Source organism: Poecilia mexicana, unplaced genomic scaffold (assembly GCF_051168715.1).
Source record: "Poecilia mexicana isolate PSO_F unplaced genomic scaffold, ASM5116871v1 scaffold_8, whole genome shotgun sequence".
NCBI classification, from domain to species: domain Eukaryota; kingdom Metazoa; phylum Chordata; class Actinopteri; order Cyprinodontiformes; family Poeciliidae; genus Poecilia; species Poecilia mexicana.
The window spans coordinates 20,883-92,971 of record NW_028263377.1 but is presented as its reverse complement, the minus strand read 5'-3'; the positions used below and the strand labels follow the sequence as shown (position 1 = coordinate 92,971).

The 72,089-nt window shown below is 38.3% G+C and overlaps 3 protein-coding genes and 1 long non-coding RNA gene across 5 annotated transcripts in view; 3 read left to right on the top strand and 1 right to left on the bottom strand.

The window, feature by feature from the left end:
- The window catches only part of scaf1 (SR-related CTD-associated factor 1), a 24,404-nt gene extending 15,303 nt beyond the window's left edge, over positions 1-9,101 (top strand). For both annotated transcript variants that reach the window (XM_088007964.1, XM_088007963.1), the window contains 2 exons: positions 8,149-8,277; positions 8,429-9,101. In XM_088007964.1, the coding sequence (XP_087864090.1) occupies positions 8,149-8,277; positions 8,429-8,587 (288 nt within the window). In that variant the 3' untranslated portion in view covers positions 8,588-9,101. The remainder of the gene's footprint in view (positions 1-8,148; positions 8,278-8,428) is intronic.
- A 12,177-nt stretch (positions 9,102-21,278) lies between these two features.
- On the bottom strand, positions 21,279-22,308 carry LOC148157807 (uncharacterized). The gene is made up of 2 exons (XR_015764036.1): positions 22,139-22,308; positions 21,279-21,725 (listed from the first exon to the last, which is right to left on the bottom strand). It is a non-coding gene; the product is annotated as an uncharacterized LOC148157807 (long non-coding RNA).
- A 106-nt stretch (positions 22,309-22,414) lies between these two features.
- Positions 22,415-35,033, top strand: snrnp70 (small nuclear ribonucleoprotein 70 (U1)). The gene is made up of 10 exons (XM_014978034.2): positions 22,415-22,593; positions 22,920-23,066; positions 23,148-23,210; positions 25,775-25,829; positions 25,905-25,969; positions 26,071-26,133; positions 26,872-26,953; positions 32,001-32,102; positions 33,591-33,690; positions 33,773-35,033. The coding sequence occupies exons 2-10, from the start codon at positions 22,920-22,922 to the stop codon at positions 34,494-34,496; spliced, it is 1,401 nt and encodes a 466-aa protein (XP_014833520.1). The 5' UTR covers positions 22,415-22,593; the 3' UTR covers positions 34,497-35,033.
- Positions 35,034-39,883: 4,850 nt separating this feature from the next.
- lin7b (lin-7 homolog B (C. elegans)) lies at positions 39,884-65,876 on the top strand. The gene is made up of 6 exons (XM_014975085.2): positions 39,884-39,979; positions 54,361-54,479; positions 56,162-56,233; positions 57,409-57,618; positions 57,844-58,007; positions 65,117-65,876. Exons 1-6 carry the CDS (start codon positions 39,904-39,906, stop codon positions 65,136-65,138), a joined length of 663 nt encoding a protein of 220 aa, XP_014830571.1. The 5' UTR covers positions 39,884-39,903; the 3' UTR covers positions 65,139-65,876.
- Positions 65,877-72,089: the final 6,213 nt, after the last annotated feature.

The following is a 72,089-nucleotide window of genomic DNA, read 5'->3' as shown; positions in this document are numbered from 1 at the left end:
TACAGAGGAGCTGACTGCGGGGAAAACAAAAAAAGAAATTAGCTCTGAATGGTTACCAGAAATCACAAGACGGACGGGTTTAGTCTTCTGGGTTATCCTGGGCAGGGTCTCCCCATTTAGGGCTGAAACACGAAGTGGAACTGGAAGTGGTTCTGTAGCGATACCTAGCTGTTCAACAAGGGTAGTCAATTAGATTTTGTTCACAACCTGAGTCAATGAAAACAGCCAGAGGAAGAGATTGATGGCGATGGAAAAGTGTAGCAGAAATAAGGAGACGAGATTTCTTATCCGTGGGTTGCGCCGGCAGCCTCCTCGTCTTTACCGCCGGGCCTGCAGGTTTAAACGTACGGGGCAGTTAGTGATGGAATGGTTGGGACCCCCACAATACAAGCATAACCGAGAGACTAGTCTCTTTTGCCTCTCCTCAGGTGTCAGGCGAGTGTTACCCAGCTGCATGGGTTCAGGTTCTGAGGTCTCCGAGGGGTTTGGTACTTCCTGGAGACTAGAACGGGTAGCTTGTAGGGGGGCTCTGGCTGAAGGATTTCGGCGATTTCTCTCCTTGGCTCGAGACCGAATTCTATTATCCAGTTTTATGGTCAGACTTATAAACTCTTCTAGAGTTTCAGGTTCATCCAGAGTAGCTAACTCATCTTTAATCTGTTCACTCAATGCATGGAAATAAGCACTCTTAAGTGTAGCAGCATCCCATTTAGAGGCTGCTGCCTTTATCCTGAAGTCGATGGCAAAATCGGACACAGTTCTTTGTCCCTGTTTTAGGTTCCAAAGTTCTCGGGAAACTGAAGTCTGGTCAGTCTCTTGACTAAACACCCATTTTAATTCTTTAATGAAATCTGAATAAGAACAACCAAAATCAGTGGGGGAGGAAAACCTAGCCTCGGCCCAAGCCAGAGCTCGACCGGACAGCAGGGATTGCACATAAGCTATTTTAGCGTTGTCGTGTGGGAAACTCTGAGGGCAGTAATTGAAAATGATGGAACATTGTAACATAAATCCCCCACATTTGTGCACATCACCTGTGAACTTCTTGGGGGCTGGCGGTTGAATCTCCGAAAACGTGGGACGGACTGGCGGGTCTGGGGCTGCAGGTGAGGCTGGGCTGGAGGCTGCGCCTGTTGAACTGAACCTTGCAAAAAGTTAGACAACTCAGTTAGCCGACGGTTTGTTTCGGCCTGTCTATTTCCCAACTCTCTTAAAGCTGAATCATGTGACTGTATGAGAGCGTGTTGTTCCGATAAAGCCCTTCTTATTGCGTCTGCTGGGGTAGGCTGCTGGCCTGAGTGTTCTGTCATGTTGGGTTCTAGCCGGGTTACCCACAAGCAAGAACACACTAAAAGAAGCGATATGAAAACAATAATATTTATTTGGGGTAAGGTGGTGGGGCTCAGGGGAAGCAGTCCTGAAACCTGGGAGTGGAGGGAAACCGGTCGTCGGACTGTAGATGAGAAAAGCAGAGTGAAAAACTGGACAGATCCAAGGAAATGATTCCGAGAGTCTTTCAGAGAATGCTTACTTGAAGGCGGGATTAGGTCTTGTCGGTGGTGGCGGCTGGAGGAATGGGCTACCGTTGGAGAGCGAGCGTGTAAGCCTCGTAGCTGGTGAGGGGAGCGAGCTGACATCCGAGCAGGGTTCCGATGGCTAACTCCCGGGGTATGAAGCGCCGGCAAGCCCAGCTTGTGGCGAGACGCAGGGAATCCACGGGAAGGGACCAGGGAGGTGAGTGCACGAGGGAAGGCAACCGATTGGTAACACCAATGGCGTTGTGAGGAAACACAAGGGAAATCCAGACAGGAACGCTTGTCCACCTCGAGGAGTCTCAGGATGACCACAAGGATACCTGACGGGGAGAACACAAGGAGCGATCAAAAAACGAGCTCAATCGTAGAAGGCTTTCACTAAGGAAACGTTTACCAGTAGAGGCAAACACTCAGGCACTGGAGTGTCAGCTATTCGGTCCTTATGAAGCACCTCCTCAGCTCTCGCAAATGAGACACAGGTGTGTCTACAGGTTGGCCGCCACACTTCTCCAGGGGCTCCGCCCAGTGGTGACATCTGGTGGCTGTGAAGGGAAATGGCAGCTTCCCAGAAAATCCAGGACAGAACAGGAGAGGAAAAAAAAGCAAAACAGAAAAAAAAAACCAACCTAACACAAACCTTCTTTTTACATTCATAAGAAAGCCTTCTATATATTTGTTTATTTGATAGAGACAGACACACATTGCCATAGACAAACTGAACAAAACAGCAGTCCCATAGCAGTCATAGTGCAATAGCTACAGTTAATTCGCAGCACTTGTCCCTAGATGGGCTTTTAAACAGTAGCTCTAAAAATGTAAGTAATAATCATTTAAAATAGCACAACATAATGTTGACATCTACAGTGAAACATAGTACATCAAAAATGGATACAGTTCTGTTTTTGACATAACCAGAGTTTTGTTTGATTTTTAAATGTACTAAAACTGGTTACAGACTTTAAATCAACAGGAAGTGAATTCCAAACTACAGATCTTCTCACCGCCAAATCACAAATAGGACAGGGGATACTGCCAATTTGGATTTTAGGAAACCTATCCATCCATTCATCCATCTTGTTCCACTTATCTGGAGTCGGGTCGCGGGGATAGCAGCCTAAGAAGAGAGGCCCAGACTTCCCTCTCCCCAGCCACTTGGGCCAGTTCCTCCAGCCAGTATCTGTGACCTCGTTCTTTCGGTCATGACCCAAAGCTTATGACCATAGATGTGGTTATATAGGAACCTAACAGCCTGTATCAAAGGGCCCGGTACCCCATACTTCTGGAGAACCCCTGACAGTGCTCCCTGAGGGTTAGGGTTAATGTTGTTGATCTTCCGCTCCCTTCTTCCCTCATTCGTGAACAAGATCCTGAGATACTTAAAGTCCACGACTTGGGGCTGGACACCCCACCTGTTTCGCCAAGCCGAAACAAAAGTCTCACACTGCAGAGAAGGCACTCTACCCTTTTCCAGCTCAAGACCATGGCCTTGGATTTGAAGGCACTGATCTTCATCCCGGCCGCTTCACACTTGCCTGCGAACCGCTCCACCGAGAGCTTTAAATCATGACCCAATGAAGCCAATATGATCGCAACATCCGCAAAAAGCAGAGATGCGATCCTAAGGTCACCGAAATGGATCCCCTCAATACCTTGACTTGTTCTGTCCATGAAAGTAATGAGCAGAATTGGTGACAAAGGACACGGTCAAACCCTCACCGGCAATGAGACCGATTTACTGCTGGCAATGCAGACCAGACTCTGATACTGGTCATATAGGGATCTGGCAACCCGTATCAAAGGGCCCGGTACCCCATACTCCTGGAGAACTCCCCACAGTGCTCCCTGAGGGACAGGGTCGAACGCCTTCTCCAAGTCCACAAAATACATGTAGACGGGTTGGGCAAACTCCCACACACCCTCCATGACCCTTCTGCACACTTCTGTGCTGGCAGCTGAAGGAGGAACAGCTTATCCTGCTCTCTCTCGTCCTTACTGATAACTTTGCCTGTGAATTATTTTTAAAGTCACAGTTTTTATAGTTATATTTACATTATCGACATCATAACTGGATTACTTCAAACCTAAGGACTGGGAGATTTTCTCACTTTTATTTTTACCCTTTCTTCACCTCCAAGTTGAACTTGGATAAAATGCTCCCGTTCGACCCCAAGGACATTAGCAGTATTCTACAACGACTTCAGTTTTTAGAAATGAAGATTCAACGGCTGGAGGTGAACTTTGAGATCAACGCTACCTGTGGATATGAAACAACTCTTCCTCAAATCAGCAGAGAGGTCGTACGCCCCGCACCAAGCAGCTCACCCTGGAACGCTCAGGGCGCCAAGCTGAAACAAAAGTCTCACACTGCAGATCCCACAAGACGACTAACAGGGAGAACTAACGGCCGGCTCTGAGCTGGAACCCACCTTCAACTTCAACACCTGCTCCGCCAAAGAATAGCAAACAACCAGCTGAAACCAAAACAGCTACACCGACCCCGCTCCCAAGGACAAAGCGACCAGCCCAAGCCTCAAAATATTCTGACTCCGTGGGAATCCCACTGAAAAACAGATTTCCTGTACTCTATCCTGAGCCTCTGAGTGAAACCTCACCTTCAAACATCAACAATGAGGCAAAACCAACACATCCACCCCACAAAGCTTCGAAGGACAAAGTGACCACCAGGAAAACGAAAGGTATGACAAGAGTGCTTATTGTTGGAGATGAGACAGTAAATGGAATCAGTCATTTTTGCAATCCCAAGAAAATGAGAGTGGTTTCTTTTCCTGGTTGACACTGTATCTGATTTACTCTCTAACCACTGATCAGCCAAATATTGAGACTTTAGTTGTGCTTGTTGGAGCCAATGATCTGGCAAAGCAAAAATCAGAGATTCTATAAAAGGACTTTAAAATTTTTCTGGACACTATAGGAAAATAAAAAAATGAAGTTATTTCTCAGTGGTCCAATTCCATCACCTCAATGGGGAGACGAAAAACATTCCAGGCTGGACATGATAAACAAATGGATGATTAAAGCTCTACCAGCTCAGTGACCTTCATCGAAAACCTCTGGATCTACTGGCAGCGCTTTCACTTCTTTGGAAGAGGCAGACGCAATCTTAACAAACATGGAATAAGGCTGCTCACTGCAAATATTTTTCATTTTATCAACAAGAACAACAATGTGATCATCGATTCAGAAGAACAGGCTCAAGAATGTCTGACTAGGATGGAACCCTCCATGTATCAGGAGCAAACTATTCCAAAGCAAACTGATAAAACATCGACTTGGGACAGAGCAACTGGTTCCTCTCCTCCACCACCCCCCCTCCCTCCCTGCTCCTCCACTCATTCACAAGATACCTACGAAGAAATGTCTTCTGGACCAGTTTCTCAGATTTACAGATGGATTGAATGAATAGGTTTACCTCGGAACGTCTCTCCTTAGCGCTCCCATAGCAGACCTCACTTCATCTAAGCCACCTGCCTCTGACCTCCCTGAGGATCCAGCGCTCTGCGTTTCTGACGTCTGAGACCGGGGTCCAGATATTATCTTTACACTTGTCTTCCTCCAGAATGTGTCTTGTCCCCCGACATTACATAGCAGGACATTACCTGTCTGGATCACTACAAGAAAAGTTACAAAAAGCAGAAATGCAAAAGACAGTGGTCTTAATTCAAACCTCAGACTGAAGAACTTTCAGCCCCCACGTCACTTAAACTAGCTCTTTTAAATACCAGATCTCTCTGTGCTAAAGCTCTATTAATTAATGATTTAATCACCGAGCATAATATTGATGTTTTATTTCTGACAGAAACATGGCTGAATGACAATAATGAACCAATCGTACTAACTGAATCAGCACCTCCTACATACATTTTTTTTAAGTGAGAATAGAAAACATAAAAAAGGAGGAGGTGTGGCTTCAATATTTAAGAATACCATAAACTGTAGTAAAATTTCTTTGGGTAGTTTCACGTCTTTTCAGTATCTTGGAATTGAGGTAAAAGACCACAAACGAACTTTGACACTAATTTTATACAAAACTCCAACATATGTGGAAAATTTCTTTACTGACTTGAATGAACTTCTATCTCTCATATGCATTGATTATGATTGTTTAATAATTGTTAGTGATTTCAACATTCATGTTGACAACCCCCAAGACAGAGAGGCAAAAAGCTCTTTAATATATTAGAGAGTTTTGGTTTAACACAACATGTCAAACAAGCAACACGCACTCATGGACACACACTGGACCTGGTTATCAGTAAGGGTGTGAATATTTCCAATGTCTCTGTAACTGATGTTGCCTGTCGGATCACTTCGCGGTAATCTTTGAAAGTTCTTTATCCGTTCACCCACTTGTACAAAAAGCTACTATCACAAAACGTCCTTTCACAGAAAACACAGCAGAAACATTTAATCAAATCTACTCTTCTTCCTTGCCCTTAAGCTATCATGATGTAGATAAGTTGGTAGATGATTTTCAGTGCAAACTTTCAGATATCATTGATTACATTGCCCCATTAAAGTGAAGGTTGTGTCTGGTAGGAAGACATCTCCATGGAGAAATGCACTAACAGTTCAATCTGCAAGACCAGGCCGAACGAAAATGGCGTAAAACTCAACTTCACGTTTACTATGAAATCTATACAGAAAGACTACATAGCTATTACTCAACACTAAAACATGCAAAGAAGGCTTTCTTTGCAGATGTCAAACAAAAACATTAACAATGCTCGAGCTCTATTTGCTACTGTTGACAGGCTCACAAACCCTCCTATGACGTTACCACCTGAACTGCAATCTAATGCCGCCTGCAACAAATTTTCCAGTTTCTTCTCAGAGAAAATTCAAAAGATCAGAGGATTAATCTGCACATCCACTCCAAAGCCAGTACCAATGCTATGCCCAAACGAAACAAATGCAGGAAAAATTACCCAATTTCAACTACTTAATTATAAAACCCTAGAAGAAATTATGAGTCAATTAAACTCCAGTTCCTGCTGTCTGGATGTCCTACCCACACATTTCTTTAAGAAAGTTTTGCCTGTCATTGCTAATGATCTGATCCAAATAGTAACTCATCGCTCTCTTCAAAGCCTGGAAACTATTGTTTCCAGGCTTTGAAAACAACAGTTATCAAACCACTGATAAAAAAGAACAATCTGGACAAATCACTACTGCAGAATTACAGGCCGATCTCATACCTCCCATTCATCTGCAAAATTATTGAAAAAGCAGTTTTTAAACAATTAAATAACTTCCTAACAATAACCAATCACTTTGACTCCTTCCAGTCTGGTTTTCACGCTCACCACAGCACGGAGACGGCCTTTGTAAAAGTGTTCAATGACATCCATATAAATACAGACTATGGGAGAACCACAGTGCTGGTTCTGTTGGACCTCAGTGCAGCTTTTGACACTGTTGACCCTGACATTTCACTGAATCGACTGGTGGGTCAGACTCTCTGGTCCAGTGCTCAACTGGTTTGAGTATTGCTTAAAGAACAGGGATTTCTTTGTTTCAATCGGAAACTTCTCATCAGAGAGGTTAAAGGTCACATGTGGGGTACCCCAAGAATCAATCCTAGGACCCCTTCGTTTCAATATTTATATGCTCCCACTAGCTCAGGTTATAACAGGAAATAAGTGTAGTTGTCATACCTATGCGGATGATACACAGCTCTACATCATGATGTCACCAGGTGACTCTGAACCTATCGAATCACTGAAAAGATGCTTAGAACAGATAAATGCGTGGATGTGCCAAAACTTTCTCCAGCTGAACCGAAATAAAACTGAAGTTATTATCTTTGGACCTAAAGAGGAGCGAACTAGAATCAATGCACAGCTTCAGTTATTACAACTGAAAACCCGTGACCAGGCCCGAAACCTGGGAGTAGTGATGGACTCTGAACTGAACCTTTAGAGAGGACAGTAACAAAGTCAGCCTTCTGTCACCTGAAAAAAATGTCCAGGATTAGAGGACTAATGTCTCAGCACGATCTAGAGAAACTCATCCACGCGTTTATCTTTAACCGCATTGATTACTGCAACAGCATCTTCACAGGTCTGTCCAATAAAGGGTACCCTGGTGCCAAGTGCACATAGTATGGACAGTATGTGCACAGAATGGACAGAAACCATGTTCAACATCATTATTTTAGAGAATGTGCATTAAAATGCAATTTAAATGTTACTAAATCTTTTACACATTTTAAGATATCTTCCTAATCACTTACATAATCTCAGGAGGCAATATGTGGAATACAAGTCTTGTGTAAAATTAGGGTATTTGCATGAGCAAGGAAGTTTAAGGTCAGTTTTTTGTACATTTCTTTATGCTACAGTTTTCTACCATTTCACATTGGTAATATTCACTGAATAGATCTCCCGATTCAATTATAAAGGACTTAATTTTGCTGCTGGACTGGACAATTGTTTCCCATCAAATTGATGAAAGGATTTTTGTAAAATATTGGTAGAGTGTATGTACTTCTTGGAGTATTACTACTTTTGACTGTTGATAAGTAAAATCTACAATGCTTGTATTCCATAAATTTTGCAGCTTTGTTAACATGACTACTACTTTGTTCTCTAAGTATCTGAAGAAACTACACACCCAAGAGCGGGCAGTGGAGGAGGTGAAGCTTGCCATCAAACCTTACTACCAGCGCAAAGACATCAATAAGGAAGAATATAAAGACATCCTAAGAAAGGCTGTACATAAGGTCAGTGTAAGCATCCAAATCAATGGATTGCGATTTGAATGTGATGTTGGCATGGAAAAAGTGAAACCTCTTAAATCTTTGCAAGATTGATGTAAAGTGTTGTGTTGTTAATTCATTTGAAACCAGGATTAACTATTTGCTTTTCTCTCAGATTTGCCATAGCCGTACTGGAGAAATAAACCCAGTCAAAGTCAGCAACCTTGTAAAACTGTACGTTCAGCGCTACAAATATTTCCGGAAACACGGACGCAAAATGGATGAAGAAGAGCGAGAAGACAGGGAGCAGGGAACACTACATTCCTCTGCCTGAGAGAAGTCTGTTTGTAACAACCATCCAGCTCAGTGTCTGAGCACTACAGTGACTGGTTTCATTTATTTTATTATTGTTTTGGAAACTTTGTCTGCACATTCATGCCACCTGTTCTCTTATTTCCATGTTCTATGTAAATATAACTCATACTGATCATGAATGAAGTGTTTCTGGAAGCGAATTCTGCTGACTGTGATTAGCTGCAGTCCAGCACTTCTATGAAAGTTACATTTTGTTGCCTCTATCTATTGGAGCAGATGTTTTGGCTTTTTAATAGAGAAGGGGAGATGTTCCAACTGATGTTCCACTCACCAATAATCAGTTGGAAAATGCTCAAGGACACTCCACATACAGACACTATCCCATTTCTCTGAGTTGGACACTTCAGATCCATTGTATTGTCTGACTTCTTTTTATTCTATGTATTGTGTGCATGTGGTTCAGAAGTTGAGGAAAATCACTAAATGTCTTTATAAAATAACTTGGATTCCCAGATATAAACATTGCTTGAGAATTGCTGTGCAGTACTGTTTTATTTTTCTATTTCAGCTCCGCACACAAAGGTCTGTCTTTAAATTCACTAAGATTATACTGCACTGTTTTCTCCATTGAGTCTTGTCCAGCTTTTTGACTTTGTAGACCATTTATTGAAAAAAAAATTGTGTATATATATATATATATATATATATATATATATATATATATATATATATATATATATATATACTGCTAAAAAAATAAAGGGAACACTCAAATAACACATCCTAGACCTGAATGAATGAAATATTCTCATTGAATACTTTGTTCTGTACAAAGTTGAATGTGCTGACAACAAAATCACACAAAAATCATCAATGGAAATCAAATTTATTAACCAATGGAGGCCTGGATTTGGAGCCACACACAAAATTAAAGTGAAATGTTCCCTTTATTTTTTTGAGCAGTATATATATATATATATATATATATATATATATATATATATGTATATATATATATATATAAGATGGCCAATGGAAGAGATAAAGGCCACAGATGTTAAGACTCAGACGCTACTAACCATGCATGGAGGGTTCCAACCCAAATCCAGCACCCTGAGACTGTACACAAGCCGTAAGGAAGGAGGCAGAGGACTAGTGAGTGTGAGAGCCACTGTCCAGGATGAAACATCCAAGATCCATATATACATCAAGGACAAAGCCTCAACGGATGATGTGCTCAGCGAATGTCTCAGACAATGGGGAACAGAGGACGAGGTGCTGGAGGAACCATCATGGGAGGACAAGCCCCTACATGGGATGTACCACCGACAAATAACTGAAGTGGCTGATATCAGGAAATCCTACCAATGGCTGGAGAAAGCTGGACTCAAGGACAGCACAGAGGCCCTCATCCTGGCTGCACAGGAACAGGCCCTAAACACCAGAGCAATAGAGGCTCAGATCTACCACACCAGACAAGACCCAAGGTGTAGGTTGTGCAAGGAGGCCCTTGAGACAGTCCAGCACATAACAGCAGGGTGCAAGATGTTGGCAGGGAAAGCGTACATGGAACGACATAACCAAGTGGCGGGCATAGTGTACAGGAACATCTGTGCAGAATATGGACTGGAAGCCCCGAGATCGAAGTGGGGAACACCCCCAAAGGTGGTGGAGAATGACCGAGCTAAGATTCTGTGGGACGTCCAGATCCAGACAGACAAGATGGTAATGGAGAACCAACCGGACATTGTGGTGGTGGATAAAGAACAGAGGAAAGCCGTTGTGGTGGATGTAGCAATACCAAGTGATTACAACATCAGGAAAAAGGAGAAACTGGAGAAATACCAGGGCCTCAGGGAGGAACTGGAGAAGGCCTGGAAGGTGGAGACCACAGTGGTGCCTGTGGTCATCGGGGCCCTCGGGGCAGTCACCCCCAAACTGGAGCAGTGGCTCAAACAGATCCCAGGAACAACATCAGACATCTCAGTCCAGAAATGTGGAGTTCTAGGCACAGCCAAGATACTGGAGGAGAACCTCAAGCTCCCAGGCCTCTGGTAGAGGACCCGAGCTCAGAGGATGAGAGAGACCACCCGCAGAGGGTGAGAAGGGAATTTTTTTTAAATTTTATATGTACAAGGTTTCCCCCAGAAAACTTGCTAAGCCCAGTGGTCGGGGCGTCGAGGCGGTCCACTGGCGGTCCACCGTGTTTTGTATTAACAGACATTAAGTTGACAGGAAATGTAAAAGTATTACTGTGTAAATATATGTTACAGGAAAAGATCTCCAGTGAAATGCTGATTAAACCCACACTGTAAAAAAAGTCAGTAAATTTACGGTAAAAAACGGTAAAAGACCAATAGTTTTTGACCGTCATATCCAAAAACATTTCATTACCATAGAAGCTACATGGAACTACCGTAAGTCGAAACTACAAAAAGTCAGTAAATTTACAGTAGAAAATTGTGAAATACCAACAGTTACTGACCGTAATATCCAAACCATTTTGTTACCGTAGAAAATACATGGAATTACAGTAAGTTGACACTGCAAAAAAATCTCTAAATCTATGGTAAAAATTGGTAAAATACCAACAGTTACTGACTGTAATATTCAAACCATTATACTACCCTAGAAAATACATGGAATTATCATAACTCAAACATATATCCTAAGTAATTTTGACAGTCATGAATGTAGAAAATACAGAAATATATTGTAAAAATATAAGTAATTGTAAAGTTCATAAAAAAATATTGTAATATTGCCAGCAGTTAATTACCCTAAACTTAACAGTACTAATCAGCCAAGATTACAAATTTTGCTGATATTTATATCTACAATGTAAAACTGTAAACAAGACTGCAAAAGTCATTTTTACAAAGAACAGAATGCTGGTGTGATATTTTGGTTTCTTTTTTAATAATGCCTTTAATACACCAAACTGAAATCTCAACAGTAGACCAGGCATCGATCTGACAACCCACAGATTGCAAAGCAAACTCCTACAGCCAATGCCACCATCATTTATAAGAACATTTGATTAAATGATGCATTTGAGATTAATTTTATGCCAACCATAGATGTCTCATACATTAAGAGAACTGTATGTTAGCCCCTCTTGCTTGGATGAAGCTGAAGTTGGTTTCCAATTGCTGCTTCCAATTTGGGAAATGGCTAAAGGGCAATTCCACCTAATTTTTCACTACCATCAGCATCTTTAATTTACTTTAGCTAAAAAAACTACAATACCTAGAGCAGAGGTCACCAACTCCAGTCCTCGAGGGCTACCATCCTGTAACTTTTAGATGCGTCTCTGCTCAAACACACCTGGATCAAATAAACTGCTCGTTTCCAGCCTATTGCAGAGAGGAATGAATGCTGGTGAGGGAATTCAGACATTTTGGAGCAGAGATGAATCTAAAAGTTGCAGGATGGTAGCCCTTGACGACTGGAATTGGTGACCCCTGACCTAGACTCTTCAAATCTGGACTAGATTATTCTCAACTCATATCAGAATATTTGTGAAACCTTTATTTAATTTGTAAAACTTCAATTCTAGTGTTATCCAAAATCATACAAGTTGTGAAGTTGCCCTTCATTGAAGTTTCACAAATCCCACACTTGGTTCTAAATATTGTGGAGAATAATCTAGAGAGTTTTTCATTTTGTTATTGTGATAAATAGCAGGGTTTACAGTAAATGGAGACTGTTATTTGTCATGTAAACAAATAATTATCTAGTTTGTATTGCTGCTTGATCCTTCAGCACCAGCAGCAAGATTCTTTTAACTCTGTTCCTGTAGTTGACCCTGGCTCAGGATGCTGTGGTGTCCTGAACTCAACACAGTAAAGTCACAGTGCGCTAGCTAAGGCTGCTAACAAGCAGGTGCTAGCTCAGGTGCTGAGAGCCCAGTAGGCCTGGTCCTTGTCAGAATGTGGCTTCTGTCTTAGTTTCTGCTATTTTTGCGCGTTCAGGAGGAGAAGGAGGAGGAAACACATCTCTGCATCACAGGTGAGCCCCTTTCACGGTTTTAACTGAAGTTAGCTAACTTTAACCAACTGATAAAGAAATGTGTAATTTCTGAGCCATGCTGTTTATGTACATGCACTGCAGCTAGATATTTTTACTATAGAACATTTAATTTTCCCAGACGCAACACTTTTATTAATGTTTCTGTAGGAACGACTGCATAGATTATATTTCTGGTCTACTTTAGACTGCATGTGCTTAAAGTTATTGTTAATGGCAGAAGCAACTTTTTCAAGTTTGGTTCAGTAATTAATTTGAATTACTTTGAGTGTGAAATGTTCATGCATGCAAGTTAAATCTGAAGAACACCTTAGCTTTTGTTTCAATACCTTGGTAATACTTGGAAGTATAAAGCTTGGCATCAGAGCTAATACTTAATATTTTCCTTTGACCTCTCGACTCTCACCCCCAAAATACTTGCACTAAAGTCACTGGGTCCATGACAGTTGAAGGGTTTTAAGATAAGGGAATTTAAATATTAATATTTTACAGTTTTTCTCAGTTTTAGTGCATTTCTGAGAACAGAATTGAAATTCTTAAAACTACCTGTTCAATCTTCAAATTACTGTGTCACTTCTGCACATCAAAAAAATGAGTTGCTCATTCCTTTTGCTTTTGTACATCATGTAACTGATTATGTTCACTTCTCTGATTTCCCCCCGTTGTAATTTGCTTTTATCGTGTTGATCAAAATATGTTAAACGTGTCTGTATTGAATTCTCAACTTCCAAAACAGCATAAGTTCATTGTGTAAGTCTTAACATGCATAAGTCTTAAAGTTGTCATAATGTCAATCATATTTTAATTAATTTATAATTGATTCTTTTCTAAATCTGTCCTGAATTGGTAAATTGCTCCCAAGTGAGTCCTGAGTTTCTCTAACAGGTCAATGTATGAACCATTAGCTCAACCAACGATCAACCAGTTTTCTGAAACAGATTGAAGGTGCATCTTGTGAACCATCAGTTGGCAACAATATGGTCTATAGAGCCAGAACACAACACAATGTTACATTTCTGAGAACTGATGAACAAGTATCTGGACAGAGTGAACAGCCAGAGAGAAGAAGAGGAGTGAGGCTGAGGAGGAAATAGTTGGGAGGAAAGCAGAAGAAGAGTCAGAAGATGCTGAGGACATCTGCCAGTTTCCATCAGTCCAACATCAGGATATGGCTGCAACCCACAACATGATGCTGATGGAGGTCCTCCCACCCTACTGTTCATTACTTAACCCCACTGAGGAACCTTTGTCAGCATGACGATGGCAATTAAAATGTAATGTAATTATGTAATTTCTACATCACTGTACAGTTTTCCATGAGGAGATTGTCCTGTGGTTCCTTTTCTACTTGTTTTGTTCTCTGCATTTCTCTCTTTTTCTTTCTGAATCACCATGGCATGGTCCATCAATAAATTACAGCAAAAGCGTAAATGTGAATTTTGTAGCCTCTTCCCATGACTAATCAATTTGACCCTCTTATCTGTACATAGAGAAACTATAACTTATTATTTTGAGTTACTGATATGTTAACTGACAGAGTTTTGAGAGCTGAACTAAGGATTTTTCAAGCAAACAAATGCTATTTTTGCTGTTTCTACAAATTGTTTTGAGAAATGCGTTTACTGTTTTGTAAATGCCAACAATGACTTGAGAAATCCACCAAAAGTGACTGAGAAAAACTAACATAGCATAAATTGTCTCAGGTGTATCTATGTGTTTGGCTGTATGAAACGTGTTCACATTTACAGCTTTGTTTCTGCTAGCTTGCAGGAATTGTAACTTACATAAATGGTTGAAGACAACTTATTGGGCTTCATGAGACTCGGATAAATGGTGAGTATCTATTTCATAAATTGCCTAAAACAGTTATATTTGTTTTTATTTGTGGTTTTTGTTTGTGTATTTTGTCTGGTTGCAGAGAGGATCACACCTATAGTCAACAAACAAAGGTTTAAAACTACTGACTTTTCAGTCAGAAATGATCACACCTCCTGGTTGAAGTACCTGTGTCCATATGCAAGTCAACAAAGATGAAACAAACATTTAAGCGAATGGTGCATTTATATGATGTTCATGTAGTGCATCTTTCTAACTTTTGCTTTCTTTGTTTTCCAGCAGAGAGGAAACACCCGATTGACAACATGTGAGTCTCAATTTCAACCTGTGACTGGGAAGACTCCAACCATCCTGAGCAAAGTCTGAACTCAGTGACTTGTTTCGCTCAACCCAGAACAAGAATCGTTTTATCACCGGTTTTTCTTCTACAATAGGTTATCTCTTATGTGGACACATGCTGTTTTTTTTTTTTTTTGTTTTTGTTTTCCAGATCTCAGTAATACTGTGAGGAAACTGGACAGAAAATAGAATTGGTTATTTTTTTAACTGAAATTTTTAATACAAATTGTTTCTTTAAGTGGATTACTCGTAATCTGTATTTTTGTTTAATTTGAATTTATTTTCTTTATAACTTTCTGTATAGAAATACTGACAATTTACACTTCCTTGTGTGTTGTACTATAATTTTTATGGTAAAATTCTGGTAAGAACAGTGACCAGTAATTTACCATAAGGTTTTTTGGGGGGGGGTTACAATAAAATGTCAATATATCATACAGTCTGGCTGTGTTTTTCTCTTATGTAGATATTATGCCTCAGGCAGTATGACCGTATTTACTACGGCAAAACCACATTTTAATTTTTTTTAACATTTTAGGAAATATGGTATTTTACCATATTTTGGAAATACGGTAAAAAACTGGCAGTTTTGGTTGCCAGAATTTTACCGTATTTCTAAAATACGGTAAAAAACTGGCATTTTTGGTTACCAAAATTTTACCGTATAAAGATGGTAAAATTCTGGCAGCCATAGCTGCCGGTTTTTTACCATAAATTGAGGCCGTTTTTTTTTTATTATTTTTTTTTTTTTACAGTGCACAACTAGTCTAAAAACAACAAATTTGCACTTCTGTTTAATCCAAATTAAGTCAGCGGCTCCATCAGGCCCCCCAGGGCTTCAGGGGCCCCATAAACACTAATATTTTAAAACAGACCACAGATACATAAATGTAACATTTGTTTATTGAGATTATCAATGCTGTTAAATTGTATTCAATTGCTTAGGCATACATAAATGATTTTAAATTGTTTAACATTTAAATACAAGATTTTATGGAGCTGGCAAGTTTACTTTGTAAAACTTCAAAGAACAATATTCATAGTTAGATTGTTTTGTTACCATAGGAACAATCTGATGTTGTGAGTTTAATCTTTGAATTTACAAATACAAATTAGTAAATTATAACTTATTGTTTTTTAGGCTACTCCCTTCTCCCATAACTAATCTCACTAAATCTAACACAAAAGCTGTTAGAGGTGCTGATATTTTTAGCAACTAAAGGAGCCCCTAAATCAAATTCTGCTCAAGGCCTCATACACCCTTGGACCAGCCCTGCATGATGAGGTAATCTGCTGCACTGCGCAGAGATGCGCAACAAACGGGAGATTTAATTGATTACTTCTAATGTGACTTTAGTGGCTCTAACATTTCGTTTCGCTAACATAACCAAGTGGCAGGCATAGTGTACAGGAACATCTCTGCAGAATATGGACTGGAAGCCCCGAGATCGAAGTGGGAAACACCCCCAAAGGTGGTGGAGAATGACCGAGCTAAGATTCTGTGGGACGTCCAGATCCAGACAGACAAGATGGTAATGGAGAACCAACCGGACATTGTGGTGGTGGATAAAGAACAGAGGAAAGCCGTTGTGGTGGATGTAGCAATACCAAGTGACCACAACATCAGGAAAAAGGAGAAACTGGAGAAATACCAGGGCCTCAGAGAGGAACTGGAGAAGGCCTGGAAGGTGAAAACCACAGTGGTGCCACCTGAATAATATGTAGTTGCGCCCCTGCTCAGACGCTTCAAACGGTTTTCAAATACGTATCACGGTTCCTGAACGGGAAGGAGTTGTTCAAAGTGCTTTTTTTTTGAGAAACAGGCTTGCTTAAGCAGAGAATTCTCTCACCCTCTGTGCCACCAACAGGTGCAGGGCATTAATTAGCAACAGAACACACAGCAGAGGAGCTGTTTAGGACTACAAACACGCCATCATTGTAGTTCTAACTATACCTGGGTTATTAACAGGGGGTTGAGCAGAATGTCAGAACTAATGTCAGAACTGTCTGTCACTCAGCTACACTTGGGAGGGGATTAATTACCGTAGCAAAAGAACACAGAGCAGGGCAGGAGGGCTGCTTAGGACTATAAACACGCCATAACTGTAGTTATATCTATGGCAAAGACTCAGTTAAAACAGAGGCCTGAGCAGCATGTAAAAACTTCAACATGGTGGAACTGTCTGTTACTATAGAGGAGGACTTAGCTGGTATTCAGAACTAATGTGCTGTGAGCATTATATAGCTGATTTAACCCAATTACTATTACACATGAAATTAGTGTGGCCATTTCAAATGAAGCTTAGTGAAAATTTAAAAATAAAAGCCTTGTCAATTTTTACATCATGTAATTGTTCTTTTGGGCATTAGATAACTGCTTTAACAAAACTACTGTTACACCTGGGATTAGTGTACCCATTTCAAATTAAGCTTATTGAAAATTTCAAAATAAAAGCCTCAATAATCCTCTCAGGTAAGAGCACCGCCATATGCGGTGCAATAATATTAGCCTTTATTTGCATTTTCTCTCAAGTTATGGCACTGGCTTGCGCAAGCCAGTGCATTAGCATTAGCATTTCAACTAAAATATGCTTTTAGCCAATAAAGCCTTTAGATTGTTAAAGACAAATCAGAACTTCCAGAATTTTCTGGAATATAAAAAGTCACAAGCTCTGGTTAAAAAAAAAAACAGTGAAAAGTGCTGAACAGGTTTATTGGGGAAATTTTTGTAATTCAATAGGAAGGGAAACAAAAAATAAAAATCTTTGGAGAATGATTAAACGAATTGGAAGTGAATATGGGTATCCAGTTCTTAAGGATGGAGATGTAATTGCTCTAAATGAGGAGGAGAAGGCAAATATGTTGGGTAAGAAATGTGTTGAAATTCATAGTTGTAATAATTTAAATACAGAAGAAATAAGGAAAAGAGCTTGTATAATTAAGGAAAATATTAATTTATTAGAAGTAGATACAGGATATAATGATTTATTGAATAATTATTTTTCATTATTTGAATTAAACAACGCTTTAAGGAAATCAAAATATTATTTTCCAGGAAAAGACAATATTTCTTATATTATGATTTAAAAAATTAGCAATTCATCTAAAAATATATTAGATGTCTTTAATAAGATATGGGAAGGGGGTTATTTACCTGTGGCATGGAAGGAAGCAATTATAGTTCCAATTTTAAAGCCAGGCAAAGAGAAGTCAAATCCTACAAGTTATAGGCCTATTGCGTTAACTTCACAAATGCAAAATAATGAAAAGAATGATAAATGAAAGATTTAGTTATTTTGTAGAGAAGAAGGGGTATTTATCAAAATTTCAAAGTGGATTTAGGAAAGGTAGAAGTACTATGGACCCTATTTTGTGTTTAGAACATAAAATCAGAAAAGGGCAAGTTAATAAGGAGAGTGTGGTGGCTGTTTTCTTTGACATAGAGAAAGCCTATGACATGATATAGAAAGAAGTTTTTTTTTTAAATTAAATTAAGAAAAATGGGGGTTAGAGGTTCAATGTTTCATTGGATAAAATATTTTTACGTAATAGATCTATACAAATAAGAATAGGTCAACAATTGCCTGAATTTTTTTTTGTTGAAAATGGAACCTCAGGGAAGTATTGTGAGTCCCTTGTTTTTCTCTATTATGATTAATGATATGTTTGACAATTTGGAGAATGGAATGGGTTGTTCATTATTTGCTGATGATGGAGCAATTTGGAAGAGAGGTAAGAACTTGAAATTTATAGTTAAGAAATTACAAGAAGCAATCTATAGTATAGAAGAGTGGTCTTATAATTGGGGATTTAAAATTTCAATAGATAAAACAAAGACTTTATTTTTCATTAGGAAGAAAGTGTCTAATGATTTAAAATTGTATTTGTATAAACATGATTTATAAAGGGTAAAGGAGTTTAAGTTTCTGGGTTTGTGGATGGATGAAAAACTTACTTGGAGTAGACATATTCAAAAAGTAGTGAATAAGTGTAAGAGAGTTTTAAATGTTATGAGATGTTTGGTAGGGAGAGAGTGGGGCGCTGAGAGGAAAGCGTTGAAAACGATATATACGGGTTTAATAAGATCTGTCTTAGATTATGGCAGCATCAGACACACTACTTAAAAAACGAGATAATATTCAGTATCAAGCCTTGAGGTTGTGTACAGGAGCTGTCAGAACAACTCCAATTTCAGCTTTGTTAGTTGAAATGGGGGAAATACCACTTTACCTCAGAAGATTACAGTTAATGTTATCTTATTGGTGTTATTTAAAGGGTCATTCTGAAAACCATCCATGTCAAGAAATTTTAAAACCTAGTTGGGGAAAAAGGGAAAAAGACTTTAAAATCCTTTGGTTGGGAGATAGAAAGTGATGTGAAAGATTTTGATTTATTGTTTGTAACTATGAGTCAAACAGTTCCTCTTTCACTGGTCCATCCATCTCTATTTCATGATATCGTTGTGAACTTATTGTTGGAGAAGAGGAAAAAGGAAATTTTTTAGAATCATACTCAGTGCAATCATATAAAGATAATAAATACTACGGTTATGTTCAAGTGTATACAGATGTTTCTAAGAGCTCAAGTAGCAACAATGGGGTGTTGTTTATCGTCCCAGAATTTAGTATTAAAAAATGTAAGAGGATTACTGATGGGGTCTCAGCGTTTACAGGGGAGATGATGGGAATCATTTTGGCTTTAGGTTGGATTGAAGAGGTTCGTCCTTTGAGAAGTTTAATTTGTTCTGATTCAAGTTCAGCATTATACTCAATTAAAAATAATCAGACCTTTTATAGACCAGACGTTTTATTGGAGATTCAGTTATTACTTTATAAAATTCAGGCCATGGGATTAATAGTCATATTTTGCATGGGTTCTGTCTCATATAGGAATAAAAGGAAATGAGTTGGCAGATAAATATGCAAAACAAGCTTCAAAAACAGTTATATTGAGATACTGATTCCATTTAGTAAAGAGGAAATAAAATCTATTATTAAACAAAGGGTTAAGGAAAGATGGCAGACACAGTGGGAAGTAGAGAGAACTGGTAGATGGCTTTATAGTATTCAAAGGAAAGTTGATGCAAAGAGGGGAACAGGAAGCAGTAGAAAAGAAGAAAACGTTATATCCAGGTTACGTTTTGGTCATACAGGTTTAAACAGTACACTATTTAAAATGGGGAAACATCCAACAGGTAACTGTGATTTTTGTTTTCAAGAAGAGACAGTAAAACAGGTTCTGTTGCTATGTCCTAAGTACTCTGATGAAAGAAGGAAGTTAGAATGTAGACTTATAAAGAATAAATTACAGTTAAAAATACAAGATGTTTTGGGGAATTCTTCTACTTCTGAATATTTACGTTATTTAATAAACTATCTTAAGAAAACTAAACTGATAGAAAGGATATAAGTTTATTTTTGGGGGAGGGAATGAGATTATATAGTTGCATTCTGATCCACACTCCATTCCAGTAGGTGGCAGTAACGCGCACCTTAAAGGGTGCGTTCACACTGCAGCCTGAAGTGACTCAATTCTGATTTTTGTTTTACGTAATGCGACCTATATCCGATCTTTTCATGGCAGTGTGAACTGCACAGGTCGGATTCTTTTTAGAATGTGACCCATATCCGATACCTATCTGATTCAAATGCATCCGAACTGAATGTCACTGATTCTCAACAAATCTCACTATTCTGCATCCTGATATGCGCAAGTGGGAAGAAAAACAACCATGACGAATTATATGAGGATTAAGTTGTTATAATGCTGCTCCAGCCGGATAACTACTTCAAATATATAAGCTATGCTCCACCATTAGCCTCCATGTTTACTTCCGTAAACACTGAGCACTTCTTTTTATGGCAGTTGGCAGAACACTTAGAACGCTGACGCTATTGCGCCCTCTACTGCGCATGCGGGACAGTTTCAGGTCGTTTGCCCGTTCACACTGCAGAATGCATATAGGTCGCATTTACTGGCAGTGTGAACGGCCCTGGCAAAAAAATCGGAATTGCCAAAAAATCGGAATTGGGTCACTTCAGGCTGCAGTGTGAACGCACCCTAAGTTGCTTCCCAACCGCCATTAAACAAAAAGAAGAAGAAGAAGAAGAACGTGAAGGCCTCATGCTTTGGGTTTGCCTATGGGTTGAGAAGGACCTCGCTGCAGCAAACAGAAAGGGGTGGGGACGGACCACTGTCAGTCTCTTACCTTATTTGGAAATTGGGCCATTCCAATCCGGAAGAGAAGGGGGCGCTATTTCCTATACTTCCGTTTTTATTTTCTTTTGAAATCTGTGATATATTTTCACCTTTAGGAAGGAGTTTCTCTCTCGGAATGTATTTGAACTTCTCTCTTTTATTTACTTAACAGCAGCTCACAGTTTTTAGCAAATTCTGTAGCTTTCGGTGTACTTCTAAATCTGCTCCTTAGTCGCATCTTTTCGGGCCTGCTACTGCCTCTAGTGGCGTGGAGGTGGTAACACAACCAATATAATGACATTACTAAATCAGAATACCACAAAGTCTTTATTATTTACTTCCATCATTTAATGTACATTTAACATTTCGAGACAAGAAACAAATTATTTTTCTTGTATTTATTTTTTATACATTATTGAGAAATGACTTTTGATTTATAAATCAGTCATTGTCAAACATTAAACTACACATTTTTCTTACTTTTTTCCAGAGACAAAATATTTATTACAGAATGTCAACTCTGCTATTGGCAGCAAAGAGTGAAAATAATTCTAACAGAGTAAATTATTCTTATTTCATTACATAAGCTGTATTAATACACTAATACTTCAGATTGAGATATTTAAAAATACACAAAAAGTGAAAGAATAAAAGATTTATTTATTATACTGGGAACACTGGTCACAGGCAGGGCTTCAGTCTGCTGGTCACACTGGGAGAACTCCATTGACTTCTGAGATGTCCTGGTTCACAGACTACAGCCAAGGATAAAAGAGAAATTATCCAGAAGTGTAATAGAAAATACATATACGTTTCCTTCACATTCAGAAAAAGACAGTTTCAGCATGTTGGGCTCTGACTCGTAGCATCTTTATAGCTAAATACCGACATGATGAAGCTGAGCTGGGAAACAGAGATCGGAGAACAGCAGCTTCAGCTCTGATCCTGGCTGATCTTTCCTCACTAAATCCCCCGGTCTTTAATGAACTTCTCCTCTAACAGTGGTTTTTCATTAGCTCTCATTAGAAAACAGTATGAAAACGTTAGCTGCTACGCTAACAATCAGCGGTTACTTCAGGCTAATTAAGCTACATAGGAAATATTTTTCGGTTGTTTAGAAGCGAATTTCTGGCTGCAAAGTCAAGTAATTCTGATCTTTTATCCTTACCTGTGAAAGGTAATGCCAATGAATCCAGTTTGTTTCGTAAAACAGTTGAAACAAGTCCACACAGCACAGGACTTAAGGAGCTCCGATCGCTCTGCTGCCACATAGAAGATGGCGGACGCTGTTACGTAGGACTCAGCAGTCCATGAGGGGTCTACGTATTGATGTCTATGGTCTATGGGTTTGCCGACGTGCACTCATGTTGTTCGCTTTACGTCAGTAGTCTTCGTTTTACGACGTCCCGCCATTTTGTATTTTTTGAGAATCCTTGCAAGTTTCCTGTACACATCCAGCTACTCGCCGCGCGCTATATTCACTTTTGTGGAAACTGAACGGTTCTGTTGGGATCATTTTGTTGTTGCTTTGGGAGACTACTTTGGTTCGGGAGATCAACTTACACCGGAGGTTTTTCTCTGAAGTCCATGGTGTGAAATTTGCCGAACAGTGGAGGAGAGAAGGTAGGACAAATGTATGAAGCTTGTGGTAGCATTGTTAGCTTAGCGGCTACGATGAAGGTAGCATTACAAGATAAGGCTTAAAGGCGGTAGTGTGCAACGAATATTGATTATACGTAATAATTTCGACGTTGTAGTTTTAATGCAGGGTCCACCGCTGTTGACCTATAGTCTGGACATATAATAATAAGAGTGATGATAAGGAAGTCGGAGACAACAATGAGCCTGTCACGCTAACGATGCAGCGAGCCTTTAGCCTGTTGATCTGCCATATGTCAGACACTTGTGGTGTAATTAAACTACTTGATGTTTCTTTTTTGATATGAAAGATGACGCAGTTCCTCCCACCGAACCTGCTGGCCCTGTTTGCGCCTCGGGACCCCATACCTTTCTTACCTCAGCTGGAAAAACTACCCCATGAGAAGCACCACAACCAGCCTTACTGTGGTATCGCTCCCTTTATCAGGCACTTCGAGGTGATTGTTGGTTTTTCTTTTTTGTATGTTGCTCTGGTTTAACGTCCAATTTTCTAACTGAAATAGTTGTCTTTGGGTCAGGATCCAAGAGATGCCCCTCCACCGACCAGAGCAGAGACTCGTGAAGAGCGTCTGGAGAGAAAGGTTAGAATTGCCTGGTTAACAGTTTTCAAGTACTTGAAATAGTGACTGAATTTGTTTTGCCACTGCCCTTATCCACTGATCTGTGGACATGTTATGTAACTCTTTATGTTTATGTAGTGCTAAAAAATAGTAACCTGAATAGTCTAGGAAGATGTACGGCTGACTGACAAGAAATAAGATTTTATATGTACAATTGAAACCAGAAGTTTACATGCATTGTATTACCAAAAGTATTTGCTCACCTATCCAAATTATCGGAATCAGGTGTTTTAATCACTTGCATGGCCACCGGTGTATAAAATGAAGCACCTAGACATGTACGCTGTTTGCAAAAACATTTATGAAAGAATGGGTTGCTTTGAGGAGCTCAGTGAATTTCTACGTGGAACTTTGATGGGATAAATATTCCACAGTCAATTGTCAGCTGTTTTATGAGAAAATGGAAGTGTTTGGGAATGACAGCAACTCAGCCACAAAGTGGTAGACCATTTAAACTGATGGAGCAGGGTCAGTGGATGCTGAAGCACATAGTGCAAAGAGGTCACCAACTTTCTGCAGTCACTACAGGCCTCCAGACTTTATGTGGCCTTCATATTAGCTCATATAAAATCTGAACTACTGCCAAATTATTGATCCAGCAGTATTTCTCTTCGTAATTAGACTAGTTCATCTGATTCCTATTTAGTTACCTTCTCATTGACCACTCGCCTCAAACTCTCGCTGTCACCATGTTGTTTTTCTCCAGCGTGACTAACAGAAAATTTTCAGGTTGAGAGAGGGGAGAGACTAGTGATGCATTTGTAGGGTGTCAGATAAATCATACTCGCAGTGAATTTGATGGCGAAAGCTTATTATTTGAATAACAATTTATACTCGATGGTTGCAATGGTGCCATTTTAACCATCGTAAATTGAAAAACTCATATGATGATATCATAAAATTTGTTTCTGATATTCTAAAATATTTAGTACTTACTCATTTGTTAAACCAGTACCAACTATAACCTTATAACTAGAGGTGTGCCGATCGATTGGTCACTGATCATAATCGGACCAATTTCCGTGAAAAAGTGCGTGATCGCCGATCATGGTCTCTTGTTGCCGATCACACATACCGATACCTGCATCTCATTTCCAACCTGCCTGTGCAGCTGGTCTCCTCTTTCCTTCAATCTGCGCAAACGCGCAGCAACAAATCCTAAGCGATGTGGAACTATATCGCACTGAGTGAATGGGGAAGTTTGTGTGTTGCAGCGGAAAATTAAAGCACGTGGGGTGAAGCAGGTCAAAATGCATCAACACAACGATTCTAGTATGGCATAAAAACAATGCCATACTTGACGGAGTTTGGCTACATCGAGGCTCACTGCAGTAAAAAAGACATATGGAGGATCAGACAGCAGGTAAAGCAGCGCACAGCTACAAACACTCACCCGGATTAGCATGACGGTCAGAAAGCTAAACAAATAACCCGCAAAATTATTTAAGTCTTCGAGCTGCGATGTAAGACGCTGGTTCTGCTCTCCTGTTGAACCGCTGCTACGCTACAGGTAGTAATATCTGACAGACGGAGCTTCGCTTCTGCTCCACCTGGTAGTGACTCTCACACCGAACCTGCTAAAAGCTGCAGCATCTAACCTAAAAAAAATACATTTTACATACATATTAAAACTTTCGCTGTCCTAACATGAGACAGATAATCTCTGAAAAAAATAATCGATCTCCTCCCTGATCTGCATAATTACTCCGCTCAGTCAGAAACAGCCAATCAGAACTAATCAGCTAGCCGCCATGCTAACAGGAAGTTTTCATTCAGTAACTCTGGATTGTTTATTGTAATGGAAACTGTTTTTGCCTTTGAATGTTAAGTTTTATACTTGAATTTTTTGGCAATGTTGAGAGGTTTTATTTTGGCTCTTTGCATTATTTAGCCTCTTCAGAGCCTTCATATGTTATCAGTCTGTTAAAGATAGTACCGATAGCAGTACAATTTGTGCAGTGTCTGTTTTTTTTCTTTTTTTTTTCTTGGAAAAGTTATTAAAAACAAGTTTTTGTCTAAATTAAGGTGAATTTATGGTTACTTTTTTCCACATAATGTTACCGGTTGTGCTTATGATTTAAAAAATAATAATTGTGAGATCGGTATCGGTGATCGGCTGTGATCGACCCTCATGGATGATTGGAATCAGAATCAGCAGGAAAAAACCTGATCGGCACATCTCTACTACGTACATACATGTAGTTCCCCTTACTTGGAGAATCAGTCATTTCTTCTAGGTAAGGGACCTTTCACATCTAAAGAAATTGCAACTGCAGTTAGTCATTTGCTGACAATTCCACTGGATGTATTGACAGTTTGCATCATGTCAGTTGGTACTCACAATGGAGGGGAGAAGATGAAAAGCACCAGTTCATTCATAAGTAGCTTGTAAGCTATCTATTTCAATGTACAGCAAGTTGACATTGCTGAATACAAACTAAATCTGCAGTCTGAAACCAGGTGTTCTGTCTAAACAAATGTTGGTGAATGTTCTTCATTTATTGGTTGTTTTGTTTGGTTTACAGAGACGAGAGAAAATTGAAAGACGGCAGACTGTTTTGGAAACAGAACTTAAGCTTTGTAAGTTTGTACCAATATAAAACTTCTTTACATTGTTGGTTTAAACTAAATTTACTTTTATCTTTTTTACCACAGGGGACCCTCATAATGACCCAAATGCTCAAGGAGATGCTTTCAAGACCTTGTTTGTTGCACGAATTGTTAGTATGGTTGGATCAAAGTTTATTACAGTCCTTACAGTGTGCTGCATTAGACTAATCATTTTTAATATTGAAAATAAAATATTGCTTTTTTTATGCAGAACTATGATACTACAGAGTCCAAGCTTCGACGCGAGTTTGAGGTCTATGGCCCCATCAAAAGGGTAGGTCAGCCTGCTCATTTGTTAACCCTTGCATCAGCTATGGCTTACATTTTACACAGGTTTATTTATAGAATTGTAGGACCCAGCATGGTCGGACTGTCAGTGTTCATATTCACACAGACCCTTAACAGTTCCATAGACGCAATGCTCCTGTGAAACCCTTCCCGCATCAGTATCCATCATGGTGTTTTGTCATGTGATTTCAAACAACATAGTAAACACAGGTATCATGGCAGGGAGGAATGACTATTACGATTTCACAAGATCAGAGGAAGAGGAAATAATTGATGGGAGAGAAAATGTCTTTTTAATTTTCACGCTATTTAAAAAAAGAAAAAGAAAGGGATGGTGTTCCGCTGCATTAGACTTGAAGTGAATAGGGGGAGTTTAGATCTGACTGAAAAACTGGTATTCTGACTACCTGTGCTAACAATCCTTCTTACCCTTGACAAATACTGACAACAGCAGCTCAGAGAAGTTTGTTTTCTACATAAATACACCTATAAAATTTAAACCAATCACACCAATAGTGATGGATGGAGGCCTGTAAAGTTCGACAGGGGCTTTTGATAAGAAGGGGCTGATGACATGAGGCCGAGAGCAAAATGATGAGATTTTTGCCATGCAGCTATGACAAGAACTGATTTTGGCAGTTATTCTTGACCACGCAGAGCCCTTTAGTCAGCGGAAGCTCATTATGTTTTCAAATGAAAAATTTTCTCGTATTTCTTGTTTCAGATTTATATTGTCTACAACAAGAGGACGGGAAAGCCTCGTGGCTACGCTTTTATTGAGTACGAACATGAACGAGACATGCACTGTGAGTACCAAATGCTGTCTGTGTAAGCTCACTCTCTCATACAGCCTATTCTTTGACATACACAGGGGCGTCTACTTGAGGAGTTTTTTTCTTTTTCTTCTTCTTTTTGCTGCTATCCTTTACATTGATAACACTGGTCAGTGATGGCCAGTCCAGCTAAGTTCCTTGAAGCACTGCTTACAGATGAAGAGATTGCATGAAATCCCAATACTTGCTTGGTGTGTGTGTGTGCGTGTGTGTGGACTTGTTATAGATGCTTGTCACCTTTTGACTAAAAACCGGATTTAGATAGGAAACAGTTCATTCAGATCACCAGGGGACAAGAATAAAATGTATTTTATCTGTGAACCTGAACATGTTTGCTTGTCAAAGGGTACATTCTCTTTTAACTGTGAGGTGTTGTAGTTCTGTGGAACAGCTGCTCTCCTGGTTTGGACGGGAATGGTAAGCACAAGGTCAAACTGGACACCAAACATTGACGGAAACATTCTTTAAATCCCATCACCTTTTACTGTGAGGCTGTCCGTTTTTATCTTTAACTCTGGTCATGGTGAGCTTTTTTTTTCTTTTCTTTTTTTTAAGTTTATCAAAGTAGCTATTGCTGCCCAAATATTTGAATATAATTTTAAATATATTTTCTAGGAGATATGAATATGATCTCTTCAGACAAGTGATGTCATCCAAAGGTTAAGCCATGCTCCTTTACTGGATCAATGCAGAGCCTACAGTGTAGCATATTAAAGAGATATTTTAATCCCTAGTTTGCAGTGGGGCTATGTAACTTTGCGTCCAAACAATTACAAAAATAACATAATTACCAAAAAAAAGAACCTTTTAGGTCACTCATTCTATTAGAAGTGCAATACATGTGTTGTATTTCCAAATTTATTTTTGATTGAATAAAATGTTTTCCCACCAAAGTGAGTTAGCTTAGGTTCAAGTTGCAGTGAGACCAAAAGTCTTGCTGACACTTGTTTTCTTTTAAATTGCTACAACTGATCTTCCATATTTGCTGGTATATTAAACTCTAAACTGTCTTTTGTTGTCATGATTGTGGATCTAATGATTCTTTGCGTTGCTCTGTAAATTGCACGTGGGCAATGTTTGGAGATCTCAATATATTTGAGCAGAGGAACCATTTCAATTAATCTAAATTTCTGTATAGTTAGGTGTCTATATAAGCTACCATGAAGCCTCTGCGGGGATCTGATAAGGCAGCATATATTTAGCTTTCCACCATTCTCTGGTATTTGTAGAATCAGCTCTCCTAGACCAGAGTTGCTGAACCCACAACTCTGTAGTGATAGTTGGAAGGGAACTGAGGGGGTGGGATGTGGGCCTCAACAGTATATTAACTGTGTGTTGTTCTCATTGCCACTGCAGCCGCCAATCTGTGATGGCTATTGGCCAGAGCTGGCTGGCAGATGATGATGGTTATGATACATCTACACCCTACTACCACAGCTCAGTATATGGTTGGTATAATGGGTTTGTATGATGGGTAAGATTTCTTTCCACCCTCCATCTCCTACATAGGGAAGTGGAGCAAAGTTCAATGGGTAAAGCATCTTTTTTGTTGGCCCTAAAGAATTTATTTATTCGTTTAATATAATCTGGATTTTAGGCTTTGACCATTGAACGCTCCCCTGTACAGTACTCTGCAAAAACGTTTCCCAATGATTTTGCTTTGTGTTAAAGCCACTTCAGGTTTTTGAAAGCTTCCAGTTAGGAAAAATAGGCTGTGTGATTATGGGTAGGCACAGCACAACATTAGAGTAAAAATAAGAAACAGTTTGTTTTTTTTAAGTTGCCTGATCAAGGTGCTGGAATTGAATGTACAGATGCTTCCAGATTGGGCTTAAAAACACTTTTTTGTGTGGGGAAAGCTATTATTGTGTGAGGATTACTTGAACTAGATGTTTTCAACTTTTTAAAATTACATCAGAGGAAGTGTTAAAACTATATTTTGTACATTCTGTCAGATATGTCAAACCTCTTCACTCATTTGATATGGAAGTGTTGGCTGCATTTTGGAAATCTGAGTCAAAGTAATGATCTACATTGCCTACGGATAACACGGCTGCGGTTTTAGTAATATGAATGGTGAAGGCAGTTAGAAAAGTCAGCAGTAGAACTGGTTTGCCTTGGTTTTTAAAATCATGAAATTCTGTTTTATTGTAACTGTTCTCACAGAGCAGTATGATGTCACTTTGAATATATTTAAAAATAAAAGCTCTCAGCTGGCAAGATTTAAGAGTTTTGTTATCTTGTTAGACTACAGTTTAAAAAGAGAAAATTGGCACTTTATGAAATTAAGAGATAAGAAGTCAGCCACAAGTCTCCATGGATCATTCATCCTTTATTGACTTATTTTCCCAGGACACTTGGTGTGTTTGTCTTGTCATCTGACCCTGTCACTTTAGTGTGGCTAGCATTTTTGTTTATGCTAGGAAGCAAATAAATTTGCCCCTGAGCTGGCTTTAATAAAATATGCAGATGAGGGGAATTCCTTGATAATTCAGCAACAGCCTACTCATTCATTATTTACTATATTAGGACACATGCAGTTTCAGGCCCTAGTTCCTCCGGATTTGGCTCCCAACATTTCAGTAAAGTCGCTTACTGAATTACTGATGGGGTTTTTTTTTCCACCAAAGAGGTTCTAGATCGGTAAAGGGACCACTTTGCTTTTCCACCATCTGAAAGTCAAGTTGGTGTCATGTCAATACATACATTTTGTTCCTTACGTGTCTGATTCTCTGCCTGTTTTGTTCTGAGGGTTTTTTTTGTTTTTCTTTTGTGACGGATGATATTGCATATTTATCCCATTATTTCTGCAAACAGATGCTCTAATATCAAGACTTGGTTTACCAGGGGTGCTTGTGAATGCTTCACGATTGTGATCATCTGATCCCTTATCCAAAAGCCAGAAAATTGAAATTACACAGCTTTTAGAGCAAAAAAACCAGCATCTACATAACTATGGATTCAGGGGAGTGGCATGTTGACCTACTTAAATGACAGGCGATTTGGAAAAAAAAAATCTAAAAAGATTTGAGGCAGTCGGCTTTTGTTAATCTGATACTAATCAATAACAAAAGTACAGTTCTGTTGCTTCATTATGCATATAAACCACACAGTGTTTATCTTGTACCTGAATACATGCAGTTTTTAATGTGCAGAACTAGATGTACAATGCAAAGTTCTTTAGTGTAACTTTTAAGTGACACTAAGAGGTTTCACTACCACTGAAATCTATTTAACAACATAAAACTTTCTCATTCAGCTACAGTTGAGAAAAAATGATGATCCAAACCAAAAACATTCTTTGTGTTTTTCAACAGTAATTGCTCGCTCTGCACTTGATTGAATTGATCACCTGAAATGTCATCAGGTTGAATGTAAACATTTCTGGTGTTGGAGAAAAATCAACTGAAAGTATATTGCATTTCAGATAATGTAATTGTGTGCTATATTGAACATGGCATATACTGGATTGTATAAAAATGAACAACTCTGAAATGATTGAAAGCTTTTTCATTCTCAAACATCTTCAGTCACACTCAATTTTAAAAATAGAGTTTTAAACACTATTGATCATATATATATATATATATATATATATATATATATATATATATACACACACACACACACACAAACAAACACATTATTAGCAGAAACTCAACCAGATCTGTGAAAAGTTTTTTTTTTTTTTTTTTGTTTGTTGTTTTTTTCCTCTGGCCCAACAGCGAACTGGTGCAGGTTAGCACTACTTTTTCCTCATCCAGTGCTTATCTTGGGGAAAAAAAGTAACTACTGGTAGGTTTTGAGCTCTAACACCACTTCAGAACTGGAGCCAGTTTGGTGGAAAATGCTTCTGAGATTTCAAACCACATCTTCAACTGTCACACCTCAACAAAAGTAGGCATCTCATTTGTACTTCTATTGCATACACAGTGGTGTTAGAGACATGTACTTTAGCTATAGGGGGTATTCAGAAAGGGTTTTCATTGGAGTTGTGGTAAGCCAACTCCTGATGTAAAGTTAGTCCAGTTTCTCTTTGCTTTCTTTTAGTTTTTCTTTCTTTCTTTCTTTTTTTTTTTCCCCTCAGTTGGTCAGTGTTGTTGGTGATCGTGGGGGTGTGGTAAGACCCCGCAGTCAGGTTGGTTTGTGTCATCGTTTGTGGACACAAAATCACAGACACGAGTGGAGTGGAGTGGAGGGGGGTTAGGGCAAGGGCCCCGGCAGAAATGTTGTCTGAGTGGTTCTGTGGTGCAGAGAACCTTTGGTATGGTTCTGTAAGCTGCCAAGTTTGGTAAGGCCCTCTGACTATGTGCTAGGATTCTTGTTGATGTAAAGATAAATGTCACAAATTTAATTCTCAAGTTAATAAGAAAAGATCAATTTGAAATATTTGGATTAAAAAAAATTACGTTTTTGTTTCCTTACTATAGAATTTAGTTGTTTTGATTAACTTAAGTGTATTAAGTAACTCGTATTATGCGCTGTTTTGTCAAAAATGAAAGTATCTAAATGTAAGTACCACAATTGATGACAAAATGTTTGCAAAATGGCAATCTATTATAACTGAATATTATTGGTGAAATGCTTTTGGTTACCTTACTTGTACCTGTGTTGACGGTTATATAAGCTAAGACTTGATAGAGTTGGATAAATGCATAAGCTTGATGCGCTTCTTCTACTGTAGGGATTTTTTTTAAAGAGGCCCGTGTCTTTTCCCAGTCTGAATTATGAAAGAAATACATTTTTAATAACACGCAAATGTTGACGATAAGAAAGCTGGCCTCTGGATGTTTTAAACAAAGTCGAAAGTGTAATGTATCAGTGACTCATCTGGTGGAAGGAAGTCTGCTCCCATTATCCTTCGGCTTTTACCCAGAGAGCAGCCGTCTTTGCTTCACCTGCTCCTGGTCAGTATAATAATCCACTGTATTCTGTTTCTTTTTTTCCTCCCTTGCTCACGTTGTTGCTGTTTTTACCTCAACCTCACCTTTGTCTTCTCTCTCTCTCCATTTTTCTACAGCTGCCTACAAGCATGCAGACGGAAAGAAGATTGATGGTAGAAGAGTGTTGGTGGATGTGGAAAGAGGACGCACTGTCAAAGGATGGCGTCCTCGCAGGCTAGGTCAGATGCTTTTGTGTCTTAGACTTTCTGTAGAGCAGAATTTTCTCTCGACTGCAGAATAGGGCTAAAACAATTGTGATTAATCGATTATTGAAAAAAATCAAGTCAAATAATTTAGTAATTGAATAATTGGCTGGAGATTAGACGGTCTGAAACATTCCATTTGCTGCAAGACCACTACTCTGAGAGCAGATATTAAGCCAAAGCTTTTCAAAATGATATACATTTTGCATTTAAGATGAAAAATATATAGATGTTTTGACTGCAAATATATTTTGCCCAGAACTCCTCAAGTAGCATTGTTTTAGCTTAAAGTGGTTCATATTGTTTTTAAAAAAAAATCTGTTTAGGCACCTTTTCCTGTTGAATTATTAATTGGTTAATCAAAAAATAGCCAACAGATTAGCCCTGCACTGCTAAAACAGCTGTCTTTATGTGTATAGCACAGTGGTCCCCAAACTACGGCCCGCCTCTACATTTGGTCCGGCCCCCTGAACAATACCTGAGAGCAATCACTATAAACCGCTTATATGTGGATTTTTCTTCAACCAGCAGGGGGCTCTTCAGCAGGAAGTGAATCATTGGAAGTCAAAATTTGAAATAAAAGAAGAAAGCACCCATTAAAACAGAATTGGGTTTCAGTAGGGAATTGAAATTTGAGAATGTTGTTGATCAGTTAAATAGCATTGAGGGGAAAAAGATTTATTTTTTCTTTTCTTTTTAAATACTGGGATCATTATGAGAATTTGAGGCATAGATATTAGGATCCAGTAGATGGCAGTAGTGCAACAATAATGGATGCAAGCTGCTGTTGAAATCTAAAGAAGAAGAAGAAGAAAAGCACCCATTTTCATTTAGCACATGCTAGTAGCAGACACGAAGGATCAGCACTTTTACTGTTACAGTTACCGTTCGTAAACTATCGTAATCAGTTCAGTTAAATCTAAACTTGGCAACTTTTTCTTTTTCAACCGTAATAAATGTGATATTCAATTGACCTGTTATTACTCAAATTTTGGGTGGTCGCCCCCTCTGCTGCTGCTGTATTGTTGTGGAAAACCTGGAGAAAACTGACTCCGGGCCCCCACCAGAGAAGGGAAAAGTTATGTGGCCCTCACAGGAAAAAGTTTGGGGACCACTGGAATAGCATAAAAATGATGGCTCCAACCTTAAAGAATTTGTCTCTATCTTGTGTTAGTATACAAGAAACTTTCTTTACTGTTATCTGACAGATGTTAAGTGTTAATTACAAAAGCTGTGGACTGAGTTGAAAGAAGTAGCAAAACAAGTGGTAATCCATGTTTGTGTTTTGGCCTGAGGGGGCGCTCCAACTTAATGCCTTGTAACTAACAGCATGAAAGCATTGTCAACTTAGTTATACCCATTGCAGTACAGCCAGATTATCTTTCTAGAGTATTTCAAGGTATGGTTCAATCCATAGTTTCAGACCTTCTAAATGAACTGGTTTGCTGCTTCTACTCTGTCTAGGAGGAGGATTGGGTGGGACACGGAGAGGTGGAGCTGACGTCAACATCAAGCACTCTGGTCGAGATGATGCATCACGTTACGATGACCGTTCACTGGGAACGTGAGTGATTCTTTTCAGAAAGGTTCTGTAGGGTTGAAGAACGCATTTTATTGATGGTTTTTGTTTTGTTCTCAATACTCAGTGACCGTGGAGAAAGAAGGGAGCGCAGTCGAGACCGCGATCGTGACAAGGACAGAGAACGGCGGAGGTCCCGGTCCCGTGAAAGGCGCCGTCACACTCGGTCAAGGGAGCGAGATAGGGAGAGAGAACGAGGGATTGTGGTGGGAGAAGATGGTGGGAGTAGTAGCCGACGTCGAGACCGAGACCGAGAACGTGGGGGGGCAGGAGGAGGAGACAGCAGGAGTAGAGAAAGAAGTAGAGACCGTAAGAGGAGGAGTAGGAGCAGGGATCGGAAGAGAGACAGGGAGAGAGGCAAAGGTCTAGATGGGGATGAGGTTGGCCAGGGGGATGGCCCTCCAGAGGGTGGGGAACGTGTGCCAGAGGAGCATGGAGGAGAGGTGGCTGAGGGGGCAGAGGAGCGCAAAGACAGGGACAGAGACAGGGACAGAGACAGAAGGCGGAGCCACAGGGACCGAGACAGGCGTAGGGAACGGGACAGGGACAGGGAGCATAAGAGGGAGCGTGGGGAGAGGGAGAGAGGTGAACGGAGAGAGGAACGTCATGCCCCCACACGAGATGACATTGGCCCCCAAGACGAAATGGGTAACGAGGATGATGGTGCGCCAGCCAACATGGAGGAGTACAGTCAGGACGGAATGATGGATCAGCAGTCCTTCCAATCAGCAGAGGATTATGGTTCTGGTGAGAACGGCTACAAGATGGAGGGACAAGGAGATGAGTATTGAGCAGTTCCTCCATCAGAACCCCATCACTTCCACACAAGTCATTTTCTGGTGTGCTTCTCCTCAGCCCACGACTTTCAGCCCTCCCTTTCAGGGCTTCCTGTAATTGAATTGTCTGGCTAGCTTTCCTGTCAGTATGTTTCATGTACAATGAACACATTTAAATTTGATCTCAGTCAAACAGTTATCCTTCATTGCCCAAGTTATCTGTCCCATTAAATGTAATCACAGGGAGGAGAGGGGAATGAAGTGGAGTGGAAGTGGGAAGGGATCCCAGCTAACGTTCATTTGACTTGGTTGGAAATTTAAGGCAGAAAAATTGGACTTAAATTAGTTTGCATTAGTCATTCTGTTTAAAAAAAATGTTGCAGGTCTGTTAGATAATGTGCTCATTTTGACCCAACTAACATGTAATTTGGAAACTGGTATAGCATTGAAACAACGGGGAGGCTGTTGTCTTATCTAATTTTTTATTTTATTTGATCTGCTGTTTCTAGATTTGGAGGATCATTTTAATAAAGACATGGCTTTACAACAGAAGTGGTCTGTTTTGGTCATTTATATCTCTAGTTGAAACACCCTGATGACACTTTTTTCATTTTTAGAAATGGAGATTGCTTCAGCATAAAAAAAAACTTGACATGTAGTGATTTAGATCCAACACAACTGAAGGAGGATCATTTAGCTGTTTTGCAAAACTTTCCATAAACTAATAATCTCCTTGGGGGGGAAAACTTCTATGATCTGAATTTTCTCAATCTGGTGGTTCTCTACTTTCTGCTGAAAAGTGTGGAAGCATTGCCAGTGAATGAGTGTGGAAGCTCATTCACTGGCAAAATGCTTTAAAGCTTTACCTATTTGATTGGTGGAACCTTAACTTTCTCCTGACCATCTGCCCTACTGCTGTACCCATCGAAAGGTAGACTGCCTGTCAGGAAGCTATTGAATAACAATGATTTCAAATGGCTTTGTTTGCCTTTGAATACATTCTCTGACCTTTTCCATTTGTTTTCTATTAGCCATTAAAAATATTCAAAATGTTGCTTATGGTATTGTGTCCAAGCAGTCATTATTGTGGCGACTTTTATGTCTTATGAAATTATTGATCTGCTGTCTGTGTTGACGAAGCTCATATAATTTTAAGAGCGATTGCACTGTCCAGTGGGAGTCCTGTAACAACCACAAGCTCTATGTTTCATCTATGTGATTAGCCAAAACAATGTAGAAATTAGAATAAAAGGATGAGTGGTTTAAAAAAATTCTCTTTCCAAATATTAAAGTGTGGTGTGCATTCAGCATTGTCTTCTGTACTCTGATGCTCATAAATGAAATTAACTTACAAGACTGAAATTAGACAAAGAGCATCAGAACATTACGTTTTAAATCTTTACAGCCTCCTGCAAGTCTAACAACCATCATGTATGTGAACTGAGCAGTGTCACTGCTGATGAAAAACATCCACACAATCATACTGCCACCACTGTGTCACTGAGACTGTTAAAGGGTTGATTTTTGTACTTGCACAGCAATTTCTACAGCGAAGATTGACTCTCCTCTGATCACAGCACCTTCTTCTACCTGTTTTCTGTATACGCTACACCAGTGGTCTTAAGCTACAGCCCTCAAGGGTCAGAGTCCTGCAACTTATGACAAGGCAAATAAGACAGAACTAAATTACACATCTTTTCTATATACTTGAATTAAATGTCAAAATTGCCTCAATAACATGCAATTTTTGTGATAACAGCTTTTAAAAAACGACAGCGATGGTGGCTTTCTTCATACTTTAATAAGTGGCATGTTTAATGGTAAGTGTCTCCTTAGCACTTTAATAAGTGTTCATTAGCAGAGCACTGTTAATGAACTAAAATTGGAGCCAGGTGTGCTGAAGCAGAGAAATCTAAAAGGTGCAGCATATCAGGCTTTGGGGGACAGAATTGGAAACCACTGACTTTATGCTTAGTGTCCTCAGTTGGTAGAAAAAAATGTGCCAGTACTACCCTTAAATGTCATACAAAGATTAAACAAAAACATGGCTGATATTTTATATAGATTGGTTGATCAATTTATAGATCAATTGTGCAGAAATGACAAAGAACAAACCCACTTCTAAATCAAATCCATGACTCAAATTCAAAGTGCCATGGAAACACTTTTAGTCACTCATGATCGACATGACAAATATAATACTGAGAAAATAAAAAGTTTATCAATGAACTAATTGCTAACTGGTTACAACAAAGCTTTGCCACTGCAGCATTCATCTACTCAGTAGAGGAGGGGTGATGTTGCTTCGATTCCCTGCACTTACCTGAAATTGGTTTATAATTTATCTTAGCATTTTCAATTGCCAAGTGAAACAATGTATAAAATAAAAACATGTATGTGAATACTGATATACTAATCTACTTTGTTGTGGAGAATTAGCTTTTTCTAACATGGATTTTCATGTTTTTCTTGTTTATAGTCAAAAATTCAGTGCAGGTCTTTGTGTTTGTATGTGACAGGATTTTTCTTATTTTTAAATTTACTGTCTAAAAATAAAATACTACCAAGGACTGGGTTTGCAAATTAGCCTGTGGCTACAAAACGTATGCACAAACAAAGGTTGCTCTGTTTTTCAGATGTAACGCTGTTTAATGTGCTGTCCTTGATTAAATTACTTTGAACTGACTAGACGCATAGTAAATTAAAATATGTCTAATTATATTTTGACTAGACAAAATACCTATTTAAGCTATCTTTAATTACATTCTGATATATGTTGTAAGATTTTACCATTGAGTTGCATGGAGTCTTCTATTCAAAATCTATCTGAAAATGTGTTTCAGATATCTACAATTAAACGATAAGGTTGCGGTATCTCGCTTTTTGTTCTGTTTAGTCATAGTTCTAATTAAATATATCTTAAATATATTTTTAGATTGTAGCTAGATAGACTTGACTAATGCAAATTAATTTGCAGATTTTGTGAACCCAAATAATGACGAGGCTAAATTACACATACCTGGAATTATATTACTGACTAGTGCAAATTCCTTTTAAGATATCTCTAAGTGAGCTAGAGATATCTTTAATTAGACCATTTTTCTATTTGAGATATCTTGCATTAACATTCTGACTGGTCAGAATGACATTACTGATGAATTACACTAGTCAAAACATCACAGATATGCGTAGCATTTTGAAATTTCAATTATAAAGAATGAAAAATAGAAAAAAACTATGAAAGGATTTTTGAAAATACTCAATTTTCAACTTGGGAATATTTCAAAGAATGTTGTGCAGGACATTCAGAATTCTGCAGGCAAAACTTTGGACAGCTGGGTGGTAGCACAAGAGGAGCTTACGCGCAATTCTTAATTCAGACATTTAAAATTGTAATTTTGATTAGCCATAATTACGTTCTACACATCTTAAATTGTATTTACTGATGTGTATGGCAGGCCGTTTTAATATAAATTTGCTTTTGTCTGACTATCTGACTACTTACATTTTAGATATCTAAAAATGCCTTTTGACTAGACAAAACTGCATTTTGACTAACCGGAATGATAATTTAAGACATCTGCATTTATATTCTGACTAGCAAGAATAATAATTAAAGATATCTTTAATTACATTTTCACGAGTCACAAGTTCTTTCAAGATACATCATCAAATGACGTCACTGGATCTGCCATTTTACGGGACACATGTTCGTATTACAATTTAAGATATTTTGAACGTAATTATGACTAGTTAAGCTTACATTTTTAGATATCTGAATTAAGAATTGCGGGCGTGGGGGCCCCTTTTGCTGTCCAAATAGTTGCCTGCAGAATTTTATGTTTCCTGCAAAAAAAAAAAAAACTGTCAGTAAATGCCACAATCTAGAAACAGGTCGACAATGTTGGATATGGATATATAACAAAACATCATGGTCTAACACTGCTTTGGTTTAGCTACGTACGCAGGTTGTATTTCCTGCGCCTGAACAGCCAATGCGGGCTCTATTCTTTATTATGTCTATGTTAGAACAGCCTTTAAAAGTACTTCTGTCAACCCATTTTCAAAAACTTTTTTCTTTTTTTTTCTTCTATTTTTCATTATTTCATTGAACTTTCAAAATGCTACGTAAGTCATTAACGTTTTCACTATATAGAGTAAAAACATCAGTAATCAGTAATGTCATTCTACTCAAAATGACATTACTATCTATTTAAGATATCTATTTAAAATATCTTAAATAGAAAATATAATTCACATCTAAGATAGATAGAAATCTTGTTATCTCTAATTCATTTGGAGATATCTGGAAAGAAATTTTGACTGATCAAAATTACAATTCAAGATATCTGTAATTTAGTTTTGACTAGTCATTATTTGCTATTAATTTAACTTTAGCTAGTCAAAACTACATATCTCCTATCCAAAACTACATTTAAGATGTCTTGAATTATAGTGTCATTCAAAGTATCTTCAATTAGAATTATGACTAGTGAAAACTAAATTACAGATATCTTGAATTTACTTAATGACTGGTCATAATTTAACTGTAGATTATCTGAAATGTGTGTTTCAAATAGTCAGTAATTCATTGTGGATATCTTGAATTGAAGTCATCTTACTGGTACTGGTAAACAACTCTGACGTCATGTCAACTAATTAGAGATGTCTCAAATAGGTATTTTGCCTAGTCAAAATATAATTGGAGATATCTTATTTTACAAATACGTCTAGTCATAAAATGTCAGATATCTTGAAGGTAAGGGTGGTAAACAGAATTTATGTTAAAACGGCCATCAAATGTCAGATCCAGTGACGTCATTCGAGATACATGAAAACGAATTTCGGGTCGTCAAAATGTTATTGAAGATATCTTTAATTACTATTGTTACTAGCCAGAATGTTAATGTAGATATCTGAAATTATCATTCTGGATAGTCAAAATGCATTTTTAGATATCTAGAATGTACGCATAATCAGTGGAAACAGAGTTTATGTCAAGAAGGCCTGCCATATACCACTTCACACAGGTTCACTTAAAGAATTGCCTTTAAAGCTTTGCCACTTAAATGTCTCGTTTTCCTTTAGCTAAATGAATCATAGGTAAGTCACACTTTGTTTATGACAAAAGTGGCAAAATGTTGAACAGTTTAAACAGTGTAAATACTTATGCAACATTTCAAAAGCATATAATGTTGCAGCGAAACGTCTCTTACGGCTGCTGAACACCATCCAATCAGACTGAGTCTCTCTTGAGGATGCTACTGCTCTTCAGACAGTGAAGGCTGAACCTGGTGCGTCAGGTGCGTGATTCAGCTCCCGGAAACGGTTTATGTCGTCCTCCGAAAAGATGGAGCGCCTATCGTTCTGAGACTTCTATTCTTTTAACCAGGCGAGCAGCTCAGAGGCAAAGGATCTCAGGATGATGTCCTCTTTCTATCATCCGTCCAAGGAGGCTGAGATGGCGGCCATGACGGAGCCGCTCTGCTTAGAACGAGGTAAGATTCCAAGGAGTGTACCATTCATCGGACAGCTAGCGTCTGCTCTTATCAAAAACCTTTAGTTTATATGGGTTTTTAAAATGAAACATCGTCTTCTTCCTGAGTTCATGTCCATATTCACGCTGATGTCTTTTAAAGTCAGAACGAGTTCATACTTCATATAGGTCTTTAATTGACCCACTTACTGTTTCTTATTATTTATCCCTTTGATTCATCTTTTTCATTTGTTCATCCAGGAAACAGAATCATTTTACGACCATTTACAGTGGGTCTGCTTTAAATCCTATGTTGGGGGATGCAAATACTACTTGTAAAATGCATACAGCTTTTTATTACATCTATATAATATTTGTTATTTATTTATTTTTATTTATTTATAATTTTTTAAAATTTATTTTATTCTTGAGAAGTGGGACAAAATGGGTTTAAATCCCCTCCTTCCGGCGCACCCCAAATATAAATGTAATTATTCCTCAAGCTTATGTATTGAAATATGACAAATAATGTTTTGGAAATGTAAAGATGCTAAGGTGCAGGCTCCCAGTTGCAACATTGTTTTGAAAATTTAATTTTTAATGGACCTGACCCAGAACTTTGTCAACACTATCTGACAAAAATAAAGATAAAATTATTTTTAATGACCCTATTAGTGATATTTTACCCAGTGTTAAAGACAAATGCTTCTCAAGAAACAAAAATATTATTTAAAACAAAAAACAACATAAAATCCATCTGACGGAGTTGACAGTACATGGCGGGGTTGATGCAGAACTGAAGGTGGTGACAAACTAGTGAGTAAATTTAAAAACTTGATACATGTGAAGTAATGCAATTTAAACAAAATATATTAAAATGAATTAACTGCACTTTTAAGTGAGATTTGTCAACAATTTCACTGAAAGAATCACAAAAACTGACGGAGTTGACATCTGACGGAGTTGACGAAATGCCAAACTACCTCAATTTATATGATGTTACTCTGAAGGAGGCCATATTGTAGCTCGTCAGGTCCATGAAATCTTTACATTATACCAAACTTAAGCTTTTATTTCACAAAATTTCATCAGAGTTTTGTAAATTGTCATCATGGTTGTGACGAACAACTTAGGAATAAAATAGAAGAAAAAAATAAAGAATAACATATGCTAACCAGAGCTAACTAGCCCTCTTAGCAAAGGAGGAGAAAGGAGGAGGTGTAATGGAAAATGCTATAATGTGCTCTTCGCCCCTTTTGTGCTTTAGATTGTGTCTGCATGATCTCATCATGAGATTGGTCAAGCTGCTCTCCTATAGACTTCTACAGTGGCATATTACAGCAGAGGACATTGTTGATCCTGGAGACTATCTAAGTGTTACTCCCCCATGTAGAACTTATCTGCCCTCTTTAGCATCAGAGAACATCCTCCTTTCCTTAACAATAGACAAATGACCAGACCATCTGTGTTGGGTTCCACAGAATCCCTGGTACATCACTTTCAGGGATTCACACCTCTCATCCAATCAAGTCTCTCTTCTCTGACCAGAACCTATAAAAGGAAGCCAGATCCACTGTTGGTCAGAGCAGACTTGACAGACTCCTTTGACTCTATCTTTCTGTTCTCACCTCGCAAGGTTTTAATACATTTCTTATTTTCTTCTCATCCAGACTCTTGTTAAAGTAATTTTTCCACGACAGAGGTCATGAGGTCCTCAGAAGTTCTGATGCCCCTCAATAATGCCTGATTTTTTTTTTTTTTTTTTTTTACATTCTTTTTATGTCTGATGGTGTTGACAAAAACTAGGGACAAATTTCAGTTGAGTTGGAAAATATATAAAAATGATTTTTAATTCAATGTATTGATACTTTTATAATTATTTATTTGAATACTTAGACTTAATTGTCATAATATATTATCTTAGTATTCCTTTAATTGTTTTAAACTATTATAATCTGCTGAGTTCTGCTCCAGGACAAAGGATTTTACAGACACCACTACAAAGCTTAAAATGAATAATATTCAGCAAACACCAGGAAAACATACATTGTTGTGCTCACGTGGCCAGTTTAGATTAGTCAGATATTTGAAAAAATTATATTTTGTGTATATTTTATTCACATTTTGTGCTTTATCCATAGGATCTGTTTTGTCCCTCTTCTCAAGAATCACTGGACAATTGAAATACATATTTAACTATTGATTACAATTCTGAAAGTCTGTTAATGTGTCAAGATGTTTATTTCTTTTAACAATATTTTTTATTTACAAATCATTTCCCCGTCTATATTATTGTTATTAATAACATTTAATATCGATTAATAATAATTTCTATTTATTATTAATAAATAATAAATATGTATTAATATTGTCTTAGCAATGTGACAGGTTGATAAGAGACGAGTCGACACATACAAGTAAGTCAGAGTAGCAGTGACGTCAGGGAAGGCCTCACCTGTCATCATGGAAGAATAATAAGATAATTTATATTAGATAATTTACATTGCTATTTTCGCCCTGTGGTTTGTACTATAAAGTATTTATTTTTCATTTAGCTTAACCAATTTTAATTATTGCTTCAAAATCGCTGAATTTTTGCAATTTCTCATTCAAATGCTTGGCTGCGCAGCTGATGAGGGTCCCCTCAAGGCTGCGTCCTTTCCCCTCTTTACATTTTGTACATGGACAACTGTTGCAGCTGGCATGATAATAGGTTAATATTAAAATTTGCAGATGACTCTGTGATAATTAGCCTTCTTCATGATGATGAACATGCCCATGGTCCTGTGGTCGATGAATCTGTTGACTGGTGTGATGAAGCTTTTCTTTCATTTCATGTACAGAATACAAAGGACATGTCCATTGATTTTAGACAGATACCCGATATCACAAATCAAACAGTAATTAAAGGTCAGACCGGGAGGTGTAGAGAACTAAAAATATCTTGGGAGTATTTTGGATAATAAGTTACAATTTACCTGTCATTCAGAAAACCGACAAAAAAGGGCCAGCAAAGATTATTTTGTCTAAGGAGACTGGCAAAGTTTCAAGTTGATAAGTCATTGATGATCTTATTTTATAGATCATATATTGAATCTGTGTTGACCTTTTCCTTCCTCTGTTGGTTTGGAAATCTTAGTATTAGGTCAAAAAATGCCCTTAGGAGAGTAATACATACTAGCAATAAGATCTTAGGAGTTGAACAAAGCTCACTTACAGAACTGTGTAAAAAACAAATCATTAGGAAAACTAAAGCCATTATTGCTGATACTTCTCATCCTTTACATGCTGAGTTCCAGTTTCTGCCTTCTGGCATCAGGCTCAGACTTCTTAGTATAAAAAGTAACAGGTACAAGCTCTCTTTTGTTCCTATACTAATATCTCTTTTTAATGCAGGACAAGGTAGGGGGACTTGCACCTGATTTAGTGTTTGTAGCAACTGTCAGTAAATAATGAAATACACTGCTGTACTCTTCCCATTATGTATTGACCTGTATTTCAAGTCCTTTTGGTATGTTTTGTTGTTTTTTATTTTTTAATCTTGATACTTTGTCTTTTAGTTTTTATACTTGCTGTACCATCAGTAGCCCATTTGGGAGGCAGCAGTGAGCTGAGCCTCACCTTGGATTGCGCAACCTCTCGCTAACTGCGCTGGCAACCATTTGATGGGAGCAAGTTCGTCCTATCTGTATGTCACCAATAAAATGGTTAAAAAACATTTAATATATGAACTGATCTTCCACAATTTAGCTAATGTATATACTGTACAGTTTTTTGTCACCAACTTGGTGTGTAACATGATTCATGTGCTGAGGAGCGATCGTAAAAATTCGAGGTGAGGCAGACAGTTTTCCTGCCTCATGGCAGGGGGCGCTCATGATCCCAGACATTGGTTTTGTGACGTGTCTGCAGAGTAAGTGACAGGGAACTAGCCATACAGTAAATAAGTGAAGTGCAGCCATAGATTTATTGTGTTCTCCTCTCTTTTGACATCAACATGAATGACTACATTTCTAGTCATCCATGTTCTAGTCATCTAGTCAACACTTAAACAGTTTTCTAAAGTGGACTTTCACTCCATGCGCCGCTCATTCTGCACAAAAATATTAGTTCATCCAAAGCCAAGTCTATACTTGACAAAAGTATAGACTTAAACAAAGCAGGAAATAATAACTAAAGGAAGACCAACACTGGAGCTGAAAGGTTTGCTTCAAACTACGAGACAGAAGGATACACGCTCTTTTCAAGTTAAGTGTACAAGAAAATAGGCTTTGTGGATGTCCAGCTAGAAACAGCCTTTTCTGCTTTCCTTGCCTCCTTTTCTCAACTTTTGTCAAGTATAGACTTGGCTTTGGATGAACTAATATTTTTGAGCAGAATGAGCGGTGCATGGAGTTGATATGTGCTGTGCAGTTTGGTGTGTCTTGGTTTCATTAGTACTAAAATAAGATAACCCACACCCTAAGTCATGTTGTCAGCTAATCAACCACCACTGTGTTCAGGCGAAAATTTATTAATAATCGGAATATAGACATCAAGCCTGACAACATAATGTAACGGACTGGATGTTCTGTTTTGGTGTTTTTGCTACTTTTTTGTGTAGGAAATGTTTGTTTTTTGGTGTTGATTCCCTAGATCAGTAATGCTCTATCTGCTCACTGAGTTGTCTGTCAGTTGCCATGGCAACTGGTCCCCACGTGCAGAGTAATACAGGCACACAGAGCGAGAAAAAGCAGAATAGAAGTGGTTTTGTCTGGTTTTGTTTTTCATCTGTTCATCGGCATTATTGTATCTTTATTATGGCAAACTGGAGCCACTGCAATTCCTAAAAGTTAAACAAACAACTAAAACTGAACTAATCAAACTATGTCTCCTACAGCATATGTAAAATAAAACGATTGACCAATATAAGAGAAATTCAGCCTTTCTTGCATCTTGACAGAACTAACAGAAATCAAACTATTTATAGGTTTGTATCAAGGAGAATTTCTGTAGCAAACATCAGTTTTCTCAGTTTTATCTTTGGCCATATTTAACAGATATATCTTATAAACACGATGGTGCTACTAATATTTTTGTGACAGATTTCTGCTCTTCCTGCAATGGAATTGAATGATTTTCTGGACTTAACTCAATGGCGCAACACATAGCGACTAATCAGCGCTGTCCAATCCAGTAAAACATATCAATTAGCAGAAGTACAAAAGACGTAAAAATAATCAACTGTACTACATTAAGAAATTATATATAATCCTCAGTGCTACATGAAGCTGATTTTGAAACAATGCAAGTTAAAAACAATATTTTGCAACAAGTAAATTAAGTCCAATGTTAGGTCTGCGTAAGCTAAACGTGATATCTATCTATCTGTCTATCTATATATATATGTATATATATATATATATATATATATATATATATATATATATATATATATATATATATATATATATATATATATTCCTGATCAAAATCTTAAGACCTGTCAAAAAATTGCAAGAATTTGCATTTTGCACTATTGGATCTTAAGAAGGTTCTAAGTAGAGCTTCACAATGTTAAAGGAAAAAATCAGTGCAAGAGACAAGAACTTTTGAGCAGGGAGTTTTCTGAAAACTGCATTTAGACTCAAACATGATTTTTTCAGCTGATCAAAAGTTTAAGACCATAGTCTTTAAAAGCCAAAAGTTGTGCAAAAATATGGATTCCATGTCATTTTCTGTCAAGTCTTTACACTGTCAAGACCTCCTGATGGCAAAAGCAAAAAAGCTCACTGACTTTGAACGTGGTAGGATTGTTGAGCTGCATAAGCAAGGCCTCTCACAACGTGCCATCGCTGCTGAGGTTGGACGCAGTAAGACAGTCATTTAGCATTTTTTAAATGATCCTGAGGGTTATGGAACAAAAAAGTTAAGTGGTAGACCCAAAAAAATTTCACCAGCTCTGAGCCGCAGGATCCAACTGGCTGTCAGTCACGGGATGATCCTACAGCTTTTTTTAGCTATGGTCTTAAACTTTTGATCAGCTGAAAAAAATCATGTTTGAGTGTAAATGCAGTTTTCAATTAATTCCCCACTCAAAGGTTTTTGTCTCTTACACTGATTTCTTCTTTTAACATTGTGAAGCTCTACTTAGAACCTTCTTAAGATCCAATAGTGCAAAATGCAAATTCTTGCAATTTTTTGACTGGTCTTAAGATTTTGATCAGGAATGTATATATATACATATATATAATATATACAGTCATGAAAACGTTTGAGGACCTCTATTAATCTCATTTTTATCTCTAAATATTTGGATGTTTGCAACAGCTGTTTCAGTTTGATATAACCAATAACTTATGGACACTAATATTTCAGTATTGAAATGAGGTTTATTGGGCTATAAGAAAATGTACAGTACGCATTAAAACAAAATTTGACAGGTGCAAAAATATGGGCACCTCAACAGAAAAGTGACATTAATATTTAGTAGATCCTCCTTTTGCAAAAATAACAGCCTCTAGTCGCTTCCTGTAGCTTTTAATGAGTCCCTGAATCCTTAATGAAGGTATTTTTGACCATTCCTCTTTGCAAAACAATTCCAGTTCACTTAAGTGTGATGGTCGCCGAACATGGACAGCCCACTTCAAATCATCCTACAGATGCTCAATGATATTCAGGTCTGGGGACTGGGATGGCCATCCAGAACATTGCAATTGTTCCTCTGCATGAATACCTGAGTAGATTTGGAGCGGTGTTTTGGATCATTGTCTTGCTGAAATATCCATCCCCGGCGTAACTTCAACTTCGTAACTGATTCTTGAATATTATTCTCTAGAATCTACTGATATTGAGTGGAATCCATGCGACCCTCAACTTTAACAAGATTCCCGGTACTGGTCTTAGCCACACAGCCCCAAAGCATGATGGAACCTCCACCAAATTATACAGTGGGTAGTAAGTGTCTTTCTTGTAATGCTGTGTTTTTTTGCCGCCATACATAGCAACTTTTTTATGACCCAACAACTCAATCTTTGTTTCATCAGTCCACAGAACCTTATTCCAAAATGAAGCTGACTTGTCCAAATGTGCTTTTGCATACCTCAAGCGGCTCTGTTTGTGGCGTGCTTACAGAAAAGGCTTCTTTCGCATCACTCTCACATACAGCTTCTCCTTATGCAAAGTGCGCTGAATTGTTGAACAATGCACAGTGACACCATTTGCAGCAAGATGATCATCCAGGTCTTTGGAGGTGGTCTGTAGGTTGTCCTTGACTGTTCTCACCATTCTTCTTCTCTGCCTCTCTGGTATTTTTCTTGGCCTGCCACTTCTGGGCTTAACAAGAACTGTCCCTATGATCCTCCATTTCCTTACTATGTTCCTCACAGTGGAAACTGACAGGTTAAATCTCTGAGACAACTTTTTGTATCCTTCCCCTAAACAACTATGTTGAACAATCTTTCTTTAATTAAGATTAATAGGGGTACCCAAACTTTTTCATGTGACTGTATATATACATATATAAATATAGTGGGATATGCTGCCACCCCTGAAAAATCCTTGCCCCCCTCTTGCCACCCTATAGATATTTTTCTAGATCCGCCCCTGGTTGGGCTGAAACATTTCGTCACCTTCCCAATATTCCAGTGGATTCAAACTGTCTCATCTTTGCATCCTAAAATGACTTGGCTGAGCTTGTTAGCATACTTGCCTTTTGACAGAGCTAAATAATACCTCAATACAGATGAGGGTTTTTATATACATCACTAAAGTTTATTTGGACATGACACTTATCTTTTTAAAACATTAGAAATTAGAACACAAGATCCACTGTGTTGAATGCCAAGGGGGATTCAGGGGACAGCAGGGGGCGCTGGCAGTAATATTTACAAAAGGGGATCGCTTTTTAAAACATTAGAAATTAGAACACAGGATCCACTGTGTTGAATGCCAAGGGGGATTCAGGGGACAGCAGGGGGTGCTGGCAGTAATATTTACAAAAGGGGATCGCTGTGATTCCTTTGCGGGGCATTTGCTCGAAGGTAAACTTTACTCCTTTGCTCCTTTTGTGCATAACAATAAGGAGTAATTATTGCTCCTTATTTATCTGATATTTATTATCAGATAAATAATGATTTCTCCATCATTATTTATCTGATAAGAGAAATCAGATAAAGTTTATTTATGAACAGATCAATGTTTGGTGAAATGTGTGATTAGATGAGTTTGCGTGAGAGAAGAACGTTTTGTTTGATAAATAGTGTGTTAATTCTCAGTACTCAGCCACGCCCTTAACTCCTCCCCACTCCAGCAGACTGACTACTGACCAGCTCTCCGTCTCACGGGTCCGAAAAGACTCCAATTCTCGGGTATTACCGCAGATAAGAATTTAGAGAACTTTTATTTAAGCTGGGAGCGGAGATGATTCGTCCAAGTTCTAACTACCTTCATCCAGACGTTATGCCCCGCTTCAGTTCATAACCCAGACATCGGAGTAGCCCCGCCGATGTCCGAACTCATGAACCACACCTGTTCACGGTAGCTCATCTCCTAATTATTAACGTGCACTTGGTAACCGACTTGGATAATTTTAGCGACTAGGAATAAGTCCCAGGGACATTATTTATCTGAACTAAAGAACGTACGAAGCCACCATAAGTTACTAGGACCATAAACATTGATTGTACAACGATCAGAGAAATTAAATCTAGATGACTCAATTAATTTAACTGTCCACAACTTCAAATTAGACTTTAGTATTTTATTAGCAAGCTTTAGCAAAGGGAAAAAACATACAGCATTTTAATAAAAAATATAAGAAATTAAAACTTTTAAGAATCATCAGAAATTACTCCTACTTCTAACCCTACGCTGTCTTAATCTAAATAGAGGCTTTGGGGGAGGCAGAAATACTCAAACCCAGATGCAGAGACGATCTTGGCAGCAGAAACTTTAACATCCATGGATGGAGTCCTGTCATTGTCTTGGCAGAATCCTTTTAGAATAAATCCAAAGTTGAACTGGTGTGAATCCTCAACGAACTCAGTTCTTTATCCAAAAAGGATCTTGGTATATTCCCCATGTCCACTGCAGCATCGATGAAATCCTTTGGGTTGAGCGTGAGGCCACAGTCGAATCAGAGTCCCGGGTTGTGGGTAAACGGATCTTGTCCCTTTCACTGGCAGCGAGCAGTCATCCCGGGAGGTCATCACGCAGCCCTCCGTTAGTTCTGCTTCTCCATGTGTGCTCGACTCGAACGCTGCGGAACAAAGAACCTCGATCCTCCTGTGTTGTATCTTTTTATCCATTCATTTCCCTTATCTTTGCTTTTTCCATCTCCTACGTGTCACTGACCCACGGCCCACACAACTTTCCTCACGTCAACTTTTTCCTTGGTTAACAAAAACCTTTAGTTAACCCTCTTTCTTTCCGAGTTGCACTCTCAGTTCTTCTTCTTCCATCTGCACCTGTTTCCTATGTGCATCTTACACAGTTTCACTTCCTGTTACTTCCCATACTGACTGCTTGGACAGATGATCTCATATCCATCACCATCTTGGAGACATGATGTCTGTTCTGATGACCTAATGTCTTGGTCACCTCTGCTCCCCTTTCGGTTCCTCTTTTCCCCTGACTTCTCACCTACCATCTACCTCCAACACAACATCAGTGACCTTTAGTTACAGTTACACATTTTACACCATTTCAAGTTCAATGTCAAAATCACATGTATAACCTTTTAGTTTCTCTGATTTAGCATTCATTTATAATTTTATAATAACCATTACTTATTAGTTACCCTTATTATAATCATGATGTGTTATTACAGACATTTCTGAAAATAAACCAAGAATAATCCATTATTCTAATTATTTGACACCATGTTAAAGTTACTTGTTTCACCTGTAAGTACTTCCATAAGTTTAAGAGTAAGTGCAAATATTCTTATAATCAAACCAACATCAACCACTGCTTAAACCAATATTAATTATTGGTTTAATCATAAGTTATCATTATTAATTTAAGTATTTTACTCTGGGTTTTATCCAATTACTCAAAATGTTTAGATTTTATTCTTTAAACCTTTAATGCTCCGAAATGAGCACTCTGAACTATTTTTAATCACTGCAGGCTGGAAACTTCCTCTTTCTCCAGGAAACCTGCTTTTCCTGTTCCATGACTCTCTATCTGCCTGATTATGATTTTTTATGATTAAATAGAAAAAAGTAGAATTAAAGCAAAGTTTGCAGGACACAATAACAACACACACAACCAGATTAATTTTATTACCGTCTGACTCTACTGTTGGGTCTTGATGTCACCTGTGTAATCAGTTTTAAAGATAACTTTATTCATTCTTATTATTAAACTAAATCTCCAGCATGGGGAAGTGGGATGAGCTCGACTTTTCTCGACAAGTGTCATTTGTGTAAAGATAAAACTATTGATGATCTGACATCACTCATTTTGTTGGAAGAGTTTAAAAAGTGTCTGCCTGAATGGATTGTGACTTATGTAAATGAACAGAAAGTGTCATCTTTAATAAATGCAGCACTTTTAACTGACAAATTTATTTTGACTCACAAAAGTGTGTTTTCTTCACAAAATTTGTTTCAGAAAAATTTATCCAAACAAAAAAAATGCATCTCCAAGGTCAGTGCATCAAAATATGCCAACAGTTGCTTCAAAAGCAAGCAGTTGTGATTGCTTTTATTGCCATGCACCTGGACATTTAATTGCTGCATGCCCAGTCTTAAAGAAAAAAGAAGCTAGAAGCATAAAAACTCCTGTGGATGTGGGATTAAATAAATTCAGCTTCCCAGCCGAATGTGCGCGGTGACATTCAACAAAAACCCAAAGTTGATGTTGATCCAAAGTTTTTGCCATTCATTTCACAGGGTTTTGTTTCTGACTAGTGAGGAAAAGGATAAATTCCAGTCACAATCCTTAGAAATACAGGTGATTATCACTTTTTTTGTTAGAAAATAAACAAGACAAACTGGGATTAAGACTCCTGATCAAAATGAAAAACAAGGGTTTGTCATATTAACATGCTCAAATATTATGTTTCCAGAAAAGGCGTTGCAGATAAAAACTCTTCCCGTTCATGTCATCTTGCAGATGATAATTTGAGGGAGAACAGCGGTTGCATGCCTATGGCTCTTATAGAATAAATCCAACAAAGCATGTTTTAATGCAACATGTTCAACTTACCTGGTTGAACCTGGTTTAGCAGTGCCCAGTAACAGCACATGGAGTTCGCCCTGTATTCTAGTCCCGAAACCAGATAAAACATTTTGGGTTTTTTACCGGTTACAGAAAGGTTAATGCTGCCACCAAGCCCGATTCTTTCCACTTTCTAGAATGGAAGACTGCATTGATCGTGTTGGTGCAGCTAAATTTGTCACAAAGTTGGGCCTGTTAAAAGGTTACTGGCAAGTCCCGTTAACACCTAGAGCTTCTGAGATTTCTGCTTTTGTAACTCCTGATTATTTCCTCCAATGTACTGTTATGCCTTTCGGGTTGAGTAACGCACCCACTGCATTCCAACGCTTAAAACAAAAGGTATTATTTGGAGTGAAAAATTGTGAAGCATATTTGGATGATCCATCCATCCATCCATCCATTTTCTGTACACCCTTGTTCCTAGTAGTGTCAGGAGGGGTGGCGGTGCCTATCTCCAGCTAACGTTCCAGGCAAGAGACGGGGTACACCCTGGACAGTTCGCCAGTCTGTCGCAGATATTTGGATGATGTAGTCATTTATTCTACTTCTTGGTCAGAACACCTGGAAACACTCTCAGAGATGCTCAGTCGTTTCTGTGATGCTTCTCTCACATTAAATCTTTCAAAATGTGAGTTTGGTAAAGTCACCATCACCTACCTAGGAAAACAGGTTGGTAAAATGTGTCCTATTGCTGCTAAAATGCAGGCAATAATTGATTTTCCTGTCCTGCAGACAAAAAAATATTTGCGTCGTTTTTTGGGAATGTGTGGTTTTTATCACGGGTTTTGCAGAAATTTTTCAGATGTGATTAGTCTACTGACTGAACTTGCCAGTCCTTTGAAATCCTTTGTTTCTTGTCAGGTTGTGTTTGAGTCCGCCAAAGCATCGTTATGTAGTGCACCAGTGCTGGCTGTGGTAAATTTTGAGTGTCCCTTTAAACTTGAAGTTGATGCAAGTTTGTGTGGCACCGGAGCTGTTCTTCTGCAAGAAGATGAGCCAGGCATAGATCATCCTGTCTGCTACTTTTCAAAAAAGTTTGACAGACATCAGCTTCAATACAGCACAATTGAAAAAGAAGCTCTTGGTTTGTTACTTGTGTTACAGAATTTTTAAGTTTATATTGGCTCCAGTGTGCAACTTGTACAGGTGTTTACCGATCATAACCTGCTGGTTTTTGTCTCCCAAATGTGCAATTCCAACCACCGATTGATGTGCTGGTCTTTGCTGCTGCACGACTTTAACTTACAGATTAACTACAAAAAGGGTAAGGCTAATGTATTACCTGATGCTTTGTCTAGAACTTTTTAATTTTCTCATTTGAATTAAACACTTAAGGGCGTGTTTAATTCTTGGGAAAGGGGTGTTACGACTGGCGTTGTAAATTTAATCATACAAACGTGAGTGTCCAGGTACCCGTCCCTGATTGGCTCTTAGAAGACACCGGAGACGTCCAATTGGTGGCCTCCTGGAGGTGACGGATATAAAACCTACTGACATGGACTTCCTGCCAACCATCCTCAGCTCATCTCAAACGGCCACACTGTTTGTCTGTTAACACCTTGTAAAGTTCTTTGAGTTCTAGGAGTGAGCTGTTGTTTGTTTCCTTAGTTTTCTTGTGTTTTTCTTAATTAGGGAGGTAAGTTTTGTCATTTGGTTTATTTACTTTCAATTAGGTAAGTTGGTAATATTCGGATAGTTTCCTTTTGTTTTTGTTTTTTTCTGCATTATAGCTCACTCTGAAGCCATATGCTCCACTTGTTGGAAAATCTCAATCAAAAATACATCTTTTTAAAATAACATTATAAAATGTTCAACTTTGTGTGTTGGCTACTTGAGATTTGAAGAGGATGGATGTTTAATGTTGTGAAGGATCACAACATGAAGTTCCTCTGTAGGAACTCTCTGCAGGCCCTACAGAGAATTCTGCAAAGCAAATTCTGTGCTGCCATCTGGGAGGTACACTTGATGAATGTTTAGAGTTATAACACAGATGGGTCATAACACAAAACATTTTCAAGTCCAGGCCATTTACCATCTACCAATGTGCAAACTCTGATCCAATGTCGGGTTTGGGGGTTTTCTGTGTGTGTTTCTTTAGTTTCTGTGTTCTGTGGAGTCTCTGTATTGTCCTGTCCCTAACCCTAACCCTTCCCAGGTGTGTCTCGTTCCATGATTACCCTCTGTCTATTTAAAGTCACCTGTCTCTTTGTCGGGTCCTTCTCTTGTTGTGTCTAGCTGTTGTCTAGACTCTAGACTGTTGTGTGACTTGTCGTTTGCTGTCAAGTTCAGTAGTTAGTCGGCACAATAGAACCGTTGTTCTGAGTCTCCAGCTCTCGTAAGCAGTCTGTTTAGTTTCTGTCGCTACCAGAGTGAGCCTAGCCTCTGTTCAAGTGTGCTGCCAGATCCTGGACTGTTTGAGTCTGTTCTTCTTCATTAAACCATCATTAATCTCTCTACATGGGTCCTTGGCATTCTTCCTCACCACCCCTGCACCAATTCATGACATCCAACTGGTGTTGGAGACCGGGAAAACTGGCTACGCTCTGCAGATGGCGAGGTGGAGAATCGCAGCCATGTTGCATCATGATTCCTCTAGCATTTAATTTTACCGCAAAATTAAAATTTAATTATAAATCAACTTAACCATAAGCCTTCTAAACAGCAATGTTATTTCTGCTTCTATGAGTGAGCCATAGCTATGCATAAGTATTATTATTCAGCAAATGACTGCGTAAGAGATGAGAGGCGGTTGGGGGCAAGTTCACATTCATAAATGTTTCAGGTTCAGTTGTTGAAAATGTGGACAGCAGAAGTTTTTGTCTGCAAATCCATACTGGAAGTTTTTATACATGGAAGAAATTTAAAAGAATAAAAAGATCAAACAGTATGTATCTGCATGTCTATGTTTGGTCCGTTCCTGCCTGCTAGCCAATTCCAGCAGGGTTTGAGCTTTTTTCCTTTAGATAATATTTCTAAAGGTTTATTGGCCGTTTTTTAATTGCACATAAGAATGTGTGGGTTTCACACTGAAAAACATAATTTCTTAAACTGTTTGACCCTTTATTCATACAGTGAAGGTGAGTTCATCAAACATTGTAATTATTGAGGAGCAAGTTTTAAGAAAAGAGAAATCAGACTGAGTGAACCTTCATTAACAGTTGTATGTGTTTTTTTCAGTAACCCAGGCTTGTCTTTCAGATGTGTGCAGAGTGATTGAGCTGCTGGATCGGCTGCAGAGAACCGGGGAGTTGCCGCCTCCCAAACTGCAGGCCCTACAGAGAGTTCTGCAAAGCAAATTCTGTGCTGCCATCAGGGAGGTATACTTGATGAATGTATAGGCTCAAATTTCAAGGGCTATATATCCTCATTGTTTTCATCTTTCTGTCATATGGTCTGACGTTAAAGCTTTTATTTATTTTGTCTGAGTTCAAACTACAAACTTCAATGCATTGGGGGAGGGGGCTTAACATTTGTAAAGTCAAAAGAGAAGAATACAAGGTAAAAAAAAAAATCATAATCAAAATGTCAAAAGTGTGGCTTGCGTTTGTAGTCATTCCACCTGCTACTTTGCTTAACCTTCTGTCTTTTTCAACATTTGCAAACTGGAATCTTTGTTCAGTATGCTTTTTAAATAATCTTAAATTCTAAAATTGTGCTTCTGAAGGTGGCAGTGTATTTGAGTAGTAGCTCTGTTTTCAGTCTGAATTTTTTTCCCTTTAAACCTTAACTCCTCCGTTTCTGGTAGAAAATTTTTTTGGGGGGTCATTATTTGATTATTTTCTCTTGTCATGTTGTGTAGTTGGAAGGATATTTGCTTTTTTTTTATTTGGCCATTCATAATCATAACAACAAAGTGGTATGGGAAGCATGAGAGCATGAACATGTTACCTGCTCAGTGTCAGGTCTTAAGCCAGCTGGCTGTATTGAAACCACTGAGGCACAGTTGATTTTTTACATATTTTTGTCCTCATGTTCATACCCTTCATCTAGGCTCCACTTTAACATAACATTTTTCTCTCCTCAGAATATAAACTCCTCTTGCCCGTTAACTGCTGGAGATAGGCACCAGCACCCCTGGTGACCCCACTAGGAATAAACATGTATGATATTGGATGAATGGATGGATCATACATCTGCTTAACCAACCCTCTCTCATCTGGTCAAAGCAGGCAGAACTGTGAGAATTATGTTCTCCAGTGCATTTAACGCAATTCGGTCTAATTTGCTTTGTCAAAACTCTACGTAATTAGGTGACAAACAGACCACAGTTTGAGAGACTGGACGATTGCGTGTCTAACCAGGTGATCAGTAGAAAAGAAGCACCACAAAGTGTACTTATTTTCACTTTGTCTTCTTCAAACTTCCATAACCTAAACTATGAGTTACAACATTTAATTTTCTTTTGTGGTTAATAAACTATTTTTGAATTTGAACTGAACTTGAAGTTAAATTTGCTTAAATGTCATGTGATAAAAGTTTCTAAATCTAAGAAAGTCAAACCAACTGCATTAAGTTGTTAACAGAAAAGGACCCAAAGAATACAAAAGCAAGCCACTCTCTGCTGGCCTTTTCTTGTTAAGGTAGTTCTACTGTTTCAACATGAAGATCGCTGCAAAGTCAGTGATTCACTGCAATCTGCTGCGTTTTTTTATTTATTTTTTTTAACTAAGGTCAATTGCAGTGTTTTATACCTAGTATACAGCACAGCAGTGTATGTAGATTACTGTATTGAATTGATTATATATTAATTGACTCCAAAGTGCTAAAGAAGTTATTTATGAATTAATTTGGAAAAAAGTACCAACCATGAATTCACTTCCTTCCACTTAGTAATTCTGCAGTTTGTCACATAAAGTCCCAAGAAAATCCCATGTTTGCAGCTATTATAATACAAAATGAAAAAGATAAAAATAATATGAATGCTTTCACAAAGTGCTCTGCATGTATCCTTCACATTTTATCACGTTCTTTTTTTTTATTTTCTGTCGTTATTTTTTAGGTATATGAGCAGCTCTATGACACACTGGATATTGCTGGAGGTCCAGAGGTCCGAGCCCAAGCAACAGCCAAGGTATTGTCAACAAAATAAACACAATACCCTATTGTTTATATACAGAAATTATGAAAATCAGACATTGCTTTTGAATTGTGGTTCAACAGAATAATTTAAAAACAAAAAACTGAGACAGGCCTAGATTCTCTCATTAATTTGTTTCAAACTTTTAAAACAACCTTCAATCTCTGCTATCAAATGATATCAATGGTACTACTTGTCCTCTGTTGAGGATTAGCAGCTGTCTAATCCTCAACAGAGGCAAGTGCATCTTTGGATTACATCAGATTGAGATACTCGGACATGTGATCACCAAAACAGGAATTAAACTGGACTCGAAAAGTCCAGTTTTCAAGTGAAGAAGATCCTATATCTACTAGTGATAGTACATAGCATCCAGACCTGATGCTTTGTGAATTTCTGATGAAATTTATACCAAACTATACAACCTTATCAGAATCCTTAAGGATGGTGAGTATGAAGGGATAAGCATGGGAGTGGACAATCCAAACAAAGGAAAGAAGGATTCTTTCACCTGCACCAATAGTTGTAATTAGTGAACCTAGTCCAGTAGGATTAGGTGCAATTTTGCTACAGACCCAATCAGATGGACAGATCAATCAATCAATCAAATTTTATTTGCATAGCATAGTGGTTCTCAACGTGGGCCGCTCCTCATATACTCTTAGATGATGAGGTGATTGATCACAGGTGCGCTGAATATGGATTCACGTCCATATTCAGGTAAGTGCAGCACTCTTGGCACCATCTAGTCGATGTCTGCTGCTAGATGTCAACAGACAGACAAGGAAACAAAAAATGCCCACAAAGAGCCAAAACCCCAGTTCCCAAAACACAAAATAATACAATGAGAGAGAAACTCAAAATATTTTGCAGCTTTTTATTTTGAGTAACCCTGTTTTAAGCTAGTTTTCCATCATTATTTTTTAACACAATCCTTTGGTAAACTAGCTGTAGCGCCGCACTTTGAGGTCACGTCACGCCAAATAAAGGGTTGTTTACATGCAGTACCTTGTGGACCACTGGGGGGGACCCACAGACCCAGGGACCACAGTTTGAGAAAAACTGCCCTAAAGCTATATATATATATATATATATATATATATATATATATATATATATATATATATATATATTCCCAATTTAACATATCTCACTTCTTACTTTTTTAGGCCACAGTTGCAGCCTTCGCAGCCAGTGAGGGTCATGCCCACCCGAGGGTGGTGGAGTTGCCCAAAACAGAAGAGGGCCTGGGCTTTAACATCATGGGCGGGAAAGAACAGAACTCCCCTATCTACATCTCCAGAGTTATCCCTGGAGGAGTGGCTGATCGCCAAGGAGGACTGAAGAGAGGAGACCAGCTGCTATCTGTCAATGGAGTGGTAAGATTTCTATGAAACTACCCAAAGACTGGACTGTTTGGTCAGCGCACAACCAGACTGAACCAGACAAGTAATGTGCCACTTTCATTGTGGTGAATGTGGTGTATTCACCACAATGGCCTGTTATTGTGGTGAATGCGTGACCACAATGCCTGGTCAAAAAGTTACGCTGCTGTCAGTTCTGGTGTGTATACCACAACTGACAGAGGTGTGGTATCTGTGCAGAGCGTAGAGGCGGAGCAACATGAAAAGGCTGTGGAGCTACTGAAGGCTGCCCAGGGGTCAGTTAAATTGGTGGTCCGCTACACTCCTAAGGTTCTGGAGGAAATGGAGGCTCGTTTTGAGAAGATGAGGAGTGCCCGGAGACGACAGCAGCACAACAGCTACTCGTAAGACTCCTTTTTGTCTATATTTCACAAGTTTGTCTTCTGAAATACTAAGTTTATCATACTTAATGTATTATGCAACAATGTATCTAAAGTTATTTCACACAATATAATTTAAAATTGAGTAGAAGTATAGCAAAAATTCTTTCTGATAGGTTGTTCTATGTGCAATCAGGTATCTCATGATGTGTTTAAAGAGTGGACCCAAAAGCAGCAGGCTTGTAATGCTAAGTTGAGTTTTGTGACTTTAATGAAAAATATGATAAATATAAATATATAATTAATATCAATGTAACAATTACAAGCATTTATGGTTCGAACATGGATGACCTCACATTCTATCATAATTTTTTTATTTTACATAATGTTTCTACATGAGTCACAATTATATGTGGAGACTTTAACACAGTCTTTCACCCAACAATAAACAGCTCCAAGAACTCAAACCACACATAAAACTGTCATGCAATCCAAATCATTAAACAATACAAGAGAGACAAATAAGCATCCTTATGACAAAATTTAATCAATGGAGTGATTTATGACCCTAATAATTAGTTGCTTTTAATTTCCGGCGAGCGGATGCCCTCCTACCCCCCATCGCCTCTCCCCTCTCAAAAAAATTAAGAAACATTCTCTTTGCAGAACATTTGCTAGCCATCTTTCTGTCACTTTGTTTTGGTAAACAGAGCCCTGGGATCAGCAATAAACATTCTCTTTGCAGGTGGCCCTACCCTGCTCACCACACCATTTGTGCATGCGTGTGTGTGTCTGCGTAAGAGTGAACAGATTCCTCTCAAGGAAAAAAAATCCTTCTTCCATCCATAAATCATTTTCACAAATTGATTACTTTATTACCAACAACTCTTTGATAACAGATATTTCCAACCCAACTATTCATCCAATCATCATATCCGACCATGCCCCCATCAGTTTCATATTCCACAAGAAAATAGAAACAAAAGCAAGCCAAAGATGATGATTCAACACAGCTTTACTGCAAGACAAAGAATTTGATTTCTATTTTAGGAAACACTGATCATTATACATGGAAAAAAAATTATATCATAAAAACATTGTGACAACCCACTCGTTTCACAAAGTTACATGCGCTGTTTTCCACTCTCTTTCAGCCCCTCCCGTCCTGCTGCATTTTCAGACACGCCCCTGAACTCATTTAATTGGTCCGCTGTTCATCTTTCCCATTTGAAAGATGGCAGTTTCCCTGCGACAGCCTGTCCTGACTATTGGTGCTTCCAGATTTTCCTACTGTGCCACTGCCAGATAGCTATGTCTGTCGGTGCTACGAGTCTAAAACTGCTACCATCATGTTTACAAATCCATAACTATAGCAGGTTGTGCTAATGTTAAATATTACCATTGGATAAAATTTTTTGGGAACTGAAGTCGAAGCTTAGGAGTTATGCTTATGATAGCTTTGGAATAATTTATATACGCAACAAAACCACAAGAATATTACTTCATCAGAATATCCCACCCGTTTAAAATGAAAACACAGATGTTATGCCCTAATCCTTTTATTAGAATATCCTACGATTATAAAATACAGCAGTTGTACATGTTGTACTAAAATCCTTTGTTCGATAGAACAAAGGATTTTACTTTGTCAGTGCTACTTTGTCAGATTTTCATACTGTTCCATGGATAGATAGCTAAGTATCTGTCAGTGCTACGTTTCCAAAACTGCTATTGTCATGTTTACAAACCAAAAGCTATAGCAGGTTGTGTTAATGTTAAATATATTGGATAACATTATTTGAGTGAAGGGACTGAAGTAAAAGCTTAGGAGTTATGCTTAACATAGCATTGAAACAATTTATGTACATGACAAAAACACAAGAAGATCACTTCCTTAATCTGACATGTTTAAAATGAAAAGCTATATTTATAGCTTTTCATTTTAAACATATGCACTAATCCTTTTATTAGAACATCCTACCTTTTAAAAAATATTTTAATTACAAAGGTGTTTGTAAGAATAAAACAGTACAAAAACACATCTACAAATACAATTCACCGCAACTCTTTTTTGCTTATTACTCTTTAATATGTTGTTGGACGGACTTTATCAAATGCAGCACAGCCACAGTATCCACCGAACTGCGAGGTTCACTGTGCACCTGAAATGATAGGACATGCTTAATATACACTAATATTATACCCCTATTACATAGCTTCAGTCCCACCAACTCTACTTAGTACAGTTTAATAAGAGTGTTATTAAAGTAAAAAGTGTTAAAGTATAGGGACAAAATAGTCCACAAACATAACATATTTTGTCCTGATTAGCCGCCAAACAATGACTTGTTTACAGTAGTAACAACATTGCAGACAGCAAACTAAAGCCATTTATAAATATATTTACAAGCTGCCTGTCATGTAAACTAAAAACATGAAGTAATACAGCAGCTTAATGAAAGCCAGTTATACAATAATTTAAATACAGCTTACCGTAATCTTTGATTAAATAAAACACACAAAACTTCCACAGGTAGGATGTATTTAGAAGAAATCTGCTGAGTAAGCAGTACGTGACGTAGCATTGATTTGTGCATGTGCATTACCACAAGGTAGGATGGATTCATGGGTACCACAGATAAACAGGTCACCTTAATCGGGATATCCCACCTTTATACACGGTACCACAGTCTGTTGCATCAAATCCCTTCATCTACCTTTAGAAAATATAGTGGTAGCATTTCCTGACGCTGTTAATCCTTTCATCACAATACCCAACTTTAATAAAATACTTAGATTACACATTTTCTTGCACCAATTCCCTTTATTTGAATTTTCTATATTTTATCATCATATTGGTGCAATAAATTCCCTCATCAGAATATCCTACCTGATAAATCAGTAGAGGGTGTTGATGCACCAGGACCTTTAATTAGGATATTATACCCATTTCAGCTTGGTAGGTGGCACAAGTTTATCTGCTAAATTCTTTAATGAGAAGATCCTACCTCTACGTACACGGTGATGCAATAAATTATTTAATCAAAATATCCTACCTGTTAAATATGTGGGTAGTGCATATATTGGTGCATTAAGGACCTGCATCAGAAAATCCTACCTTTTAAAAATATTTTAAATACAGAGGAGTTTATAAGAATGAAACAATATCAGACAGGGGAAAGAAGTTTTGATTGAAATCAGGGGCGCAGTATAGGGGGGAAAAGTGATGACAATTCTAGGGGCCCTGACCAACAGGGGGCCCTCCAGAATTTATTTATTTATTTTTGTTAATATAAATTAAAAAAAATTGGGGCCCTGTCAATTACAAAATTAATCATTGTATTTTCAAAGATTGTTTTTATCTGTGAAAATTTAATGTTCCCACTCCCAGACCAAAAAACATACATCCATATTTGCCCTGAAACCCCCTATCTGCGTTAAATGGTTCGTTCCTGCTTGGAGCACGTCACGCTTCACCGTGACGGTGTTCAGCTGCAGACAGTGGAACACACGAATGATTGTGGCAGTTACTACGCTGCTAAGAAAAGTTCTAAAATCAGGTTTAAAAAAAAGGGAGAGACAGAAAAAGGCAAGAGTGTTAATTTATAACCCAGTTTTTCTCCGAGAGGAGGGTAGACTGTGTGCTTGCCTCCTTTTCACTATAATTTAATGAATTATGGAAAAAAAATAAAATTACCAACATATTCATATATTTAACTTGTCCCTTGTACTTTTTACCACTTAACATCAGATGAGTCAGTCTGCAGCAGCTCTAACCCTATCCCTAACCCTAACCCACGTCCCTCCTGACCCATCATCTCCTGAATGAAGTTAAAGCTGCAGTATGTCACTTTTATATAAATAATATTTCCACATATTTGTTAAAACTGTCATTATGTTGTGACAGTATGGTATGAGAGGTAATCTGTGAAAAATCTATTTCCTCTTCTTTCTCCCAGTGCTAGAAACAACCAGTCAGTGGCAGGAGAGTTTTTGTGCTGTCAATCACAATCTCATGTGGTGCTGCCCATCCTTCTTCCCCCTCGATTTGTGCCGTGCTGCAGCTAGCATACCCTGTTGTGAATGCTCAGTCTAGCTAGCATAGCTACCAATGACAGCAGATAAATTGTTTCGGTAACACTTTATTTGAAGGGGGTTGAATAAGACTGTCATGACACTGTCATAAACATGACATAACACCTGTCATGAATATCAATAAGTCTTCATGAATAGTTATGACTGTTGTCATAAAGGGTTAGGGTTAGGGTCAATAACGGGTTATTAGGGTTATTCGGTAAATAACGACACTTTTAATACAAAGTTGACATTATTCAAAATGTCTTCGTTATGACAACTTGACATTAACCTAGACGAAATTGTCTCTGTTATGACAACTTGTCATTAACCAAGAAATCATGATCTAACATAAATTTCTCATAATAGTAGTCATAATGATTTAATTATTACACTAGCAAAAGCTTTAACAAAACAATGATTAATATTTCCACTCCCTGAAATAAAGCAAAACAAGTAGGACAAGCAATAAAGATTTCACTAAGCTTTATTACACGGTCAAATGATTTAATAACAGACTCATTAACAATTTCTTTTATATCAACTAAAGTGGAACAAGTAGCACCAGTTATGAATATGTCATTAAGTGTTATTACAGTGTCATTAATATTAACTGTTACCTCAAGTAAAGTGAACTGTCATAAGTAACAGTTATGACGTCATTAAGTGTCATTACAATGTCATTAATATTAACTATTACCTGAAGTAAAGTGAAACAAGTTACAACAGTTATGATAAAGTCATTAAGTGTCAAAGAACAAAAACAAAAAACAATGTCATCATATTCCAGCATTTATTTAAATACCATTTCAAAAATGTCCCTTGCTGCACACTGTCAGAATGGTAGACTGGCAGACAAATGCCTAGTTAACATGACTGGTTGTTATAAAGTGCAATACAATTATTTCTTAACCCTTTTCCGCCGGAGTTTCAAGCGTCTGCCTAAATAAACCTTCCCTATTTTAATTGTAAGTAGTTCTTTAAATGTCCTGTGAGATGATATACTTACCCATGTATCGATAGCAACTGGAACTTTCAATATCCAGCAAGTTATTTTCGAAATATACCGTCTATTAAACGAGTGCCCCCCGGATTAATTACCTCTCTGCAGCTGCAGCTGTGAAGTTGCCGTATTAACCCGATACTTGCTGGAAAGGGCAACGCCTCCCCTTTCAGAAACCGTTGGAATTTTTCAGATAGCGCTACATGTGGCGGAATTACGGTACTGCAAATTTAGATGTGTCGCCGGCGACACATCCCGCCGAAAAGGGTTAATACAAGTGGAATAATAACTGGAGCTGAACAAAATTATTCTGATCAAATATTTGTCTGGCAGAAGTTAAAACAGACTGCCACTGTTATTCGAATGCATCATTTAACATATAGTTTTAGGCACATTAATGCATCTTTTTACTTAATGAGCATTCTAAATTATTTCTAACCAGATACTCTAACTTAGGGTTGTTGCAAGAAGCTTATTAATAAATAGATTTAACATCAGTTTGTTGTCTAAAACGTAACTTAATTCAGCTGGTGAATGTTGATTCCTGCTCCCCATTCCCACTGGCTGTCCCACTCCACTTCACATGGTGAAAATATTAACACAAAAACGACTTACCTAATTATCTTGGGGAATATTTCATCTGCTTCTTTCTCTTTGGTCAAATAGGAACTTCTTTCTCTGGTGGCTGGTCCTTATTTTCATCCTCCACACTCGTAGCATGTCTTCATTAGCCAACTTTGTCCTCCCCACCATGTGTCCTTAGGCTAGCCTGGGTGGCTAAACTTGCCAAAGCAAAGAACATAAGCACTGTGTCACATCAGCCACGTCGCTAAATAATGCATATGAAGGATAACTTTGACTAATATATTAGCTTTTAATTTGCTAGATTAAAATTGAAGGGAAAAAAACAATTTGCCTGTCTTTAAAATATATTTAATATTAAGGGCTAACGTTACAGTAATTGTGTTTAATAACTTTAGCTAACATTAACTTACAGCAAGGTAGGATTGGCTTGAATCGCTGATAGCTAACATTACAGAGAAAGAGAACATAGTCAATGTTATTTTCTCAAAGAAAATGTAAAGTTAATAAGACACATACCTCATATGTATTAGGTATCAAACTTCAGCTTCCTTTTAAACAGGAGGTCTGGCCGTTATAACTTGTGTTAGGTTTGCGTCACAATATGGAAGATTTCTTCTTCACCAACACACTGCACGCCTGTTCGTGCACTGCTGCCTCTCACTGGTGGAGATGGTGTATTGCACTACTTAGCCCTTGTGTTTAGAAATGGGGTCCATACCAACCGACCCCACACACGTAAAACTTATCATTTGCCAGTTCTCTACTTTTGCCTCAGTCCTCGCACGCACAAGGACTGAGGCATAATGTTATTCAATAATAACATTATTATTGAAATAATGTTTCAAATGCAAAGTTCATAAGTGCTTTGTAGACATCTTGCTGTAAAACTTTAGAATCGATTAAATTAAGAAAATTAAGACTAAGCAACATGGCATAGCTTTATAATATTACTGCATAATGGTAATTTTTAAAGTTTAATCGGTAATACTTTTATAACAAATTTATCTCAGATCATGATTTCTTGGTTAATGTCAAGTTCTCATAACTAAGACATTTTGAATAATGTCAACTTTGTATTAAAAGTGTCATTATTTACTGAATGACGCTTTATGACAGCAGTCATAAATATTCATGAAGACTTATTGATGTTCATGACAGGTGTTATGTCATGTTTATGACAGTGTCATGACAGTCTTATTCAACCCCCTTCAAATAAAGTTTACCTATTTTTTTCCACAATTTTAATATAAAAGGGGTAATTAAAAAATCAACTATAATTTTTTTTTTCTTTTTACTGAAAGAAAATCTTAAGGTGAGTACCTTAAGTATGTACAGCCATACAGCTACATGCAGTACTGCTAGACACAGCACTACAGCACAGCTTTCACCAGTTGCTGGTGGTGAAAGGCTTGTGCTTAAAAAAAGTGTACAACTGATTTTTTTTCTTCCATTTGTGTCTCCCTTTCTCCAGATCCCTAGAGTCCAGAGGCTAACTAAGCCAATACCTCCACCCACCTCATCATTAGACCTTTATGACTCTTCTGTCATTCTGAGGGGAGCTAACAGGAATGAAAAAATAACCAAAGCAGCCTGTTACCTGAAGCCAGCACAGAAGATTGGGATTTTCTCCTTTTTCCTTGTGTTTATACCAGTCAGCAATTCAATTCCCAAAACCAGAAAAAAACTAATAAAAATGTTAATAGTTCTTGTAAGAATAAGGGTGTAATGTTAATATATTCTATTGGGAAAACTTATTTGTCTTGTCACTTTAGAGACTGTTTAGTGTGTATCTTAAAGCCAATCTCAGTATCCTCTTCCTGTTTTAGTGTACTCATCAACAGTGTTATGAGTTTACTTATTTACTTATTGGCAGAGTAAATACCTATTGTCTGTCAGAGTTCTTAGCTACAGGGATAATATGCATTTTCATGGTTCTTTGCAGTGTTGTGCGGTCAGGGGAGGCAGGTGAAATAAAAATAAGGCCATGAGTAAAAAGTAGTAATGAGTAGGAGTAATAAGAAGCAATGATGAAAGAAAATCAATTAATCTACCTGAATTTTCTATAAATTGTTTTTCTTATTGGTAATTTCAACATTTTTATGGTCAAAATTGCTGAACTTAAGCATTGCCTGTTGAAATACATAAAAGAAGGCGGGGTGAGGCAGTGCTGTGCCTTACCTCTGGGGGAACTGTATTACACAAATGAATAAAGAAGACATTTGGCGCATGGCCATTGCTGTCTGTCTGATTATCACCAATGCATTTGTTTAATTACACATTTCCAGGCAGAATTTGGCGAAGTATGACCCGGTCCAAATAGCGCACATTTCAAAGCTCTGGAAAAATTTAAGAGACCACTTAAAATTATCATTTTCTCTGATTTTACTTCTTATAGGCTTAGACATGTTTGAGCAAAATTAACATTGTTCTTTTATTATATGAACTACTGACATGTCTCCAAAATACAAAGCAAAAAATTTTTTAAACACTGAAGACAAGGTAGGCTAGAATATTTGCTTTTGATGAGACGAAATGTGCGCTCTGTAAAGAATCACGAGTTGAGTGGCTTTCACTCTATTGCAAACGCTTAAGAGTGTAGATTTCTCCAGGCATCAGTCCAGTCATCATCTGTTATGTTACAGATGATGATACCTGCCCACAGATCCTTCAAATAAAGTGTTTGACTCATATTGTGATATTTAAGAGTATTATAAAATATGTTAATAGAAGTCGGTGACTTTTTCAAGATACAGACCAACAGTGCAGCGTTTCTCTTAATACACTGTAGGTACTGAGAAAAATCCTTGTTTGAGAAATTGTGTTCTTTTAATCAGTTCATTGAATAACATCAGAACTTTCCTTCAAGTACTGTCATCATCCGACACAGCAGAAATGGAATGGCTCCAAGTGGACGTCCAATTCTTATGGACACCATCCCACATCTGTTTAGTAAACAAGAACACTTGGTGGAAGTCTCCCAGGAGGCAGTAGAGGCTTGTAAAGAGGAATGCCAACAAAGAGAACCTTGTTCTTGTGATGAAACAGTATTCAGCTTGTGTTAGCATTTAATGTCTGAGAACTTTTTACTTGCACCATCCACAACAGATGAAGCCATGGAGTTATACATCTTCCTGAGAACATACATATGTACGGCCTTATAAATGGTGCTGTGTAGCCTGTCATAGGATGATGTTTTTTCTTGCCATTGATGTGTAACTGATGCTCTGATGTTGTGAACATACACATTTCTGAGGGAAAAAATCCATTAAAAATCTGAAAAGCCAATTATAGAAATAATTCCAACTTGCTTTTCTTTCATGTATTGAATGAGAACATTGAAAACATTTTAAACTGGTTAACACTGGACTTTGACCTCACTGCCAAAACACAAGTGTAGTACATAGTTCTGTGTAACTGCCACTTGGAAGTTCTTGCAAGCCTGAACCAGAAAAAAACCTAATAAAAGTGCATATGTTAAGAATAGTTAACATATGCCTAACCCTAACCCTAACCTTTTTCATATGCTCATCCCTTAATATGAAAAAGGTTTTCCTTTTTTATTGGCTCCATATCAGCCTCGGTACGGCAGGCCGTTTTAACAAAAAATCAGCTTCATCTAACTATCCTTAAGCTAAGTATACATAGCTGAAATATGTGACAAAACATAATAGGACATTGACCACGACACTGGACTTTCAATTGCATGCATTTTTTTTATGTGGCAGTAGCGCAAAAAGTGGGTATCCAGTGTATGCAACGCATAGGGGCGCTGCACTAGAGGGGGAGCAAAATCAATGTGGGGAATTTTTTTTATAGTCAGAATTTAACAGCTGTTTGTGTATGAAATGATCAATAACAGAGGAACAGCGCTGATTAGGCGCCCCTCCCCTCCTGCCAGCCACTCTCCCCTGCCATACAGGTAACCTGGGCGTCCCTTCGAGAACGCGCCGAGGCGCGTTTTTTTCTTTTAACCTTTGTGCATGCGAGGTCAGAGGCAAACGTGGAGGACTATGGCAAATGATACAAGTTTTACGTGTGTGGGGTTGGTTGGACCCCATTTGTAAACACAAGGGTTAAATTTGAATTGTAGTAGTGCACTCGACAACAGGGACCTAAACATGGGGCGGCAGAAAAAACTCAGGGCCACAAAACAGAAAACGGAAGAGGGGGAAGGATAAAGATGTTGGAGAGACCAAGAAAAGCTTTTCAAATTGGTTGAAAGACAGTAGATAAGTAATGTCAGTGTATCAACAGGAGGGTTGGAATATTCAGGTTAGTTTAAGCGACCCTAAAATGACAGGTTGTTGTTGTTGTCTCCGCCCGTATTGAACCAATACGGGACGCTATTTATTTTGTATTGCTATAAATGTCTGACACACCTATCACACTCATCTCAACAAAAGTCTAATAATAAAGACCAGGGGTGAAAGTAGTTTTAAATTCTTGGGGGTACTATGGCAAAAAAAAAAAAAAAATCATCAGCACAGAAACTCTAAAGCGCGCACACACACACACACACACACACACACACACACACACACACACACACACATAATATATATATATATATATATATATATATATATATATTGTCGAGAAAAGTCGAGCTCATCCCACTTCCCCATGCTGGAGATTTTAGTTTAATAATAACAATGAATAAAGTTATCTTTAAAACTGATTACACAGGTGACATCAAGACCCAACAGTAGAGTCAGACGGTAATAAAATTAATCTGGTTGTGTGTGTTGTTATTGTGTCCTGCAAACTTTGCTTTAATTCTACTTGTTTCTATTTAATCATAAAAAATCATAGTCGGACAGAAAGAGAGTCATGGAACAGGAAAAGCAGGTTTCCTGAAAAAGGAGGAAGTTTCCAGCCTGCAGTGAATAAAAATAGTTCAGACTGCTCATTCTGAGCATTAAAGGATTAAAGAATAAAATCTAAACATTTTGAGTAATTGGATAAAACCCAGAGTAAAATACTTGAATTAATAATGATAACTTATTATTAAGCCAATAATTAATATTGGTTTAAGCAGTGGTTGATGTTGGTTTGATTATAAGAATATTTGCACTTACTCTTAAACTTATGGAAGTACTTACAGGTGAAAGAAGTAACTGTAACATGGTGTCAAATAATTAGAATAATGAATTATTCTTGGTTTATTTTCAGAAATGTCTGTAATAACACATCATGATTATAATAAGGGTAACTAATAAGTAATGGTTATTATAAAATTACAAATGAATACTAAATCAGAGAAACTAAAAGGTTATACATGTGATTTTGACATTGAACTTGAAATGGTGTAAAGTGTGTAACTGTAACTAAAGGTCACTGATGTTGTGTTGGAGGTAGATGGTAGGTGAAGGGTCAGGGAGAGCAGAGGTAACCAAGGCATTAGGTCGTTAGAACAGACATCATGTCTCCAAGATGGTGAGGGATATGGGATCATCTGTCCAAGCAGTCAGTATGGGAAGTAACAGGAAGTGAAACTGTGTAAGATGCACATAGGAAACAGGTGCAGATGGAAGAAGAAGAACTGAGAGTGCAACTCGGAAAGAAAGAGGGTTAACTAAAGGTTTTTGTTAACCAAGGAAAAAGTTGACGTGAGGAAAGTTGTGTGGGCCTGGGGTCAGTGACACGTAGGAGATGGAAAAAGTAAAGATAAGGGAAATGAACGGATGCAGAAGGAATAAAAAGTAACAACGCAGAAAGATCGGGGTTCTTTGTTCCGCAGCGTTCGAGTCGAGCACACATGGAGAAGCAGAACTAACGGAGGGCTGCGTGATGACACCCCGGGACGACTGCTCGCTGCACCAGAAAGGGACAAGATCCGTTTACCCACAACCCGGGACTCTGATTTGACTGCGGCCCTGCACTCAACCCAAAAGATTCCAACAATGCTACAGTGGACATGGGGAATATACCAAGATCGTTTGGATAAAGAACTGAGTTCATTGAGGATTCTCACCAGTTCAACTTTGGATTTATTCTGAAAGGATCCTGCCAAGACAAAGACAGGACTCCATCCATGGACGTTAAAGTTTCTGCTGCCAAGAACGTCTCTGCATCTGGGTTTGAGTATTACTGCCTCCCCCCCAAAGCCTCTATTTAGATTAAGACACAGTGTAGGGTAGTAGTAGGAGTAGTTTCTGTTGATTCTTTAAAGTTTTTAATTTTCTTAATTTTTATTGAAATGCTGTATGTCTTTTCCCTTGCTAAAGCTTGCTAATAAAATTACTAAAGTCTAATTTGAAGTTGTGGACAATTAAATTAATTGAGTCATCTAGATTTAACTTCTCTGATCATTGTAAAATCAATGCTTATGGTCCTAGTAACTTAGGGTGGCTTTGTACGTTCTTTAGTTCAGATAAATAATGTCCCTGGGACTTATTCCTAGTCGCTAAAATTATCCAAGTCGGTTACCAAGTGCACGTTAATAATTAGGAGATGAGCTACCGTGAACAGGTGTGGTTCATGAGTTCGGACATCGGCGGGGCTACTCCAATGTCTGGGTTATGAACTGAAGCGGGGCATAACGTCTGGATGAAGGTAGTTAGAACTTGGACGAATCATCTCCGCTGCCAGCTTAAATAAAAGTTCTCTAAATTCTTATCTGCGGTAATACCCGGGAATTAGAGTCTTTTCGGACCCGTGAGACGGAGAGCTGGTCAGTAGTCAGTCTGCTAGAGTTGGGAGGAGTTAAGGGCGTGGCTGAATACTGAAAATTAACAATATATATATATATATATATATATATATATATATATATATATATTTTTTTTTTTTTTTTTTTTTTTTTTTTTTTTTCTTCAGCTGACTGTATAGGTCAGTGGGTAAGACACCAGTCTACCACCCGGGAGACCGGGGTTCGAATCCAGGCTGGTGCAAGTTACAACAGTGCAATTGAGCTATGCAGTGTGGGTCCTTAGGCAAGACCCTTGGAGCTATATAGCCTACCTCATACCATGAGAGACATTGATATGCATAACATGCCAGCTCAGACGTCGCCCGGCCAAACAAGGTCTGCGTCAGGTGCTGGGGAACCAGAGCACCTTGATGAAAAATGGGCTACTGGAACAAGACGGAAATGGGCGAGAGACGAAAACATGGATCTGTTGGAATGCTACTACTCAAGTAACCCTAGTCAGAGGGGTTACATGCAAAGACTGAGGGTGGAATGGTTACTTCGACACCCACAGTCTACAATGACTGCCAAACAACTAGTAGCTCAGTGCTCCAACATCCGCAAACGGCAACTGCTATCACAACTTGAGATTGACGAGGTACAACACAAATGCTACGGCAAAAGGGAGGAGCCCAAAGGTAAGGTCAGGGGGGAGTTAACTACTCCCCACCCCGAGACTGGGTATGCAGCCCCAGTAATGAACGAACTATCAAAGCTGAACGAGACAGCAACTGACCTGAGAGAGAGAATCGTGGCCCGAATGAACACCAGGCAACCCCGACGCCAATTACAACGGCTGAGTGAAGTACCATCAGATAGTCTCATTGAAGATGTGAATGCAGCATTGAGAACAATCCCTACCAACACCATAACAGAAACCAATGAGCTGATATACAACTCAGCATCAGTGATCCTTGAAATGCTCGGCTATGAGCAACCATGAGACCCAATATCCATCATGGAAAAGACGGTTAGAGGCTAAGATCAAGATAACAAGGAGGGAAGTGAGCCAGCTGTCAGAGCTCCTAAGGGGTACAGCCAGATGCCCATACCTGAAGCACTCGAAACTGCCAAACAAAGCCGCCTAAAGAGATACACAAGAGAGAATGAAGCCAGGAGGATCAACCGGCTCTTCTCCACCCAACCAGCTAAAGTGTACTCTCAATGGCAGGGTACTAACAACAGAGCAGACCCACCAAGGAGCAGACCCACCAAGGCTGGAGACTGAACTGTTGTGGGACGCTGTTGTGGCGTCCCACAACAGCAAGGCACAGTGGCTAACCTCTCTACGAGAGGACCACAGCAACCTCCCTGAACAAGCCCCGGTAACCATCACTGTGGCAGATGTCTAGAAAGACTCTCCATCTAACCATTCATAACCAATAGAACCATTGGTTCTATTGATCCTGTGTCCAGACAGAGGGATAATCAGTAGCCCAGCATCATGACCTGTTTGTTCTGAAGATCCTGCAGCTTCCACTTCTCTTCCTAACATGGCGCCTCCTCACCCTGACTCTCACACTGATAGGAGGAACCCTAACCCTTCCACTAAGAGGCAAAAAAATGTGTTTGATAAAGGAAAAGCCTCTCAGACTCTGAGCCCGACAGCATCAACCTATTTTTTTATATTAGATAATTAATTTAATTTCACATAAATATCACGGTAGAAGCCATTTGTTTGTTAAATACTTAATGAAACATATTTACCGTGTTTGATGTTTGTTGTAAATGACGTATACTCGCAGACGAACGA

Excerpts from the sequence above, each read along its gene's own strand:
- lin7b (XM_014975085.2), top strand. The coding sequence starts at position 39,904 with ATGATGTCCTCTTTCTATCATCCGTCCAAGGAGGCTGAGATGGCGGCC. Across the intron at positions 39,980-54,360 it reads GCCGCTCTGCTTAGAACGAG|ATGTGTGCAGAGTGATTGAG; the intron begins GTAAGATTCCAA and ends CTTGTCTTTCAG. Across the intron at positions 57,619-57,843 it reads TGCTATCTGTCAATGGAGTG|AGCGTAGAGGCGGAGCAACA; the intron begins GTAAGATTTCTA and ends GTATCTGTGCAG.
- snrnp70 (XM_014978034.2), top strand. The coding sequence starts at position 22,920 with ATGACGCAGTTCCTCCCACCGAACCTGCTGGCCCTGTTTGCGCCTCGG. Across the intron at positions 23,211-25,774 it reads AAGAGCGTCTGGAGAGAAAG|AGACGAGAGAAAATTGAAAG; the intron begins GTTAGAATTGCC and ends TTTGGTTTACAG. Across the intron at positions 26,954-32,000 it reads ACATGAACGAGACATGCACT|CTGCCTACAAGCATGCAGAC; the intron begins GTGAGTACCAAA and ends ATTTTTCTACAG.